Source organism: Suncus etruscus, chromosome 6 (genome assembly GCF_024139225.1).
Source record: "Suncus etruscus isolate mSunEtr1 chromosome 6, mSunEtr1.pri.cur, whole genome shotgun sequence".
Classification (NCBI taxonomy): Eukaryota; Metazoa; Chordata; class Mammalia; order Eulipotyphla; family Soricidae; genus Suncus; species Suncus etruscus.
Window position 1 is genome coordinate 63773978 of NC_064853.1, and position 72089 is coordinate 63846066.

Genomic DNA, 72089 nt, shown 5'->3' on the forward strand with positions numbered 1-72089 from the left:
CACACATTTTTGTGCCTCCATTTTTATGTAATTCTTTATAATAGCACGGATTGTCACATGCTAAGATTTTTTGTTTATTTTAAATCAAACTTAGTTGATATTTAGAAAAAAAGAAGAAAATGTGACAGTATTATTAATGTTATAATCTTACGAGTTTAGAAGTAGGCACAGGGTGGAAAGAGGTAAAAAATGGGGGTGACAATGGTGGCTAGAAAGTTGCACTGATGAAGAGGTGTGCATTTTATGGCTGAAATCCAATTAGAACATGCTTGTAACCATTGTGCTTAGATAAAAATTTTTTTTTAAAAAAAGTGGATTAATCAGAGTTAGATAGTAAGCTGGTTAGAAACAAAAACACTTGGCATGTGAGGCTGGTGTTGTAGACTGCCACTTTAGAGCTGCCATACTAACTTCATGCCAGGTCACTAATGATCTGAGTGTCCACAGCTGCAGTTGCTGCTACACAGTTTCTCTCTCCCACTTCTGATATTAGTGAGTCTGAGACCAGAAAAGAAAAGATCTTAGTAACTATGAAGTTTCCTATTATTAGCCTTTGGACCAGAGAAACCGAGAACTTCATTTTTGTAACAAATGCAGTCCCGGATATTTTCTTACTTTTCTCTAGCTTGACTGAAATGAAATTTTCAGCTAGTAACTCTTCATTCATATATATCTGCTTGACAGGATATTGCAGCCTCATAAAATCCTCATAAAAACGCATGCTTATCTCTTAGAAGTCACTGCTATACAACTAATTATTGGAAATTGTATTAAAGAAAAATGTAATCTTTATTCACTTGTCATGAAATAAACTTCTGTGCTGTTTCTGGCTGGCAGGAATCAAAGGATATACATAATCTGTGGATTTTCTTTAAGGAGTTTACAATATAACTAGAAAGATGAGGCATCATATTAAAAGGCTTTAGTGACACTGACTCTGGAAAAGAATGATACCACCCACCTGAGGAAAAAGAAAACTTTTCTCAAAGAGAACAGAATAATATATCATCTAGTAGTAGGAAATTTCATTATTTTGTATATTCTGTTTGTATATATATTTAGCCTCTTATGCTTTTATGTTTAATTTTATATATATATTTTAGTGTATATATATATATATTTCAAAACCCTTTCTTCCAGTTCAGTACACATTCCTGTATCAATGTAGCCAGTTTTGCTCCAACCCTTTTCCCCAATCTCACAATGTGGCAGACAACTACTTTCCTTCTCTCTCTCTCTCTCTCTCTCTCTCTCTCTCTCTCTCTCTCTCTCTCTCTCTCTCTCTTTCTCTCTCTCTCTCTCTCTCTCTCTCTCTCTCTCCCCCCCCCCCCTTTAGGCACTATTCATATTCAGTACTTTTAGTGAAAAGGTATGATGCATGACACTCTAGATTTTAGATCTCTTTTCAGGACCCAGTTTTTGTTAAAATGACCATTTCAAACTGTTATTGTCATAATTGTCCCTTCTCTGTGCTACTTGTGCTCCTTTGGTGGCAAGCTTCCTAATATGAACTATTATATATTTAATGGTAGCCTTCAAAGGAAACTTCAAAAATCTGCACTATGTGCCCCAATATTGTATTTTATCCTTTAAGATTGTTAAAAAAAAACACATTCTTATGAAACTAACTTTTAGAAATATGCATTAGAGAATCTTGATAAAATCGATATATGAAAAATAATTTATTCAGTTGTTTAAAGAAACATGGGAACTGGGGAAATAAGACATAAGCTAAATTGCTTGTCTTGTGTGTATCTGAACCAGTTTTAAAGCCCTGCCCCATATGTTCACCCAAGCCCCCGCCAAGAGTAATCTTTGAATGCAAAAGCAGGGATAAGCCCTGAACATAAGCAGTTATAGGCCAAAACTTGGAAGGAAAGAAGAAAGGAAATACGAAAGGGAGGAAGAAAGGAGAAAGAAAGAAAATAAGGAAGAAGAAGAAGGAATGGAGGGAGGGAGAAAGGAAGGAAGGAAGGGAAGGACGGAGGAAGAGAGAAAGGGAGGGAGAGAAGAGGGAGGGAAAGAGAAAGGGAGGGAGGGAAGGAGGAGGGAAAAGGGAAGGAAGGAAGGAAAGAAGGAAAGGAGGGAGGGAGGAAGGGAGAAAGGGAGGAAAGAAGAAAAAAGGGGCAGATGGAAGGAAAGGAGGGAAAGAAGTGAGGAGGGGAGGAGGAATTAAGGAAAGATAGAAGGAAGGACTGAGGAGGTAAGAAGGTAATGATGGAAGAAGGAATCCTCTCTCTATTTCTCTCTCCACAATACAAAGTTGCTTCAAGTTTTCCTCTAAAAGTAAAACTATGAGCTTCACCCTGCTCTGTTTCTGAAATTAAATATTTTGCTACATTTGAACAAACTATATTTTCCCTAACTCAGTAGTGTCTGGCCAAGCCATGCTCCATGATTTAGAATCAGCAGACAGTCGAGGGTCACTATATCTTACGACTTCCTCTCACACCAGCTGAAAGTAATTAAGAGCAGATTCAGTGTGAGGAATAGAACTAGTGCAGAAATGTGCCAGACTAACACTGGTGAGAGCAATGATCTCACTCTGTGCATATTAGTTAAAGTGAATAAAGCCTATATCAATGTAAGTAACATATATAAACCTATGAGCATATATCTTCAAACTGTGATATGTCACTCTGCATGTTTAGATGAATTAAAATAAACATGAATTAAAAATACATGCTTGAATTCACCATCATCATCATCATCATCATCAGTATCATCATAATCTCAGCAGTATAAAGGGCTTCAAGAGAAGCAAAAAGAGAACACCAGGGTGGGTTCATTTTAATGTTGTTGTCTTGATTACATTACTTGTTGAACCTTTCTATATAGAAGACAATATATGCACTTTAAATGCCTGTTGTTTTTGCATTTAGAATCATGCTTTCAAAGAATATTTTATCTCACTAGTTTCCTCACATATCCATCTTCCACTTCATAAAAGGTATAGAATCTTTGCACAGGAACAGAAAAAAAAACACCATTTCATATATAAGGTTGTACTGTAAGCAAGCAGTTACAGTGTCCCCTAAAATTATGAAAGCAAATACTTATTTTTCTCGTGAGCACTTTATTTCTAGAGAATCAAAGAAGCTCTACAAAGATTAACCTAAGCTGAAGACATCAGATATTTGGATTTTTCATGTAAGAAGTATTTATTGTAATATACAATGTTATTTTCAAACACTTAGCCCTTTTCTTTAAATTCATTTTTAACATGAATTATATACATTTATTTTATCTGTACTTTAAGAATATAAAGATGAGTTGGTAAATTCTGCATAAACATTTGGTTTAAAATTATCCTAGTAGCCCTTTTAGAAATATGAAGGTATGTCTACTTATCTAATAAGAAAAAATAAGATTGAATTTCTATAGTGATTAGTTTAGTAACTTGCTTCATATTACCTGATCTATAAAAAAAAAATAGCTAGCAGTAACAATAGCTCCAAACAATTGTAAAATTGAAGATTTTAATCATCAATAAGTAATAGGGACATGATCTTCAAAATATATAAGCCATTTTACTATACATTTATAGAACAGTAAATATCTTCCAATAATTTATAGTTGCTGTGATATAAAAAAGTTAAAAAAGTATAAAAGATCTCAAAACTCACAGTAAGTACACAGGTACATTGTCAACAAAGATTTTATAAAAGTTTATACTTCTTACTGTTATGTATAGGATTCAGAATACCTATTCTTAATAACAGAACTGGGTATTAAATATAAATTTTCAGGCTATCTCTAAAATTGCCTCAGTTTATTACATTTTACTTACATCTGAAATGAGTGAGGAGACAGTATCTGAACATTATATTCACCTACCAAAATATTTTTCTACCCATATTTAAACAGAATACTTTCCAATGTGAAGTTCTTAACAATAACACACTATCAAATTTCTGTTTTCACTTAAGTGATGCATACCTTGTATAAATTCATTTCTAGTAGCATTTATTTGTAACTTGTTATTTGTCGGTGTGGACATAAATACACCTGAGTTTATTATTATTAATTTCATTAACTCAATAATACTCTCAATCTAGTCATTTAAACTAGCAACTCTTTGAGGACAGGGAATATTTCTAACTGTTCTTTGTACCTAAGATTTATTTAGCACACTACATGTTCTCACACTATTTTCATTCATGTTTTTTTTTTATATATATTGGGTAACTTATATTTGTAAGTGTACATTACCTAAACATAACATTGAAAATGCTTCTCACATATATGTTACAAAGGAATGCAAACAATTTACTAGGTACTCTAACATTGTTTTAGGTTAGTGATACTAAATGAAACCCTAGATTTTGTTATTTTTAATATATTTAATAACTGAATCTTTCAACTTTCTATCGACAGACTCTCACTTCAATCTCTCATGCTCTGAAAGAGCTTGTGATTTGTCATTTTAATAACTTCATGTCCAGGGAAACTATATTTATAATGAATGCATCCATTTACATATAGAGTATTTTATAATCAAAATATAAAAAACAACATTTCCTTCAAGTTCAAAAAAACATAAAGAAAATGACAAAATTAAACTTGGAAGATTTAAAATATAACAATGAAACAAAGTTCATCATTCCAAAAAAGTCACACTTTGTTTTTGGCAAAAGTATACTGTTTTCTACATAGAAACTCAGGATGGAAAGTGAAGTTATTCCTTCTTTCCCACCATATGCATTTTCAATAGTACATGTTTCAACATTTTTCAACAGCTTGTATCTAGATCATTTATGCACATTATTTTCTATGCATGCAAAACAAACATTTATATAGTATATCATTTCATTTAAAATTGACATGCATAATATATGTGTGTATATGTAATTTTCATCATAGATGTTTTATAACAAGATATGCTTTATGGCATAAAGATGTGAAAAGTATTTCTTTATTCCAGAAGGCTTTATTTCTATACCAATAGATGAAATCTATGAAATAGAGCACATTAGTTAAATATATGATTTTTTTCACTAGTTTTTGCTGCGGTTGTCGTTTTAATTTTTTACTTTTGCTTGTTAAAAGTCAGCTATCTTAAAAACTATGAGGAAATATGGTTTAGGTAAGCTTTTCTTTTTGTTTTTCCTCTAGTCATGAAATATGTAATTAAGTGGATGCCCTTATGAGCTTCTCTTATTTAAAAAAAAAAAAAAAAAACCTACTCAGTTCGTATTTCTAATAATAAGCAATGTTCGGTAGAGATTTACCATATCAGCTTGAGCAAATGCAAGATCGTGACCCCAGAAGTCCAGATGATGCTGGTGGAAATGAGATGAGTGTCTACACATAAGCACAATTCCGACACAGAACGTTTGGTACACAAAGAATGATCAGAGGGCTCCTACCCTGCACAATTCCTTTCAATAGTTGCTGTTGCACGTACCAGCTCAGCTGTCCAGGATCCACAATGATTTTCATATACTACAAAGCAATTTAAACTCCGACGCCGCCCGCTTCCTTTCGTCCTTGGGCTCTCCAAGATGTGAATTCTTGTACCAGTAAGCGATGCCCCGTTGCAAGAGTCCTTCTGCAACCCGCCACTGAACGTCGACGCGAGGTGAAGCCCTGCAGCTTGCAAGCTTTCTCCTCGGGCAGCTGGGCAACTAGTTGGAAGCTCCACTGAGCCAATGGGTGTCAGTGCGCCCTCTGGAGGCTTCTCTGGCTACTCGCACTGAGAAGGAGGTGGGAGAAGAATGTCAGCAAATTCTTTGTTCAATATGAATCCCGTTTTCATGACACTTGGCTGTGCGTCGAGGGGGAGAAAATAATGAAAAAAAAATAAGAAAAGTTTAAAATAGAAAAATCTAATTATTTTGCCTAAGAATTATCTATTTATTTCATAGTTGCAATTGAAAGTGGCACTCTTTCTTACAGATACACATTCTAAGAGACATGGTTTCTTTGCTTAAAGACAAATTTTTATCAGGGGAAACTATAAAAAGAAATCAGAATGTTTGTTTATAACTCAAAGTCATATTTCAAAAAACAACTGTCTTTGAACCGACACTATGCAAGCATATTAAATGTGCTATTATGAAAATCTATGCATATATAAATATGTATTTTAGATATGTAACTTAGCTGTGGGACTATATCGACTGCTCTTTGTTAATGCATTTTACTAATAAGAAGAAAAAGTTTACTTATAATATTGACTCTAATATTTAAAAGTATTTAAAAGAATATCTTTAATTAATTTTTCTCAGTCTCCCCAAGTTTTTTTCTCATGAAGATCATTTGTATAAATATAAATAAGTAATCTTGATTAAATAGATACTTAACAGCTACCCTATTATATGCATTTAGAAGTGTTTGGATTATGGACATTTTTTTTGTTTGTTTGTTTTTGGGCCACACCCGGTGACATTCAGGGGTTACTCCTGGCTATGCGCTCAGAAGTCGCTCCTGGCTAGGGGGACCATATGGGATGCCGGGGGATCGAACTGCGGTCCATCCAAGGCTAGTGCAGGCAAGGCAGGCACCTTACCTCTAGCGCCACCGCCCGGCCCCTTGGACATTTTCTTAATCTTACATGTCAATATTGTTATCCATTCTCCACAATTCATTCTACCCACTTAACTGTGCATCAAGATCAAGATTTTGATTTTTCTTAAATTAAAATTGGAGTGACCAGTGAGATATCACAACAGGTAGGACTCTTATCTGACATGTGGCAGAACTGAGTTTAATCCTGTACACCCCCATGTAGTTCTCTGAATTCTACTAGAAGTAATTCCTGAACTTAAAGAGAGACAGAATAAGTCCTGAGCATTGCTGGGTGTGAACTTAGAACTAGCAAGAATTAACAAACAAAATTAATATTCCAATGACAGAGAGATAGTTTAGGAGTTAAGGTGATTGTCTTATATGGAGACCACTGGTTTGAGTTCCAGGCCCACGTAGTCCCATCAAAACAGTGCCAAATGATTCCCAAGCACAGAGCTAGGAGTAGCCCTCCTAAACCAAAACATCTGGTGTGGTGCAAAACACAGAAAGAAAAGAAAGAGAAAATAAGTAAAATTAAAATTTAATATATTTAAAGAATTCAATACAGACAAAGCTATAGTAATTATGCACCTTTTCAGGTAAATGTGGAGTAGAGCTTGATTACAGACATTCGTGGGACCGTTTGGGAAGTAGACATCTTAATTATTTCAATTTCACAGCAATGCTTTAGAAATTATGAGCATATAAACATGGAAGAATAGTTTCACTCATCTATAGGTTTTAAGAAAAATAAAAGACAGTTTTGCAATAATTCTCAGAGACAAAAAAGAGGAGGACTGGAAGGTTCAAGCTCATGACATGAAGTTCACCAGAGTGATGAGTGCAGTTAGAGAAATAACTACAACATTGAGAACTATCATAGCAAAGTGAATAAATGAGGCAAGTAGAAAGCCTGTCTAGAGTACAGGCGGGGGTGGGGTGGGGAAGAGGGAGATTCGAGACATTGGTGATGGGAATGTTGCACTGGTGAAGGGGGGTGTTCTTTACATGACTGAAATCCAACTGCAATCGTATTTGTTTTTTGTTTGTTTGTTTTTGTTTTGTTTTGTTTTGGGGCCACACCAGTTTGATGCTCAGGGGTTACTCTTGGCTAAGCACTCAGAAATTGCCCCTGGCTTGGAGGGAACATATGGGACACCGGGGAATGAAACCGCGGTCCTTCCTTGGCTAGCGCTTGCAAGGCAGACACCTTACTTCTAGTGCCACCTCGCCAGCCCCACAATCATATTTGTAATCAAGGTGTTTAAATAAAGATATTTTTTAAAAAAGAAAGACAAGACATTCAAATATCCAGTTTAATGGACTCTTAAAAAACATTGGTAGGGGCCGAAGAGATGACATGGAGGTAAGGCGTTTGCCTTTCATGCGGAAGGACGGTGGTTTGAATTCCGACATCCCATATGGTCCCCTGAGCCTGCCAGGGGTGATTTCTGAGCGTGGATCCAGGAGTGGCCCCTGAGCACTGCCGGGTGTGACCCAAAAACAAACAAAAAAATTTGTAAACCTATAAATAAGATAATGTATACTAACAAAATATAAATAGATAATAAATACTTACAACGTTTGTACAAATATTTCCAAGATAAATGTTTCTATGGGGGAACAACTCACATCATAGATATGTTTGCCTTAACCTGAGGTTTTCATTGAGAAAGGTTCTATTGCTATAAAAATTATAACTAAAAACTAAAAATGATCGTAGTTGGTGAAAAATACATAATTATGTGTATTGGTTAGGAGGCAACGTGTTTTGGTTGTGTATCATCCCTAAAAGTATATTCCAAAGTTACATGAAATACTGGCAAGATGTAAAATATGAAGTGATTCCTTTCCAAGGAGTAGTATACTTAAAAAATGGAGTATATTGTTTCTATTGCCACAGATTTACATGTGAACTCAAAGACATATTTAAGATCCAACATATCTAAATATGTCTTGGAAAATGAACTAAATTAAAGGTTCTGCATTTGTAATCTACTGCTACATAACAAATTACCATAACTTTAATGTCAAATTAAGCATATTACTCATTCTAGTTTCAGCAGTTCAGGTCTGGATCACAGAAGCCTTTTCATTGACTGTTCACAAAGTTGCAATCTAGGTATTAATTGACCTGTGTTCTTATAAGGAACTTGATGAGAACAGAACTTGATTCTAAATTCAATCTGGATGCTGGCAGAATTGATTTTTTGATTGCATCATGCCCCTTTATTTTAGGGTGCTCACTAGTATCTCTGTTGAGCACATTGATCTGATTAAAATAGACTGTCACAAAATAATCTTTTACATTTTACTCAAAATCAACTGATTTTTGATTATTTAAGTTTTAATGTTTTATACTTTATAAAAAGAAAATGCATAGGCTCTACCCTACTAAATTCAACAAGGGGATAATGTGCATGATATAACACTGTTTCTGCAACCATTTTTATTTCAAGACATATGGGCTTTCTTGTTTATTATTTTAAGTCTGGGGCTGTGGAGTAGAAATAAATGTACATTTTGTTGGATTTAGAATTAAAGCAAATACATATATATGTATATAGGACATTTTGTAGATGCATAGTTATATGTAAGGTAAAAATAATATGTAACAAAAGACAAAGGTAATTTGATCATGTAGAGACATACAGACAGAAGGCAAATGCAATGAATTGAAGAGTGATGTCAGACTCCTGAGCAGGGCGTAGGGCAAAAAAGAGCACAAAGGTTAATGGGGCCTGCAATGACTTTATGGATTAGTCATACTTATTTTACCTGACTGCCTCTACAATGTTTCTCTCACCTAATAATTCACATCCTGAAGTGGCTCAGGCTTAGTAGACCAGGAGTATATATCTGACCAAAAAGAATATACCCATAACATATAGGTGTGTATCTTTATCTTTAAAAAATTGTCAGATTATATTTCCTGAAATTTGACCTAAAGTAAAAGAGAAGTAGTCAGTTGGTGGAGAGAATACTGCCTCTGAAATCACCATGTAATGATTATAACCTGTCTGCTAGCTGATATCTGAAAGCACCTTAGCCAAAATTTGAAAAGAAGATACAGACTCAAAAAGAGATCAGAGAGAACATTCAATCACTTAATTCTTCCAATGAATTCTTATGAAGTGCTTTTGATGCACTGGACACTGTTCTATGTGATAGGACTATGCAATAAATAAAACAAAATCTATTCTTACAAGGCTTTTATTATTTTTTGATACTTGGAGATAAATACAAAATAAGCACAAGCTAACCACTATATTTTATTATTGAAACAATTTTCTATAGGAAGTAATATTAAGTAGCTTATGAAGTGTGAAATTGCTCACTGAAGTAGCACGATTTGTAGTATCTATATGATCATTTTCCTTTGAACAGATAATTACCATGAAGGTGTCAGGCATGTGATGTGTGTGAAAAAGTGTTCTGGACTGAAAGTTAAGTAGTTGAAAAGATTCTGAAATTGCATGTTCTTGGGAGCTGAATTTGAGTTGTTGAATGACTTGAGGATCGAGTTGAGAAATATGTCTGGTAAGCAATAATTAGAGAGCAAATAATAAAGTGAGAACAAGAGATCTAAGTCTTGTGGGCCTGTGTTACACAGGCTTTAATATCCAGTCAGTAGACGATTACTAGCAGATAACATCAGACTTACATTTTAAAGAACAGTTTTTGCTGCTCTAGAGAACACACGGGAAGTGAGAGACCGTGTGGATACTGAGAGAGACAAAGTGTGGCCTAATTTCAGATTATGTTTCCCTTGAGGTCTGGCTGTTCTTGTTTTAGTCCTTGAATTTCTGTGAAATAATATTCTAAATCTCTTTGTTAAAATGCTCTCTTCTTAAACTATAGTGTCAAGGCCTATAAGAAATGTAAAAATTATCTAAAATTTGTGTATTTTCAGTTCTTAAATATTTTGGCATAAGACTTAACAGATAGTAAAATGTAAGAAATATGTTAACCTCAATAAAGTGTTGTAAAATGCTTATGTAAGTTCAGTTGCTTCTGGCTTATTCAACATTTGAACAGAACTATTTTTCTTGGGTCCTGGTATGGGTTCATAGAAAAATGTCACTTCCTGGGCCGAAGAGATAGCATGGAGGTAAGGCATTTGCCTTGCATGCAGAAGAATGGTGATTCGAATCTCGGTAGCCCATAAGGTCTCCCAGCCTGCCACGAGCGATTTCTGAGCGTAGAGCCAGGAGTAGCCTCTGAGCACTACTGGGTGTGACCCAAAAACCAAAAAAAAAAAAAAAAAATGTCACTTTCTAAAGACCATTTTTCTGATGCTTTGGGGACATAAATGTTTTAAAAAATTAAAATAAATGGGTAACATCATGCAAAAATAATAAAATAGTATCAAGGTTATTATATATTTCAAACTGAATATCTTATAGATAGTTATGTTATTTGCTATACAGTCTTTTGAAATGGTCATGACTATTCCCTTAGGAACAACATTTTCAGAAAACACACAAAATATTTTATAAAAATTCATTAATTTGGGCCCGGAGAGATAGCACAGCGGCGTTTGCCTTGCAAGCAGCCGATCCAGGACCAAAGGTGGTTGGTTCGAATCCGGTGTCCCATATGGTCCCCCGTGCCTGCCAGGAGCTATTTCTGAGCAGACAGCCAGGAGTAACCCCTGAGCACTGCCGGGTGTGACCCAAAAACCAAAAAAAAAAAAAAATTCATTAATTTAGAGTTCAACCAGCACACAGTGATAAACAGAAATCAATTATAAATATATAAACATGATTTAGTTACTTTTCATGGATTTTTAATAAAGTATCAAGAAATAAGCAAAAAAGAACCTCAAAATTAGGGAAGGATAGCAGTCGTTGTATTTATCACAGAAACATTTCATTATTACATTTTATTTATTTATTTATTTATTTATTTAATGGAATCACCATAAAACAAGCAGTTACAAAATTATTGATGGCAGTGTTCCAGTCCTACAATGTACCAATACGAATCCTATCATTTAACTACTAGATTTTTTTCGATTATAAACTACAATACATGTTTATTTTTTATAATTTTTATTATAATTATCTTTATTTAAACACCGTGATTACAAATATTATTATAGTTGTATGATTACAGTCATGTAAAAACACCCCCCTTCACCAGTGCAACATTCCCACCATCAATTTTCCAGAGCTCCCTCCTCCCCACCCCCCCACACCTGTACTGGAGACAGACTTTCTACTTCCCTCATTCATTCACATTGTTATGATAGTTTTCAGTGTAGTCATCTCTCCAAATGCACTCATCACTTTATGTGATGAGCTTCATGTCATGAGCTGCACCTACCAGCCCTCATCTCTCTTGTCTCTGAGATACTGTTAAAATATCTTTCATTTTTCTTAAAACCCAAAGATGAGTGAAACCATTCTGCGTCTTTCTCTCTCCCTCTGACTTACTTCACTCAGCATAATAGATTCCATGTACATCCATGTATAGGAAAATTTCATGACTCCATCTCTCTTGATGGCTGCATTGTATTCCATTGTGTATATGTACCACAGTTTCTTTAGCCACTCATCTGTTGAAGGGCATCTTGGTTGTTTCCAGAGTCTGGCTATTGTAATTAGCACTGCAATGAATATAGGTGTAAGGAAGGGATTTTTGTATTGTATTTTTATGTTCATCGGGTATATTCCTAGGAGTGGTATAGCTGGATCGTATGGACGCTCAATTTCCAGTGTGTGAAGGAATCTCCATATTGCTTTTCATAAAGATTGTACTAGACGGCATTCCCACCAGCAGTGAAAAAAAGTTCCTTTCTCTCCACATCCCCGCCAGCACTTCTTGTTTTCCTTTTTTGTGATGTGTGCCAATCTCAGTGGCATGAGGTGGTACCTCATAGTAGTTTTGATTTGCATCTCCCTGACGATTACTGATGTTGAGCATCTTTTCATGTGCCTTTTGGCCATTTGCCTTTCTTCTTTTTCAAAGTGTCTGTTCATTTCTTCTCCCCATTTTTTGTTGGGGTTAGTTGTTTTTTTCTTGTATAGTTCTGTCAGTACCTTATAAATTTTGGATATTAGTCCTTTATCTGATGAGTATTGGGTGAATAATTTCTCCCACTCAGTGGGTGGCCTTTGCATTCTGGGCACTATTTCCTTTGAGACGCAGAAGCTTCTCAGCTTAATATAGTCCCATCTGTTTATCTCTGCTTCCACTTGTTTGGAAAGTGCTGTCTCCTCCTTAAAGATGCCTTTAGTCTCAATGTCTTGGAGTGTTTCACCTACATGTTGTTCTATATACCTTATAGTTTCAAATCTGATATCAAGGTCTTTAATCCATTTGGATTTTACCTTTGTACATGGTGTTAGCTGGGGGTCTGAGTTCGCTTTTTTGCAAGTGGCTAACCAGTTGTGCCAACACCACTTGTTGAATAGGCTTTCCTTGCTCCATTTAGGATTTCTTGCTCCTTTATCAAAAACTAGGTGGTTATATGTCTGAGGAACCTTCTCTGAGTACTCAAGCCTATTCCACTGATCTGAGGGTCTGTCTTTATTCCAATACCATGCTGTTTTTATAACTATTGCTTTGTAATACAGCTTAAAATTGGGAAAAGTAATGACTCCCATATTCCTTTTCCCAAGGAGTGCTTTAGCTATTCTAGGTTGTTTATTGTTACAAATGAATTGAGAGGACACTTGTAAATGGAAACACATACCCTGCTCATGGATTGGCAGTATCAACATCATTAAAATGGCAATACTTCCAAAAGCATTGTACAGATTTAACGCAATTCCTCTAAAGATACCCATGACATTCTTCAAAGAAGTGGATCAAACACTTCTGAAATTCATTTGGAACTAGTACATTTTTAATGAAAATCTCCAACGTAAGTAAAATAATTATTTCAGGTTTATTTATCTTTTAAAAATATTAAGTATCCAACTTTTTAAAACATTTAAATGTGAAGTTTTTTAAAATCTTTTATTAATATTTTTGGTGAAAGTTTTCTTTAGAAGCTAGTTGTAATTTTTATTTGAGGCAGGTAAATTTATAGCATCATAGAGCCTATATTATTTTATTTATCATATTGCTATCATCTTGATGAGTAATAGCTAGTCATATGTTTGCTGTGTTTTTATCTTATTATTATTTAAAATATTTGCCAAAATGGTAACACCTTAAGTAAGCACTTCCAAATCATCAATTTATTAAAATCACTACAATTAGAGAAAATGAAATTCAAGCTATTCATCAATCAGGAAAGCATTTTGTTGACAATAATAAGGGAAACTTACATTCATTGAATCATATAGTTATCTTTAAATGGCTAAGGGTAAAACACAAACACATCAATTTCAATAGACATGTTACAGATTTGGGGAATCACTAAACATGAGTTGTTTACTAACATGAAATTGTGAAGGGAGATATAAGTAGAATTTAAAAATTAAAAGACTACTCAGAAGAGATATAGAGGACATAAGTAAGTTCAACAAAACTTTTTTTAATATAAAACAAATACTAAGATTAGGGTATATATGTGATATTTCATAGTATACTTCCTTTGTCCCAGAGCAATAGTATAGTGGGCTGGTTTCTTGAATTGAGCTTTGCTGACATTTGTTCAATCAATCCCCAGCATCTGATATTTTCCTTTAACCCCAGGGAGGAATGATCCCTGAAAGCAGAGCCATAGTAAGCCCTATGAACCATTAAGTGTGATAACACCCCACCACCAAAAAAGCAAAATACAAAAATTAAAAAATAAGACACAAAAATCTCTTAATTTATCCTTAAAATTTGTGTATATATAATAATTGGGTGTTCAAGGGATATAAAATTATATGCATAATATGCCTTAAGTGACAATATTAAAAAAAACACAGTGCCTAAAGGGGAGAGAGACAGAGAGAGGAAGAGAGAGAGAGAGACAGAGACGAAGACAGAGAGAGAAAGAGAGAAATTTCCCATAGAGGCATGTAGGACAGTGGGAGGACAGACTGAAAAGTGGGAACATTAGTGGCAAGAAATATGCACTGGTGAAGGGTGTTGACATTTTCTATGATTGAAATTTTATCAGGAACAAATTTGTAACCATGTATGTTATGGTGAGTCAATTAAAAATTATTAAGTAAAATGTGTGTATATTTATCATTTCATGATCTGTGAAACCCGGGATATGATTATAATCAATTCTGATTACCCTGTCCAAGAATTGGTACTGTTAGGTTTATAATCAGTCACATTTAAAAATATTCATGCTGCATTCATACTCTCAACCAGATGTGAAAAAAAATCCAAAATCTAGAAAAAATAGCCTGATTTGTAAGCATCTACATAAAGTGTTTAGGCCTTTTTTACTTGTTACCAATACCATGCTTTGAAAGTAAGTAAATGAATTTAAAGTATAGACTAAAGGGGGATATATAAAGTGCCAATTATGGTCCTAAAGGAAGTTCTATGAAAATTATTTATTTTGCATATTTAAAAAATAAATTTCAAGTACTGTAACCTTCCTTTAACAATTTGTTTTGTTCGTACTCATTATACAAAGTCTATAGTTTTGCAACCTTAGGTATCTCACCAATTTAAATCACTTCTTCCCTGGCTCTAACTCCATGCTAATTTGTTTGCATTAATCTAAATAGAAACAACAAAAAAATTAATGCTATATTTTGTGGGGCAGGGGGACTTAAGGTCATGCCATCTGTGTTCAGGGATATATTTTTGCAATATTCAGAACAGCTGCCTGCTAAGCAAGCACCTATTCCATCTCTTCATCTCAGAAGTTCATTATTTATATTTTAAACAAACATTCCAAAGATATAACTAAGACACTTTAATGGAAATAAAAAGAAAACATTTTATATTTTCAAATGCTTAAATTTTTCTTTACTAGATTTAACCAAATATAAAATGAACTTTTCCAAAATGTAATCCTTAAATTATAAATCATATCAAAGTACATTAGTATAACAGTTGGTAAGAAATTGTGAAATGTCTATTTACATATTACATAATTAGTGAAATTAAAAAAACTTTCAACTAAAGATTAACTTCGATATTTTTGATATTATGAAAATATTTATATTACTGTAACAAAAGGTACTACAAAGTGCAGAATGCTTGCCTTGCATGCAAGCAACTTGGTTAGAATTCACTACCCCTAAGCAGGTACGGTCTCCTGAACCCTGAACCCCAGTTAGTTTTGATCCCTAAGTGCAGTCACAGGTAAGCCCTAATTAAATTAAAACAGAACAAAAAAATTCTATGATTCTATACTTCTTAGATCTTTCTTCACTATCTAACTCTTGCCACTACATATAACACCTTTATTTTATTTACTGATGCATTATTCATAATGCATTCACTTCAGCATTCATAATTGTATTCAATTCAGTATATATACAATATATATAAATATAGTAGTTTCCCCTTATCTTGGTGTCTTCAGACTTTTCTTCCTCTTAGTAGTTTTAGTCAGTCTATTAATTCCAAATCAATTATAAAATTTCATAAACTTTTATGCTTATTATGGCTACTAAAATGGAAACTTTTATTCCATATTAATTTAGGAATCCTATAAGTGCCTACTTAAACTTTCTGATGAATTTACACATGATCCAATTTAGTGAATGCTTCTATTTCTACAAAATGTTTCTATTAGTGAAATAGAATAGAAAATATCAATGTATATTTGAGTATCATGAGTTCTTCACCACACTTATAGCTTATTTTTATAATGATATTGTAGCCATCACCAACAAATTTATATTATCAATACACTTTGATGCCCTTTAAAATTATCAATAGCTTTATAACATTATCTGATATGTAATATTTCAAAGATATTTCTTCTACAGATGAAGGAGAAAAACATGGTTCTGTAGCTTCAGTCTGAATTGTTCCTTAGAACACAGTATCTATTTTACCACATTTATTTGCTTAACTATATATTTGTTTTAATTTAAAGTACTGTGATTTACATCCATACATTGTTGAGTTTTAGACATACAATGTCTTTTTATTTTCTTTTTTTGGGGGGTGTGGTGGCATATTTGCATCACACCTGGCAGCACTCAGGAATTACTCCTAGCTCTACACTCAGAAATCTCTTGGCAGGCTCTGGGGGCCATATGGGATGGCAGGATTCAAACCACCGTCCTTCTGCATGCCAGGCAAACATCCATGCTATCTCTCTAGCCCTATTTTTTTTTTTTTTGGGCTTTAGACATAAAATATCTTTTTTTTTTTTTTTTTTTTTTGGTTTTTGGGTCACACCCGGCACTGCTCAGGGGTTACTCCTGGCTCTACGCTCAGAAATCGCTCCTGGCAGGCTCGGGGGACCATATGGGACGCCGGGATTCGAACCGATGACCTTCTGCATGAAAGGCAAACTCCTTACCCTCCATGCTATCTCTCCGGCCCCGACATAAAATATCTTAACTCTAGTCCTACAGTCAGTGTAAACCTCCCTACACCAAAGTTCAGAGTTCAGGTGTCCCAAACACCCTCCACCACCATAACAGACACCTTTCTAAGTTTGGTTGCTAAAGTTTGTGTTTAATGATTTCATTGCTGTTGACTTCATAGCTGGAATATTTAGTTCTGCCCTTCCTTAACATCACTGATGTACCTGAGTCTCCTTGACCCCTGTTCCCTTTTATTTTCACATTCGTTATTTCTCCTCTGCAGAAATTCTCATTTATAAAATGTCATGTGTAACTAAGCATTCATTTGTTTTAACAGTGGTATCAAACAATAATTAAATAGTTAAATTATCTTTTAGAGTCTAAAATTTAGACAATTGTCATACATACAATTTGTTTGAGATGAAAAACTATTTGCAATAAGCAAGTAAATACTAGAGATAGGAAGCATGCTATCTGGGGGCTTGAAGAATAGAACAGGGAGAGCTTTGCAGCTGTGATGGGGGAAGTTTAGAGTCAGGAAAAGGAGGGCAAGATGGAAGGTAGAAACATACTATACATAAAACCCTGCTTCAATACTGAAAATAACAGTGCCATGATTACTTTTTAATAATATATTTATTTTACAATAAATAGAGGCATTCTGTGGGATGGAAGAGAAAGGGGGGAGAAAGGGAAAATGGGTGAATGGAAATAGACACCAATAAATGAATTGGTGCTGAAACACTGTATGTCTGAAACCCAATCATGAAGAACTTTGTAATTCACCATGACTAAATAAAAAGACATATAGGTTAAGTGTGTAAAGTGTGTAATTGTTTTAAAAAAAATAATATATAGATATCACTAACATGTAATATATGATCATATACTGTTGAAGTTTATGAAATTTGCTTGAGTAATTACAGAGTGCTACTTTAACATTTTATTTCTCAAATAATGTATACAATTATGTTTTTTACAATAGTGAGTAGGGCTGGAATGATAACACCATGGTAGTGCTTTTGCCTTGCATGTGACTGACCCAAGACAAACCTTGGTTTGATTCTCGGCATCCCATATGGTCCCCTGAGCCTGCCAGAGCCAGGAGTAAACATTGAGCATCATCAGGTGTGGCCCAAACAACCCCCCTAAATAATAATAATAGTGTGTAAAATGTATGCTATACGAGAAAAATATTCTTATTAGTTTGTGATGCAAAAAGCAAAACTTAGGTAGTTCAAAGGTTACAGCTGTTAATATTCAGTTCTGTATGTGTCTCAATGTTAGGTTCCAAGGATGGGGAACCTACTTGGGCCCTGTGATTCTGGGGACCAGGACCGGTTGTCACATGTGTGGGAGAACTCACAGAATCCCATGTCTACATTAAGCAGTGGTTGAATGCCCAGAGGTACTGGAAATAAAACTATGTGTGTGTATAAACTAACATGTTGCAACTATAATATGCAATTATTTAATTTTTGTCAACTTAAAAACTGCATTTATTCTGCTTTCATTTTATTCATTATATTATCCCTAATGAACAGGTTATTGATGAGGTATTTTTATTTGTAATGTAATCATGTTTGATTAAATAAAACTAGGATTTTAAATACCTTTTAAGCATGCATTGAAATCACAACATGTAATCAAAAATCTACCAAAATTAATCACATCACAATATTTCAATCTGACCTAAAATATCTCTAAGTATTGACTATTAAGATTAGCAATTTATTCTTAATTCTAGCTCTCCATTCAAAATTCTGCAGCTTCCTAATACCATCAGGTCATAGTAGCATCTGCTCAGAGTAAATATGTTAATATATTTAGAGTTCTCTCACCTACAAATAACCTACACATCAGATACAATGAAATTAGTTTGTATAAGTTAAAATCATGCAGCTGTTTCAAGAAATACTGCCTGATTATTTTAAAGGTTCTCTAATATTCTATAGTTCTGAGAATCAGGGGCATATGTGCTATTCATGATAGTGTTTGTTTGATTGTCTTATTTTTGATTATATAGATACCACATTTAGTAGTGCTCAGAAACTGCTTCTGACTCTGCTTGGTTTTGCTCCCAGAAGTTCTCTGGGGACCATGTGATACAGGGAACAAATTTCTCTGGGGGAAAGTGTGCACTGACGCCCCTGAAGAATCTCTCTGGCCCCAATGTGTGTGATTTCATACTCAGTAGTGTTTCCCTCAAATTGAGCAGTCACCTGAAAAGGATGGCATGTTTTTATGGCTCCTCTTTCTATTAATATCTGTTATTTGCTTTCTTGTAAATTATAGTTGGTGAGGAAATAAATGATCTCTTTCCTAACCCTTCCTGAATATATCTATTTAACACTCCATTTGCAGGCTTCATATAAAAAAAAGGGGGGGTTGTTTTCGAATTGTGTCCTTCACATGTATAACACTCCTATCTAAGAAGGCTGCTTGAATGGAATTCATGCCAGTAGATCTCAAAGATAGACAGACAGTAGGTAGATAGATCACTATGTGTGTATATATACATAAACCTATGGGTATATGGGAATGAATAAGTAGATACCCTATATAGATAACAATGCTTCTTCTTTTCTAAGTATCTGTTGCTAGCAATCTAAAAAATTACCAAAAAAGCATTACATTGAAAAAACTACGAAAACATAATTATTTTTACAAGTTTAAATCACTATGTATAATCAACATAGTAACTGTACTGATTTTGGCAGATATATGAATAGAAAAAAATGAGTAAGACAGATGGATAAGCCCTCCCTCCAAAATTCTACAGGCTGCTGAATTTTATTATGGCCTATTCGATTGTCTTTTCTAATTTGAAATATGAATACTAGAATTTTGAAAGTAGTATGTAGAGCACTAATAACGGTATAAATGATGCAGTATATAGAAAATCCATAAAAGTCTATAGTTATATCTTCAGGCCTATTTCTCAGATATTTTAATATACAGATTAAAATGGTACTACCTCTTTGCATAGGTTCAGTTAGAATGGCTTTAAAGGTTTTGTTTTGTATGTTCAGAAAGAGGGGAGAGTCCAATTTACTTCTACAAGTATAAGTGGAGTCACACAACTTCACTTGTCTTGGTCAAATTATTGCCTCCCCTTCAGAAAAGAACAGCAAAAGATATAGACATTATTCCTCAGACTAACTTCTATTAATTTTGGTTGTTGTTGGAGGATTGTCCTCTTTCCAATGGTTTCTGATTAAAGGGATCTATTCAACAGAAAGCACTGTGTTGGTTTATACTGCAGATTGAATGGAGCATTAAATGACTGCATTAGTGTGACTGCAGTAGGGGTAATGGTCGCCTCGAGTGGGTATATAATACAGCGTTAATACTTCCACATGGGGTAATAATTGGTCGACTCTTCTGGTTTAATTTTGCCAAGAAAGAGTATCTAGCATCTCTCTCGCAAATGCTCCCCCCAAACCCCTACCGTATTGGTTTTTCCCCCTCTTAAGCAAGCAAGTATAAACAGATGTAGACATATGTGCGCTCTCAATTTGTGATCTACGGGTCATAAAGGTGGGGAACTCCTTCAAATCACTTGGAAATAGTTTCTAGGAGGTGTTTCTAGATACCACCCACCCATACAGCTCAGATGCTTTTAATGTCATCACGCCCCCACCAAAAAAAAAAAAGCCCTCCCCCCCCACACACACCGCCTCTTCATCCTCCCACCCCTCCAGGCTGGGGACGGTAATTTTCCAGTCATTTCTAGTGTGCAAATAAAGTTAAAATCTATCCAGGGCCTGCTGGCTTCCTGTCACTTGATTGAACAGGGATTTTCTTTGTAAAACTGCCAGATTGCGACCGATAAAGAAGAAAAGGGGAGAAAGGGGGGAAGGGGAGAGAAAGAGAGGGGGGGGGGGAAGAAGAGATAGAGGGGAGGAGGGAGGGAGAGAGGAGAGAGGAAGGAGAGAGAAGAGAGAGAGAGAGAGAGAGAGAGAGAGAGAGAGAGAGAGAGAGAGAGAGAGAGAGAGAGAGAGAGAGAGAGAGAGAGAGAGAGAGAGAGAGAGAGAGAGAGAGAGAGAGAGCAATTGCTTCCTAAACCAGCTCTGCCTGATGCGCGGCGGGCGGACTGCGGCGGCGGATTCCCACCGTGGGCGCGGAGGGGGGCCGGCCGGGCGCAGAGCGGGGGGCCCCCGCTGGCCAAGGCTCGGCTTGGGGCTTGGGGCCCATCTGTTGGCTCCGGAGCGCCGCTCCCTCGCGGAGGCTTTTGGGGGCAGCTGACAGGTTCGGGTTCCAGCCCGACGTTTCTTCTCGCGGGGGACGCTCACTGCCTGGTCTGGCTCTCCTGCAAGCTTGGGGTGCAGGCAGCGGTAAGTAACCCGCCCTCCGATTCGAGTTCTTTCCGAGCCAGCCGAGCGGGGCTTTCTGGCAGGGCCAGTCCGGCCAGGATGATGATGATGGTGATGATGATGATGATGATGATACGCGGTTCGCAGCGTCTTGGCGGCCTGGAGAGGGTTCCGGGGCCCCTGCCCCGCCCTCACCCTCTCCGGGTAAACTGGGGGCGCCTGGACACTCGCTGCCACGCTCTGCCAACCTGGTCCCTTCACCTCCGTGCTTTGCCCGAAATCCCCTTAAATCCAAGTGGGATTCGGTGGATGCAATCATACTGTTGTGTTCTCTCTCTCTCTCTCTCTCTCTCTCTCTCTCTCTCTCTCTCTCTCTCTCTCTCTCTCTCTCTCTCTCTCTCTCTCTCTCTCTCTCTCTCTCTCTCTCTCTCCCTCTCTCTCTCTCCCTCCCTCTCTCTCTCTCTCTCTCTCTCTCTCTCTCTCTCTCTCTCTCTCTCTCTTTCTCTCTCTCTCTCTCTCTCCTCCCCACCCTCCCCCGCTCTCCTTCCTCTACCCCCCCCCGCCCATTGCCATCTGCCCAATGCTGGAATCTGGGATCTGGTCTCCCCCTTGCTCCCCCTCTCCACCCCCTTCTTCTCGCCGTGCACCCCCACCCCGTATCTCCCGGAAGGGTCAGGAGGAGCAGAGACACCGGGAGAAGCCGAGGGCTAATCCCCTCTCCTAGGTCCGGAGGAGGCCTGGAGCTGGGGGTGCGCGGAGAGGAAGCCGGCCAGAAAAAAAGCAAAGCGCTGGAGAGCCCCAGACGCCAAGCCGAACCGAACCGAACCCGAGCCGCGCTGGGCTCCCGGGGCACCTCTGAGCTGGCCGCCGAATGGAAAGCAAGCCCGGGGATCTGAAGTCCACAACCCGAGTGGTGGGGTACCCCTGCCGGGCTGGGGGGGCCGTGTCCGTGGGCTCCGCGCGTAGGTGCGCGCCGAGCTCTCCCATCATCGCTATGCAGCGACCATTTCCCTGCGAGTCTCCAAGGTGGAGACGCTGCCCACGAGCCCGGGCGTGATTCGGTGGCTTTTCGGAAAGTTGGCGACCGGAGGAGGAGAAACCGCAGGGTACCCCGCGATGGATGTCGTTGGGCCTCGCAGAGAGTTTGCATGGCCAGCTGGGAAGCCCTCGGAGCCGAAGCCGGAGCTCCCTGCGCTCTGGGCACCTCTAGGTACTGGCCGCCATCCTTGCTTACTGTGCCCGTTGGAAACCAGGTTGCGCTGCTTGCTTGCTTGCTTGGAAGGGTTGGCTTGGTAGAGCGTGGCCGGCTGCGGTGGCTTCCGTGCAGTGCCAGGTGCTAGGGGCTTTGGGCATTGACTTAACCGAATGAGTTAACTGGAAGGACAATAGGAGGGAGGGTTGGTGCTGGACCCGCGGGCCCCCTTTTTTGGGGGGGAGAGGAAATCGTGACCCCCAACAAATAGGCCAGGGAACCCACAAAAGAGCCCCTCCCCCTTCCCATAGCGGATCTTTCTGGCTGAGCAAATGATGGAAGGAAAATGACCCGAAATTTAAACCCCAAAGAATTTTTTCCCCCAGTTTCTGCACAGAACCATTGTGTGTTTCGTGGGGGACAGCAGCGGATGAGAAAATAATCTGGAGATGGCTCAGAGCTTTTCAGAAAATGAATGATGCAGCATTTCAATTATTTGTTCTGGAAGAGATCCTTTGCTACCATATTGGAATATTTAATCTCATATCTGAATAGATGAGCCAACTTAGAGATGAGGCGTAGGAAAAAGAGGAGATGGGGAGGGGGCACAGTGGGGAGAAAGAGCTTCTTGTGCTCTGTAGAAAAATAAATGGTGCCCGGAGCTCCCAGTTAGACTAAAAGGGCCCTACAGCCTCAACTTTTGAAGCTTGTACACAAGATATCTCTACTGAGATAAAGAAAGGGAGAGGGAAGCATAACCTTTAGAACTTGGTCAGAGTCAAGAACTGGGAGATTTGTAGTCAGAGAGAAAAGACAATACGAATTGCCCAGAGGGTTATTTACAGTAATTGGGAGGCTCAGATAAACCTTTAGTTTCCCAAGATTCTACCCAATGCAAATGAAAGGTTTGCAAAAGAGGCACTGAACAGTCCCTGCTTCCATAGGTTGGTTGCAGAAGGTGATGTGGGGAATGAGGGGGGCAGAGGCAGTTGGTGAAGGAGATAAGGCTGCTTCCCTTGTTCCTCTGCTTCACTGATGCGCCCTGTCTGCACAAGAGGGTGGGTCTGGACTATTGAGGTTGCAGAATGTTTGAGAATACTGCCCTGCCCTTCAGTTTAGTTAGTCTTGGATCTCTAGCTCCAGTGTTAGATATGGGGAAACAGTGACACATATGTGGTCACACAAATTGCTTAAGGGAGGTTTTAAAAAAATGCTTTGAGTTGGATGACTTATTTATAGTTTTGATGGATATATATATGTGTATATATATATATTACACAAACTGCTTTTCTTCTAAAAATGTATTATCTCTATCTCTGTCCCGCTGTCTCTGTCTCATTTTTGTCTCTGTCTCATCTCTTCCTCTCTTTCTTCCTCTTTCCCTCTCTCTTCCTTCTCCCTTCCTCTCTCTTTCTTCCTTTCTTCTTCTCTTCCTATCTCTCTGTCTCTATCTCTGTGTCTGTCTCTCTCACTCTCACTGTCTCTCTCACTCTCTCTTTCGGTATAAAAGCGCTTTCAGGGAAAGCCCCCTCTACTGGCAGCTTTAAACCTTTGGGTAACTAAGACTCAGGCCAATTCTTTAAGGGAACAGTAAAGTCCCTTCTGATCTCATTAGTTGGTAGGAGGATTCCTGGGTACAAGGCTTTGTGGGGGGTGCCTTTGTGTTTGGGAGAGAGTATGCCTCCATGATGCTCAGTTCTTGCTGACTACACTCATTTATTCCTGCCTTTCTCCAGACTCCCCACCAAGCTGTGCTTTCCCCACCAAGTAGGACATTAGAGCTTTTAGGTGAGCCTTGATTGATTGTCTTCTATTGAGGGTCCCTGTGAAACAGGATCTGGTGGTTCCTTTTCACTGAACTATCCTCACCCTCACCACTCCCTATCATTATTCCCCCCACAAACAAATCTTGGAGAAATATTTGTGGGGTAATTAAAGAAAGCAAAAGCAAAGATAGGAAGAGAGAATAAGAAAGAAATAGAAGGTCCCTAAAATCTCACTCCCCTATCTTTCTCAATAGAAAAAAATTGAATTTGCTATTGTTACTCAAGTAGTCTTTGAATCCATACAGAGCACTGGTTTGTCTCCGATTTTTAAAGTGTGGAAGCAAACCCATAGCTGTTGAATCCAAGAATATTGAAAGCTTTGAGCTGCAGCACGAAAAAGGATTCCTGGTGCAAAGAGATCGAAACAAAATGCAGGAGAAACTGGGTCCAAGTGGCTCAGACTGTCTCAGCTCTTCCTTATTCAGGATACTCAAGCAGTATCATCTATATTGTACTCTTTTGCCTTAAGCACTTAAATTTCCTTTCATCTCAGTCTAGGAGAAGAGTTATCTGCTGCGGCTGCAAAAAAAATCATTCTGAAAGAAAGTGTTAGTTTTCAAACCATTTGCACTAGCAAGAGAAATAGAGAACTAGAGCAAAGTATTTAGTCCCCCAGTTTCCTTGAGAGTTTATAAAAATTATTAAACGATTACACTCCTCCCCTCACTTTTCCACCTTTCCCACCAAAGGAATGTTTCTTATAGCTTAGTCTCTTGGCCTCTTAGTATTCTTATTTTGACAATTGGTCATCAGGATCCTTCACTTTTTTGTCTGCTTTAAAATGCACACACACACACACAACAGACACACACACACACACATACACACACACCATGCACACTGAATAGTCAGGACTTCCTAGTGATCATGCTTGACCCTAGGCTGAGTATTCTTCCTTCACTTCCCTTCCTAAAACACACACACACACAAACACACACAGACACACACATACACACAGACACACACTGAAGTGTCAGGATTCCCCTGAGATCCTTCCTGATAAGCAGTCATTCTTCCTGGAGCTTATTTTCATGAAGAAGAAAAGCTCGATCATAAAGTAAATATTAAAAAGAGGCAAGAAAAATCAGGACAAAAGAAGCCTGTGCTTAGGTCCTATAGCTGAGCCTCCTCTCCTCCCTGCATCCTCCCTGCATCCTCCCTGCATCTTCCCATGCCGGTACCCCAAAAAGCCACAGCAGCGGCTCTGTGATTGTGGTTGCGAGGCTACAAACCTGCTGCAGCCCAGTCTCCCCTTCTTCACTGAGTGTGCCAAGCAGTTGTTCTGCATCCTGAAGAAGCCCATTGAAAGGCCCATTGCATTCCCTGCACGTCTCAAGCTTGCTGCTTTTTTCCCCCCTCTTAGACTCTCCCTCCACCACTCCCCCCCTTTTTTTAATTATCCCTTTTGCTTTAGCTTCAGCAAAAAGGAAGGGAGGGAAAGCAAGAGAAATCCTTATATTTAAATCATTTTTTGTAATCTCAGTGCTTTAAAAAAAATCTGCAAAATAGGTAAGTCCAAGACCTTTTGAGCCTTTCTTGCTTAAAACACAGAAAACTAAAAATAAAGAAAAAATTGTGACTGCTGAGGGTGAAAGAACCTAAAATTTTAATATTTTAAATGGAAACTGACTGATAGTGCAATGGAGCCTCCTCTGCTTTCTCTTCTCCCCCCACTTAATTTAATTGTTTCTAAAAATTGAGTCTTGCCTGCATGAGGCGGATTTCTCTTCGCTTTCTCATGGATTCTTTCCTTACAGCTGTCTGCACTATATGCAAGCTGAATGTGAAGATGTATTCTTTTCATTCGCCCTCTAAATTAGCTCATTGTGCTAAAGTTAGAAGGTTAATGAAATATTTCCTTAATGTATGTGTCCACGTATGAAAAGAAAATAAGCTAAGGATAAGATTTGCTTTTATTGTTATAAAAATTTTTGATTGATATTTCACAGACTTAATAAGGACACTAATAAAAGCGCTTTATTAAAATTTGGTTACATGTGCATTTTCATATACTGAAATAATATTAGACAAGAAAAGAGAGCCACAGAAGAAGGCTTTTTTATATTAGGTCAGTACTCTTAATTTTCTGATTTTTTAATTTTTTTCCTTATCATAGATCATTTTTCCATAAGTAATGATTAATATTTTTCACTTTCCTGATTTTAACTTTCCATTTGTCCTCTGAGATTTTGCCTTTCAGCTTCTTTATAGGGTTCCTCAGTTGATCTGGAATGCAGAGATATACCTTCCATACAAAGCTCTGCCAATCGTTTTAATACAGGCACTACCAGGTTCAGCATCTTTAAGTTACCTCTGTATTTGCCTCTGCTTCATACACTGGTTTCTTTAGAAAAACTATTCACCCCTAAAGTACTTAATTAGAAAAATGTCTCAAAATTGTAGATCTTATTTAAATGGGATATTAATAATCTGTTTTTAGGTAAAAGTGAGTAATAGAAGAGGTAATGAACACACACTGTAATTAAGTAGGCTGTAATGATTTCTTAAAAGAAATCTTGTTTTCCTGAAATATAAATCATCTTCTACTTCTCACCAAGGAATATTTGTCAATGGGTTTATAAATTTCATGACTTTGACAAATGTCATATCTTTTACATTTTTTTACTATAAAATAACAATTTTTTCTTAAATCAACATGAATTGCAACATTTTAATGAACATTTATTTCCATTAGTCTTCCATTCAAATCTGTAATGGGCATTTCTAATATCGTTGTGGAGTTTAAGAGGTAAACAGGTGTACTAGTCAAATCACTACCATTTGTTCTCACTCTGCATAAATATAAGAAATATTCTTGTACCAGTATAAATAAAGGAATATTAGTTTCTTTATTTGCTAGAAAAAACTACATGATGCCTGCCCTCGTTTGTATGGTATAGACTTTACCAAGTATGACTTGGTTCAGGAAAATGTAATCACGTGGTAAAATATTTGAGTCCTTTGCATTAAAAATAGCATATTAAGCATGCTGAAAGGTCATTCTTAGTGTCAATTCAACAACTGCTAGAGTTTTTAATCATGCTTTAAAAGCTCCATATGTAGGAGCTAAGTAGAGCAGTACCTATGACTAAAAGCTAAAAATCTGCATCTTTATTTCTGTTGCAGTTTTGTAATCAGCCACAAAAGATGAAATCTTCCATAGCTGAGATGCTTCACAGAGGGAGGATGTTGTGGATAATTCTTCTAAGCACAATTGCTCTAGGATGGACTACCCCAATTCCCTTGATAGAGGACTCGGAGGAAATAGATGAGCCCTGTTTCGATCCATGCTACTGTGAAGTTAAAGAAAGCCTCTTTCACATACATTGTGACAGTAAAGGATTTACAAATGTGAGTCAGATCACAGAATTCTGGTCAAGACCTTTTAAACTGTATCTACAGAGAAATTCCATGAGAAAATTGTATACCAACAGTTTTCTTCATTTGAATAATGCCGTGTCCATTAACCTTGGAAACAATGCATTACAGGACATTCAAACCGGAGCTTTCAATGGCCTTAAGATTTTAAAGAGGCTCTACCTACACGAAAACAAACTAGATGTTTTCAGAAATGACACTTTCCTTGGCTTAGAAAGTCTGGAATACCTACAGGCAGACTATAATGTCATTAAACGTATTGATAGTGGTGCATTTCGGAACCTAAGCAAATTGAGGGTTCTGATTTTAAATGATAATCTTATTCCCATGCTTCCAACCAACTTATTTAAGGCCGTATCCTTAACCCATTTGGACCTTCGTGGAAATAGGTTAAAGGTTCTTTTTTATAGAGGAATGTTAGACCACATTGGCAGAAGCCTCATGGAGCTCCAGCTGGAAGAAAATCCCTGGAACTGTACCTGTGAGATTGTACAATTGAAGAGTTGGCTGGAGCGAATTCCTTATACAGCCCTGGTGGGAGATATCACATGTGAAACACCTTTCCATTTCCATGGAAAGGATCTACGAGAAATCAGGAAGACAGAACTATGCCCATTGTTGTCTGATTCTGAGGTGGAGGCTAGTTTGGGGATCCCCCACCTATCATCAGGCAAGGAGAATGCATGGCCCACGAAGCCTTCTTCAATGTTGTCTTCTGTTCATTTTACTGCTTCATCTGTTGAATATAAATCCTCAAATAAACAACCCAAACCCACTAAACAGCCCAGAACACCCAGGCCACCCTCCACATCCCAAGCTTTATATCCTGGTCCAAACCAACCTCCCATTGCCCCTTATCAAACTAGACCACCTATCCCCATTATATGCCCTACTGGGTGCACCTGCAATTTGCATATCAATGACCTCGGCTTGACTGTCAACTGCAAGGAACGAGGATTTAATAACATTTCTGAACTTCTTCCAAGGCCACTGAATGCCAAGAAACTGTACCTTAGTAGCAATCTGATTCAAAAAATATACCGCTCTGACTTTTGGAATTTCTCTTCCTTGGATCTCTTACATTTGGGAAACAATCGTATTTCCTATGTCCAGGATGGCGCTTTCATCAACCTGCCTAACCTAAAGAGCCTCTTTCTCAATGGCAATGATATTGAGAGGTTGACCCCAGGCATGTTTCGAGGCCTCCAGAGTTTGCACTACTTATACTTTGAGTTCAACGTCATCCGGGAAATCCAGCCCGCAGCCTTCAGCCTCATGCCCAATTTGAAGCTCCTCTTCCTCAACAATAACTTGTTGAGGACCCTGCCAACAGACGCCTTTGCAGGCACCTCTCTGGCCCGGCTCAACTTAAGGAAGAACTACTTCCTCTACCTTCCTGTGGCTGGTGTCCTCGAACACTTGAATGCCATCGTCCAGATAGACCTCAACGAGAATCCGTGGGACTGTACCTGTGACTTAGTCCCCTTCAAACAATGGATCGAGACCATCAGTTCGGTCAGCGTGGTGGGCGATGTGCTTTGCCGAAGCCCCGAGAACCTCACCCACCGGGATGTCCGCAATGTCGAACTGGAGGTTCTCTGCCCAGAGATGCTGCATGCTGTACCTGTTGGAGTATCCCCAGCTCAGCCGGGAGATTCTCACCTGGCTGGGGGACCAACAAGTGCACCTCCTTATGAATTCTCTCCTCCGGGGGGGCCGGTGCCACTGTCTGTGCTTATCCTCAGCCTACTAGTTCTGTTTTTCTCAGCCGTCTTTGTGGCTGCTGGCCTCTTTGCATATGTTCTTCGAAGGCGCCGAAAGAAGCTCCCCTTCAGGAGCAAGAGGCAGGAAGGTGTGGACCTTACTGGCATCCAGATGCAATGCCATCGGCTGTTTGAGGATGGCGGAGGAGGTGGAGGTGGAAGTGGGGGTGGAGGCCGACCAACTCTCTCTTCCCCTGACAAGGCCCCTCCTGTGGGTCATGTATACGAGTACATCCCCCATCCTGTTACCCAGATGTGTAACAATCCCATATACAAGCCTCGCGAGGAGGAAGAAGCAGCTGTCACCGCACTCCAGGAGGCCAGCACGGCGGAGCGGGGTGGTCCTGGGGCACAGCCACCAGGAATGGGCGAGGTTCTCCTAGGCAGTGAGCAGTTCACAGAGACACCCAAGGAGAACCACAGCAACTACCGGACCTTGCTGGAGAAAGAAAAAGAGTGGGCCCTGGCAGTGTCCAGCTCCCAGCTCAACACTATAGTAACAGTCAATCACCATCACCCTCACCACCCAGTAGGGGGTGGGCTTGCAGGGGTCGTGGCAGGACCTGGAGGAGACTTGACTGGGTTCCGTCACCATGAGAAGAATGGCGGGGTGGTGCTGTTCCCTCCTGGGGGAGGTTGTGGTGGTGGCAGTATGCTACGAGACCGAGAGAGACCACAGCCGGCCACCTGCACAGTGGGTTTTGTGGACTGTCTTTATGGCACAGTGCCCAAGTTAAAGGAACTGCATGTCCATCCTCCTGGCATGCAATACCCAGACTTGCAGCAGGATGCCAGGATCAAAGAAACCCTTCTCTTTTCGGCTGGAAAGGGCTTCACAGACCACCCAACCCAAAAAAGTGATTACCTCGAGTTAAGGGCCAAACTTCAAACCAAGCCGGATTACCTCGAAGTCTTGGAGAAAACAACATATAGGTTCTAACAGAAAAAAAGAAAAAAAAATCTGTGTATTCCCCCACAATGAAAAAGTAAAAAGAAATATACCCCTCTCTCCCTTTATATTTGTCCCAATAACTCCATTCTCACAAACTTCTCTGCCCTGAAAGGAACTCAAAATCGCATGATAACTAGAAAATACAGATGTATGCTCTTCCCTCTCTTATGTGATTTGGAGGAAGGGCCATACTCAGATCATTAATCAATGAAGTGCCTTCGCAGACTTTTGCCAGCAAATGTTATCATTATTTTTTATACTGAAACTTGAGACTTTGACTGTGCCATGTATAAGGTATAATGGGGATCATTGTATTGATCCTAATTAAGTAAAATTCTGCGTGTCTTTATTTTCGGTAAATTAATTGTTTTTAGTTGTAGTTTTGTTTGATGGTGGGGGTGGGGGGAGAAAATTGACATTTGTGGCTTTCTTTCCTCTTCTCATCATGGCACAGATTCTGTACATGTATTAACACTGCAGTTTGCTGCATGCCTGGAAACTGCAAGAAGGGGAGGGAGGGGGCGGGTCTTGCTCGAATGTTCTCTCACCCACTCTTGTCTTTCAAACACATATCCATGCGAATCCCAAATCCATGCACAGTTCAGACCCTCCACCTGCAGCCTCTTCCTCCAGGTGCAGGCACACACAGGAACCCATACACACACACACACACACACACACACACACACACACACGCCTTTTTCATTTACCCCAATCTAATTTGTTTGGGTTTGATCCATTCATTTCCACTCTATATTACCACCTTCTCTTTATTCTTAATGTACAGCTCACATATTTTTTTCCTACTATTCTAAGAGAAGTCACATACTAGTCTGGATCCTTCTGAACTGGAGGCCTGGTGGTTTAACAATTGGAAGCATACATCTTCGGATGTGTACCCTCTTTGTGACACTTCATTTTGTGATGCCAAGATTTTTTGGAGAACATCTGCACTTTCTTATATATATATATAATATTAAAAACACATAAAAACAACTGGGTATATATCACTAACAGCTTTGTAGGAAGCACTTTTAATGTCTTCTCACACTCAAAGATTCAAAAGAAATGTGCATATATTTATTCTGTAATTTCAGTGATTATAAATTGTAAAGGTAATGTTTAATCATTGTATAGTGATTATGCGTCTGGTATAGCTTTCCTAATAAAAAGTTTTTGAAAAACATAATATATTATATATAGAGGATACAAAGCTTGAACCTTAACTTCAGCTATGCCATGCCTTTTCTCCTCTCATTAAAAATATTTCTTTCACTTATTATATAGAAAGCTAGCTTAAAAACAATTTTGATGCACTGTGAGATTGATACATCAGATAACCCACCACCTCCATCCCATACCAGGATATCCTGGGGAATTAAAAAAAAAAACCTGATTTTTATTTGCGTGTTAATTATAAATTCCAAACTTAGTATCTTAGTGATGCACCATATTTCCTATATAACATTTAATTGGGAGAAGACACAGTAAAGAGGTTGCTAAGAATAATGGGCTTTGATTAGGAGGAGGTGGATAATGTTGCACTCAGCTTAATATAGTAAATGACATGCAGTATAAGAAAATTGAAATTGTTATTCTTAATGTGAACTAAATTTGCAATCACACATGGCCCTATGAAAATCCAAGGCATTGGTGCCAGTTTGACTGGGAGAATGTGCTAATGAAAGTTGTGAAGTTTGACTAGTCTCACAACTACTGACCAGTCACGCTTGAATTGATAAGGTATGAGGTACCAACACAGTTTTTCTTTCTGTATAAAATTAAGGTAATATTGGAAAATTATTTAGATAATAAGACAAGATATGAGTCATTTATAAGTGAGAAAAACCAAAGAAAATTGGATTTTAAGGTGCCAATATCTTGTTTGTAGAGAAAACTAAATACACAGTTGTAGGCAGGAATTTATCTAATACTGCCAATAGGGGGCAGCAGAGTTCGGGTGATCCACAGTCTCTGTAAAAACAAATTTAAAAAGTGAGTTTCTTTGCTTGTGTTTCTTCAAACCGCTCTTAATAGAAATGATTATGTGTTGAATGTAATTCTCCACAAGTTACTAATGCCTTACATCAAATTTTTCATAAAAATATTCAGCTTCTAATGTTGTGCAACTGGTATAAAAAACCTAAAGATTTATATTGAAAAAATAATGTCTAGAAGAGAATACGTATATTTATTCTAATTATATAGAGAGATATGTCTTTTAGACATACATACATATGTATGCATTTTTATTAATCATACATACATATCCATACAAGGTGCATGAAATAGAAAACACAAGTATGGTAATAGAAAAATGCACCCTTTTCAGAGCTGCAGTTGCATTTGCTACATTGTACGTTAAACTTAATTGAAGAATTATTTTGGAATTACTTTACACGAAAAAGATTTCATGTAAATGATTCAATATTACTATCAAGATATTAATGAATGCACCACTTTTTATGCAAGAGGATTAGGCCCACTTTTAAATATGGTGTCATTCTGTTAATTAATTTTTATTTTGCTTTAACATGAATCAAATTTTAGTTATTTTATTCTTTTGATCATCACTGTCATCATTTTGTTTGCTATCTTTCTCTTCTTGGAAGTTATTATTTACTTTTAATATGACTTTAATCAGGATCCTAAAGTCCCTTTAAAATAAGGACTTATTATGCTCATATTCATCCTATTAAAATAAATTGGTGCACAGTAGAAAGCATACGAATAGTCAAAACTACAACCGAAAAGCTACATACTTCTGATGAACTGTCATTTCTTTAATAAGTAGGCACACATTCATTTAACACATACAAATCAGGTTAAAGTACAATCTCAATTACTCTGGTGCTTTTGATATTTGAAATTGAGTGTCATAACCACAGCAGATTACTTGACTTGATAAATATGTTTATATTTTATTTATGAATTGAGGAATGTAAGACAGTTGAATATAGAGAGAAATTTACTTCTGAATAAATAATAAATTTATTTAGGGAAATAAATTATATGAGAATGGAATTTTGTATCAAATGAAACTGTTTTTTTTTTGCTTCCATAGTGTTTTGTTTTACCCCTGGACTAGGCCACTTCTTTGGACATGTATTAGTATTGCCTAAAATAATTTCATATTTAATACCAGATGTGTCTTCTCAAAGTACTGTAGGTATTAATGGTATTTAAGTTTTCATTTCAGAAAAAAAATTACAATTTTTTCAGAAAAACCACTAATGTAGTTATAGTAAATTCAATCGAAGCTGATCCATGTAAGACAAATCTAAGTTATAATTTAATGAAATTTAAAAATATTAAATGACCATACTTTAAAATGGTAAAATGGATTGTTACATAATTTAAATGCAAGATGGTGAGTGGAAAATAATTGAAAATGAAATCTCAAGTTGATTCAGTAATATATTTAACATTATATATCTACAAATATATAATATTATTCCTAGAGAAGTTAGGTTTTATTTAAAAGTTTACATATTTTTATCCAATTGCAAAATGTCAAAAACATATGTTTATATGTAATAATGATGACCACAATGCTTTAAATTAAAATATAGGAAAAGATAATGGAAAATTTGATGACTAGGTTAAGAAATGTGCTTTCTTAATTAAGCATGTTACTTAAATGTTTGGTATCTTAAAGTATGATATTTATGTTTGAAACTAAGAAACAGTGATATTGCAATTGAAGAACAAAAGAATTTTTAAGCAACTGCAGCATATTATTTTCATTTATTTAGTATATTTTTTGTTTAAACAGATATATTTATTTGCATTTATGCTATGCCAGTGAAATTTTATAAATGACTATGACAATGGAAACATTACTAAAACTTGAGACATATGACTTGATGATTCGAGATTAGATGAGAGGCAATGATGAAAAAATTCTGTACTTGAGCTCTGTTGTTTTAAATATAAACATTTATAAAGTAGCTCAAACTGAGTATCAATGAAAATTCAGATGAGCAGACTAAAATATCACCAATTTTATAATGCTTTCAGATTAAGTGACATTTAAAAATAATAGAAGCAATAATATGTGTAAAAGGTAATTTGCTGTGGATATGTACATATTCATGCATTTATATATAAATTACTCTTATATGTATATGTGGGGTATATACATAGTTTATATATACTAAATTATTCACTTTTGTAAATTAAGAATTTTTCTTAACAAATATAACACTTGCAGGTCTATGTACTGATTTTCTTTGCTTCTGTCTAGCTACAATGTGGGTGACCATGGATGAAATAACAAATCTTTACTTTGAGAATATTCACATGTAAACCATATGAGTGTAATTGTTATTTCTGAATTCACAAATTATTTTATCATTCTATTTGTTTGATTTTGTTATTTGAGTAATAAGGACATAGTTCATTTAAATTCTCACAGTGAAGAAATTAATCTTATAAATATACAACATGAGTAAAATGAAAAATAAGTGATTCGTTCTCATTTTGCTTTTTATAGAATATATTATCAGGACAAAATCATTTTAATAACTTAATTTCATAAGCCCTTGTAATTTACTTGTTATGTAAAAATGAGATATTTGAGGTAAATTAAAGATATAAATATCTGAAATGTATCATTCAATTTGTCCCTTCTAGAATCATTATTAAGTGATAATAAGTATATAATAAAGAAAGATGAGTACTTAAATATGCTTTACAGAATTAAAATGAAGGGGAAGATTTTCATTTCAAGAAAGCAGGTTACATAGGGGCCGGGCGGTGGTGCTGGAGGTAAGGTGCCTGCCTTGCCTGCGCTAGCCTAGGACGGACCGAGGTTCGATCCCCCGGCGTCCCATATGGTCCCCCAAGAAGCCAGGAGCAACTTCTGAGCGCATAGCTAGGAGTAACCCCTGAGCGTCACAGGGTGTGGCCCAAAAACCAAAAAAAAAAAAAAAAAAAAAAAAAAAAAAAGAAAGCAGGTTACATCTCTGTTTACAAGTTGTGAAGATGTGATGCTTTCGCTAGCTTCTTTAACTATGATAACATTTGCTTCTAAAAATAATATATTTTGGTAATCAGTTTTGTTTCCTCTCTGTCTCATTGACATGATAGTTTTTATAAGAATTTTTAATCTTAATATAAAATAATGATTGTGAAAAATCATTACTATGTTTCCAGGGAGATATTACAATACAACTAAGATTGATCTAATATTAAAATGTTAAAGTAGATGAACTTAGTAAAAATAATGAATTTTATGTCTAATTTATATTTAAGCATCATTATTTCAATACTGTTAATAGAATTTTAGGCATAAAGTGTTTTGACACCACACCCACCATCAGAGATTCACACACCTATTTAAATATTTCTTTAATTTATTCAAAATACCCACTTGTTTATGAGTAGATAGTGACTATAATTTGCACCATATTCATTAGTTTATGATAAGTTGGCAGAGAGCTTGCATTAAGTGCCCCTCAATGGAAAAAAAAAACCAAATTGTGATAACATATAGAAGTAAGCCTGGATAAATTAATTAAATTTAATAACAAATACTTTTTTTTTCTTTTTTCCTTTTTTTTTTTTTTTGATGTTTAGGCCACACCTGGTGATGCCCAGGGGTTATTCCTAGCTATGTGCTGGCTATGAGCTCAGAAATCGCTCCTGGCTTGGGGGACCATATGGATGCTGGGGGAATCAAACTGTGGTCCATCCTAGGCTAGCGTGGGCAAGGTAGACACCTTACTGCTTACGCCACCACTCCAACCCCACAAATAGTCTTTTCTATTAATGATTAGAGTCACTGTATTACAAAAACTATTTTATATACCATTTATAATGTAATATTTTGTGTACTTTTGCCTTTTGTGTAAATTAATATGAATGTTTAGTTTAGAGTTTTTCATTTTTGTAGGATTTAGTAAAGACCATAATTTTCTTTTGGAGTGGTGAGGCATTTTGGAAACAGGTGCTAAAACAGATAATATTGATTATGGGAAAGTATTAAAAATGTTTTATTTTTCTTGACCCTATTTTTCTATTCTTTCTGCTAGCTTCCATTCATTTATTTCTTTTTTGATGCAAAACCAAGAAACATTTGTTACTAAAGAAATTTTATTGGCTCAAATTAAGTGTCATTGTAAAATAGGGGATTAATGAATGTGCACAAGAATACTAAGTTATCTGATTTATTTATCTTTGTACTTGTAATGAGAAAATAAATACATTTTCTTTATTGAGAATACTTTTATAAGTCCAATAAAAAACATGAATACATATATTAATAAAATATTTAGAAATCAAGAATCATCAGATTCTTTAAAACTATGAAAACTTTCTCTAAAACTTCAAACCCTTCTTTAGCACTTCTTACATGCCCTTATATCTTTTCTGTCATTCAAAATAATGTTTTTATTTAACTTAAATACAAACGAAAGGTATTTGTTTCAAAATTACCTCTTGTTTCTAGAATTCACTCATTTTCAAGAACTTTCTTTCATTTACAATGAAAATTTTTCTGAAAGTGCAGCTGTTATATTTTACTGGAATTCTACTTTTTTTTTACACAATTTTGGTAAAACAACTCTCCTTTATTTATTATTTGTGTTAACTTAATAATAAGAATTTCTATGACATATCTAAACTATAAATAATATTCCTCAACTGTATACGATAAACCTTGAAGATTTTTGTTTTGTTTTGTTTTGTTTTGTTTTGTTTTGGGGTCATATCTGGTGCTATTCATTGCTTAATCCTGGCTGTCCTTGAGGGTCTAGTAGATCATTTGTGTGTGTGCCAGACATCGATTCAAGGTGAGCCAACTGCAAAACAAATGTCTGACCTGATAAATTTTTTGTCTGTTTTCTTGTGCCACACCCAGTGATGCTCAGGGGTTACTCCTATGTGCGCTCAGAAAACGCTCCTAGCTTGGGGGACCATATGGGACATCGGGGATTCAACCAAGGTCTGTCCTCTTGACCTGGTACTATTACTCCATCACCTGCATATTTTTTTTTTAAAAAAAGCTTTAGTGATTTCTCAATTGGACATTTCTTTAATTTTGGACTTTTTATTTAATCTGTGCTTTTCCCTAGATTTAACCTCAATTTGAAAATCTGCTACTCCCTTTCTAACAGCTCATTACATGTGTTAGGAAAATAAAAGGGGAATGAATCTAGGAAACATTATTATTGGATAGCTTGTGCAACATTACTTGAACCTCTCACTATTCCTTCAGGAAAACTTAATAAGAAGAGAAATGGAATTAGAGGAAATAAATGAAAATGTTCTCTCTCTGTTATGATAAGCAGTTAATACTTTAAAAAATTTTTTCATATTAGTTGTTACTGATCTTTAAATCCCAGAGATTTACTAACTTTCAACATGATTCTAAGTCACTATAATAACTTTTGATTTACAATCATTGCACCAAAAACTAAACATTTGCAAGAAGAGCAATAACAACTTTTTTAATTCAAGTGCAAAATAAAACACAAGGATAAGCAAATGCCAATGCATTTTTAAAGATTTAGCTAATTCAATATTACAGATTGTAAAATTATGTATTAAAATTTTTTAATTTAGGGATATTTTCTTATACAAATAAAACTTTCTAGCTAATTTTTAAGTATGTTAACATAATTTCTTCAGATTATTTTATCAAGAATTATTTTTTATTTTCAAGGATTGAACCCAGAACCTCACACATGTCAGGGATGTTGACACACTTCCCTGGTCCCTATGGTTAATGAAAGGAACACAACTAATATATTTTTAGACATTTAAATTCATTGTACTTTATAATATAATATGAAAAGATAAATTATGAAGCTAAATATTGGTAACTATGATGAGTCATTTATGCACTGAAAAATTGTTTCCTTCTATTTCTGATTATTATTTTATTTCATTTTGATGGATTTTAATTGCATGAAGAATAAACGTGAGATAAGGTATATATGATTCATTAAAACTTGCTTCATTTTAATGAATTATATGTATACCAGTTTATGTTTATAATAATTATTCAAAATTTGTATGCATTATGAAATACTCTGTAAATATCTGGCAATGCATAATGTTTTTATATGACATACTTATCAAGAACTTTCAAATAATCTGTCAGTATAACTATAGTCACTGTGCGGTACATTATATCCTTTTGACTTTATTTTTGAGGGGTCACATCTAGTGATGTTCAGAATTTACTCTTGATTCTATGGTTAGGAATAATTTATGGCTGTCTTGGAAGTGACATGGTGCTGTATTGAACCCTGAGCCAGCATCTTTCCAGGCTCATGACTTACTTATTTTATTATGCAAGTTTTAGGGTGATTCAGGGATAGGGGAGCACCTTAGAAGTCCTTGAGACTATTCCTGATTCAGGGGTGACTATTGATGGTACTTGTGGTAACTCCTGAGCACAGAAACATATGCTATAATAGAGATAAAAATGGTTCTTTAAATTATTTAAAAATGCAAATGGTTTATTTCTTTTACCGTAACTAAAAGTTTGTACCATTTTAATCTTCTTCATAAACCATGACCACCACACCCAACTTTCCCCCTCTCCAATAGAAATAATCAATATCTTCTTTAGGAGTTTGTCTTTGCTTATGACCATTTTTATTTACATTTCCACAAATAAGAGAAATTATCTTTTTGACTTCATTTCATTAAGTACCATATCCTTGTTTTATCCATATACTTGAGCAATCTTTTCTGTGACTTCAGCATACACATCTTAAAGGTATAAATTCTCCTTAAAATGGTTATCAAAATAACTCTAATAATAACTTCTTTCTTATAGATGAGTATCATTGATAGTTAAACCTTGTTCAAGTAAATTCTATAGATACATACATTTCATTAACTAGTCAAATAAGAACATTTTAATAATGTATTACTGCATAAAGGAAATTAAAAGACTTAGAAGTTCAAAATATGATGAGATGTAGAGTGGGAAGCAAAGCAATATGTTAAACATATCTTTTAATATTTTATGTATTCATTTATTTCTTTGGGGGATTAGAACCATACTTGGTGGTTCTCAGGGTTTATTCCTGGTGTTACACTCAGAAACCATTTATGGTGGGCTCAGGAACCATGCAGTGTACCAGAGATCAAACCCCAGACAGCCATATGCAAGGCAATCACTCTATCACTGCACTATCATTATAGTCTCATATTTCATTTTATAAATGAACTAAATAAATTCATGTTGTGTATAAATGTTATTACCTAATTTAAAATCATCCCATTACTACTCCATTCCCATCAAGATTTGTTATAAATTTGATCATTGTCTTGTAATTCAAAGAAGAGTGGCAGTTATTGACTCTAAGGAATTTATTAACTATATTTGAGCTATGCTAACTGCAACACTCATATACCATTCTTAACTCCATTCCATATGGCAACATAGAATAGTGGGCATTTAGCAACAGAGTGTAAGAGAAAAAATACTATATATATAATTAGTTCAATAATGTTTCAGAGATCATTCTAACCTGTCTACTTATTAACTTTCTTGCTTTGAGAATGAATGCTTTCATAAATAACCTTAATTACAGCTAAGCACCTATGCATTCTTTCAGCATATGCAGTTTACTATGTCAGTATATGTAAATTGTTAACAAATCGCTGTTGTTATTCTTACTGTCTTAAGATATAAGTATGAATCAAAACTTAATTTCACATGCCCTCATCTATTAAGTTCTTACTGATGCGGTAAACAGAATTTTAATACCATCCTTTTAAATTATTTGTCACATGCTGTTTTGAGTATGTGGAAGTGTTGTATTTGTTTGTTTGCTTTATAAGTATTTTTTTGTTTTTGTTTTTGTTTCTGCTCTACACTCAACTGTGCTCAGCACTTACTCCTAATTCTGTGCTCAGGGATCATCACCTCTGGAAACCATATGAAGTGCTAGAGATGGAATCAGCTTGGCTGTATGCAAAGAAAGCATCCTGCTGGTTTTTTAACCTAAGTGTTCTTTAGTCACTGCTCTATTTCAGCCAATAATTCTGACTTTTCAATATTATTGAATATGCTTGAGAAGACTGTACATTTCCTTTGTAGCCCTGTGTCCAGTAACATATTTTGTACATCAAAGGGCGATGCAGTCTCATTAAACTTCTTGGCTTCATGCAGCCTATTTCTAGATTAGCCACTATAATTCTATTATTTTCGATACACTGCATTCATAACAATAGAAGTTCATAAATATATATTGACTAAACAAACACATTTAAAATACATATGGCTATGAGTTCTTGTAAAAATTAACAATATTTTGATTCCTCAGAGAAAGGATGAAACCAATGGACTAGTTTAATGTGCAAAAGAGATACCAAGGAAATAGTATGTGTTGCCTTGAATTTCTTTATTGACCTCAAAAAAATAAGATTGAAAAAATTTAATACAATGATTATGTCTCTAGCAATAAAGTAATGTAATAAAATAAAATAACTTTTAAAAGGGGGGAACTATGTATTTAGTTTTATCTTCATAAATTGTTGAAGAAGAAAATGAAGCTTCTCAATATAATCCAAATGTGATATTCATGAACTTTGTGCCTAGTTGCTTAAATGTTATAAATAAGAAAAATAATTTATAGAATTAGTTGGTTTTATTTATTGCTTTACTGGAGATATTTTACCTCTCTAATTAAAGTTGTTATTTAATTTAATTTCAGAATTAAAAACTAAAACAGCACTCAAAACTATTGTACACAGTACCCACATTTAGAGAAACTATATATGTTTATATATATCATGATATTTTCAGTGAAACTTACATGAGAAATTCTTATTAACTGATTGTTGTAACATATTGTGACAAGACCAGACTCTTAAAGTTTTCACCAATATTCCTCCATTTCAGTTCTTTGAAGACTCTCCCCAAACCTATTCTTGTCTTTTCTGCCTATTTTAGTAATCACAGCATTGAAGTTCAGGTTTGATTTTGTCTGAGATGAGTGTTTTTTGTTGCTGTTTTGTCACTCACCTCCTCAGGGGCTTGACTCTGTTGGGCTATACCCACCATACTCTTGGCTCTGTACTCAGGAATCACTCCTAGTGGTGCTTTGGGTATCACATATAATTCAGAGATAAAACTGGTATCAGCCACATGCATGACAAGTGCCTATATTACACATACTATATCTCTAGCCAACTAATTTTTCTTTTTTTAAACTAGAAAAATGTACCATATGGCACAATTGAGATATGGCAAGCTTTATTCCTGAATAGTGTGGCTAACGATATAAATAAATACAAAATATATGTTTATCTTGCAATATCTTTAGATAAGTACCTACATTTTCATTGGTTAATATAAAAAAAGGAAAAATGATCTGTATTCTGAAGCTGGAGTGAGAGAACAGTTTGGCTTGCACACAATTGATAGTCGACCCAGGTTCTATCTTTTAACATCCCATAGGTTTCCCAGAGCCTTCCAAGAGTCATTCCTGAGTGCTGAGCTAGGAGTAACCCCTGAGCACCACCAGGTGTGGCCCTCAAATTAAAATAAATAAATAAATAATAGAATGATAAATAGATAAAATCTGTATTCTTATTGAGTAATGAATCTTAATGTTTCTATGTAACCAAATGTATAGTAAATTAATGTTTATTTATCCCATTAAGAAAAAATTTAAGATAAATACAAATCTTGAAAACTATACCACTGGTATTTAATTTATTTTTATTAAACAATGAATATATATATATATATATATATATATATATATAAATTCAGTAAACTATGCTGCAATGGCCTTACACCTTAATGTCTTGTATATTTCTGTTAAAATTATATATCTTGGCATTTTCTGTTAATTAAAATATAATTGTTACTGAATCCTAACTTCCATAAAATCAAAATTATCCTAACTGCACATTTATATAGTTTAGTGCATTTAGAGTATTATATAAATACTTTAGAATCCATTCTGTAAAAATTACACAATTTGCAAAATGGCTAACATAATTTCAGTGTGATCAAAGCAAAGAAAGTCACAAGTATTAAGCATGTTTAGAATATGTAACACAAGAGTATTTTGCTAACTCTTGGAATGAGGGATGAGCATAGAAGAAATTAGGACTAAAAATTTAGGAAAGTGGGAAAATCACTTGCCTTGCATGCAGTTTGATCCACTGTGGCCTATGCTGACTTTTTTTTAATAATATCTTTATTTAAACATCTTGATTACAAATATGATTGTGATTAGGTTTCAGTCATGTAAAGAACACCCCCCTTCACCAGTGCAACATTCCCACCACCAATGTCCCAAATCTCCCTCCATTCCACCCCACCCCCACCTGTACTCTAGACAGGCTTTCCAGTTCCCTCATTCATTGGTTATGGTAGTTCTCAGTGTAGTTATTTCTATAACTGTACTCACCACTCTTGGTGGTGAGCTTCATGAAGTGAGCTGGAAGTTCCAGCCCTCCTCTCATTGTCTCTGAGGATTGTTGCAAAGATGACTTTTATTTTTCTTAAAACCCATAGATGAGTGAGACTATTCTCTGTGTGTGTCTCTCTCTCCCTCTGATTTATTTCACTCGGCATGATAGATTCCATGTACATCCATGTATAGGAAAATTTCATGACTTCATCTCTACTGATGGCTGCATAATATTCCATTGTATATATGTACCACAGTTTCTTTAGCCATTCGTCTGTTGAAGGGCATCTTGGTTGTTTCCAGAGCCTGGCTATTGTGAATAGTGCTGCAATAAATATAGGTGTGAGGAAGGGGTTTTTCTATTGTATTCTTGTGTTCCTAGGGTATATCCCTAGGAGTGGAATAGCTGGGTCGAATGGGAGCTCAATTTCCAGATTTTGGAGGAATCTCCATAACGCTTGCCATAGAGGTTGGACTAGACGGCATCCCCAACAGCAGTGGATAAGAGTTCCTTTCTCTCCACATCCCTGCCAACACTGATTGTTCTCATTCTTTGTGATATATGCCAATCTCTGTGGTGTGAGATGGTGTCTCTTAAGCATATAGTCAGCAGGAAGCCTTGATGAGCTAAAAGCCAAATAAAAATAAAGTATAATTGTTTAAAGTAGTTTTTTATAAAATTTAAACAAATTATTTTATAAAAGTATTTAATGTGTTTGAATTTAAAGTAAGGTATGTATGCAACTACTTTTATATCTATATGATTTTCTATATATGCTAATATTCTGAATACTTTCTTGTTTTGTTTTGAGGCCACATCCCGCAGTGCTCAGGAGTTACTCCTGGCTCCGGCTCAGAAATCATTCCTGTCAGACTTGGGGAACCATATGAGATGCCAGGAATCAAACCCGGATTCCTCCTAGGTCGGCTGCGTGCAAGGCAAATGCCCTTTTTACCACTGTGCTATCACTCTGGCTCCAATCTTGAATACTTTTTATGCTGTTTGGGCTAACATGTGACTGCGTTCAGAGTTCACTTCTGACTATGTACTTGGGAATCACTTTTGGTTATTAGACTTATGGCATATACAGTGCAAAGAATTTATCTGGAGTCAGCAACATTCAAAATATGTGCTTTAGCCCTTAGAACTATTTTCCTAGACACTATATGTATAGGTTTTTTAATGTTTCATTTATTAAAGAAATATAGTGAATGATTAGAAATTAACATTTATCTTCCAAAAGCTATAAACATGAAGACATGAGTGGAATTTTATACCTTGAGCAACTTGAAAGACTAATAATTTTCTACGTGGTTACCTTACAAAGACTATGCAGTGAGTATGGAAAGGTAATACAAGAGTGAAGTTTCTGTCAATGGCATGGTCAAGAACGGTTCAGTCTCTGGCACTGCATCTGGTCTCCAGACTACCTCCAGGAAGTATCACTGCAACACTTACAAGTAAGACCTGAGCACCTCTGGATGTTTCTTACTTCCAGCTTTTAAAAAAAGAAATCATTGTATGTTTTTGTATATAATAAAATATATGGTTATATGGGGACTGGAACAATATTAAAGAAGGTAATGAATGTTACTTGCATGCAGTTGATGCAGTTTAATCCCAAGCACTACATCGAGTTCCAAGAACTGCCGGAAAGACCCTTCACGGCACACCAAGTAACACAACCTGGGCCCATCTAGGTATGACCTCATCACCCCATAAAAGAAAAATATGAAAATAACAAATTTCCATACATGCATTATATTCAGAGTCAAAGTAAAAGTTTTATTGAACCATTATAAAATCATAATAACTAAACATATCATATTTTATATGTTTAATCAGTTGCAACTTTGGGTTGATTTTTTATTGTTTTTATATTGTAACACAATCAGAATTATTTTATTAAAGCATTTAGTATTTTCAATAACTATGGTATTAGATACTGCTCTGAGTATTATTTATGAATTATCTTTATGTTTGAATACAAAAGTATAAAATATATAAAATAACATATACGGTTTTATGAGAAAAATTTTTATACATATTAAACACTGGTGAATAGATAAGTGTTAAAACATCGAATGCTATTAATACACTTGTAATTTCAAAGTGACTAAATGATAAAATAATGATGATAAAAAATGAAGTAAAAATAGTAAACAAAACCCAGGGATTGATCTCACCAGGAATTATTTATGACCATATGAATATGGAACTGGACATATTAGAGCACCTTTTGGTCCTACCAGGTATACCTCACATTAAGTTACAGATTATCTTAAGTAAATATTAAATAACTGACTCATATGAATTTTTTGTTTTCTTCATACATATAAAAGTTATAGCTACACTATTAAGTATTCTTAAAAGCATACAATACCATTATGTTTAAAATAGTATATGTATCTTAATTAACAATATATTTCCCCCAAAATGTTGATAACTGTCATATATCTTTTTATTGGTGGTGGGTTTTGCCTACATGTTAATGATTGCTAGCTATGAAGCAATGATTGCTGCAGAGTGTGGTGGCTATCACAATTTCTTAAAGTAAGGTACTATTCAAACTGACTATATTACATTTTTTCCTTGAGAAATATTCCTAAGTAACATAGGATGCTAGTTAACATAAATTTAACAGTAGTAGAACTTCTTTCAAAATTGAAATCAGTTTTCTTAAACTTTGATAGTATTTTTCAATTAAATTTTTGTGATTTCAGATTTGGATAAGAACCCCTTTAAAATAATATTTACACAGTATTAAACATATAGCTTTAATTTTTGTGAGCTGTTTGAGTTATCTAAATTATAAGAGATTTATATTATGAAGACAGCATTTCATAGTATTGAGGAATGAGCAAAGAAAATTAAGATGCAGGCCTTTTTAAGTTATTTATGATGATTTTACTATTTTTGTAAATTTTATTTTGTTTTGGAATGACATTCAGTGATACTGAAGGTTTTGAAAGAGAAATATTTTGTGATTTAGAAAATTGGTAATAGATGCTTAGTAATAGTGATTTAAGTCATTGTGAGAAGAGCTGAAATGTATTGGTGAGATGTTTGGAATTTCTCCAATGGGAAAATGATATACTATTGCAATATCAACATATTTACTTATGAAAACTCTTCACAAAAGTCAAAATACTTATATGAGATATAATTCCCTATATTTAACCCAGTGTATAGTAATAATAACAACTTGAGGATAATAAAAATAAACTTATAAAATTGAGCCACTTTTGATTACAATAGAAGTAACTAGAAGACTTTTTATGCAATACAAGACCAAAGAAAGCACTCATTTTTAATTATGACTTGCCTTACCTCTGTCCATTTTAATCTAGCTCTTCATATCAGATGAATGAATGAGATTAGCCATGCTCCAGGTTAAGTATTGGCCTTCATTTCCTTTGCAGGGTAGTAAAATATTTTACTTATTGTCAAGTTTTGTAGAGGATGAAATAAAATAGGTGAAATCTGACTGAACAAAAAATATATAGTAAGATTTCTGCAGCATAAAAAGATGCGATATATATTTAAGTTAACTTGAATAATTTTCAAAACACAGATGAATAATATAGAAACTGCTGATTACTAGATATTAAAATCAAGAGCATGTATCACTTGTGATTTAAGTGTTATTGGTTTTGTGTTCTTAATTTTGTTTTATTTTTTTTTTGCTTAAGAAGATAGTTTATTTCTTTTTAATCTATTTTTTCAACACCATGCTTTACAAAGATTTTTGTAATAAAGTTGTTTTTGCATTCAAAGTTTCATCACCAATCCCCCCACCAAACTAATGTTCCCTTCAACATTACCCCAGTTTCACACATACACACATCTGCCCATATGGTAATGGGGCCGGAGCAGTGGTGCAAGGGTAGGACATTTGCCTTGCAAGTGTTAATCTAGGACGGACCGTGATTCCATTCCCCAGAGTTCCCAATGGTACCCCAATCCAGAAGCGATTTCTGAGCGCATAGCCAGGAGTAATGGCTGAACATCACCGGGTGTGGTCCCAAAACAAAAACAAAAAATACAAAACCAAAACAAAACAAAACAAAATCCCATAACAGAAAATTTATGAAGTGTATATCTTAACAATGGTATCATTAAATCATTTTCTTAAATTTACTAAATTATTTCTAGTTGAGCAAACTATGTTGGTTTTGATTGTTAAACTTAGGTGGCTTCTCCCATATGTTCACATTAATTTGTTGTGTTCTTAATGCAGCATCAGTATTAAGGTATTTGTTGGGATTCCAGAATTCCAGGATCTGGGGAGCTGGACCAATGAGTTGACATGTGTATTTCAGTATAGCTGCTGGGCTTCTAGAAGTATGGAGTGGATGGATGGAGGCCACCCTATTCCATACTGAGAATATACTAGAATTTTCAGCCCTCAAACCAGCAAACCTGGAGTATTTGTCAGGTGTCTCAGCAGAAATTAGTGGTGAAACAGTGACATTTGGCCTGGCACTAGCACAGAAGTGACTATGGGTGTGGTTACAGCTGCCAGGGCTTTGACAGGGCTAGAAATTCACTACCATCCCCTCCCTAGAGCACCCAAGTTTTCATCCATGATATCCTTGAACCTATATATTATAGAGGTGTGGCTTGCTTCTCTTATGAGAATATTGTGAACCTATAGAGGTGGCGAACAAGCTGTGATTTAAAATTTTTTATATTGTATTTCAATATGCATCTGAACCCTCTGAACCCAGTGACAATCTATTCTGATCTAAAGTTGTATAACATAACTTATTTTGTGGTAGGTATTCTACATGTGCCTTGTAAGGAGAAAATGAAGAATATATTCATATGCTTATGGTTGTGAAAATAAACTATATACATACAAAATGTTTTTTTAAATTAATGCATTTTCTATTATTAATAGAAGAATATATATATATATATATATATATATATATAAAACCTGGTAATAGGAAGTTAAACAAACAAATTAACAAACTCTAAATATGTTTTCCTACCACTAACAATTTTAGTCATAATGCGTATTATCTATCTAGAGATATTTTAGTATAGTAACATCTGTCCTGGGATATAAGTTGCTCAGTGTTAAAGATATAGAAATAATTGAAACCTATGGTACTTTTCTCTATAGTTTATATTATTACTATTAGTAGTAGTCATAGTCATAGTTATCATCTTATTAGTAGTCAAAGTTGTAGTCATTGTCTTTTTAGTAGTAGTAGTAGTAGTAGTAGTAGTAGTAATAGTAGTAAAAATATTCTCGTCTATGGGGGTCTGACATATATATTGTATTTTCACAACTTTTTATATTTTAAACTATTAATATATACACATTTTAGTAAAAGAAAAGTGAGCAAATTTAAATGATTTACAAACAAGGGTATGTTAAGAAAAATTAATTCTTTCTCCACTAACAGAAACACAAGAGGACAGGAAAAAAATGACAATGAGTATAGTTTTCACATAACCATATAAATAATGAGAATATATGCTAAAATAATGTTGCTCTCACATCCAAATTTTATGATATTTGAAGTAATAACTATCCTCAACCTACATTTTTTTTCAAACACATTTAACAAAAATAGTTATTTTATTTTGGGTCACACACTTACATTAGTTGTTATTATTATGTTTTTGATGTATAAAGTAATCTAATCTCTATTCCACTAAGGTATGCATCCAAGATCTTTCACCAATATTTTTCTATTAATCTCACATCCACCTCATCTTCAATCCTACCACGCTTACTTGACATTCTTTTTTCTATAATCCATGACCAAGATATATGTTTAGGGTTAATTTTCAAGTAGAAGTATTTCTTTTTTTTTTTTTAGTAGAAGTATTTCAATGCAAGATAATGCTGCCAGATGTTTTGTTCTGGCAGAATTATCAATTTCAGTAAATAGATTTACACATATATTTATTATTTCTGTGCCAGCAAAGTTTCTTTTATTTTCATGTCATATTATTCTAGATGAGAATTTATTTCCATCAATTAATTTTTAATTCCTAAATACAAAACAGAGTGGTAGGAATTTATGAATGTAACCATATAAATTTTAATACTAAATGCATTTAAATTATAACCTTTTCTAAATTTCAGGAATAATCTAATTTAACTTATCAAGGCATTAGTGAGGAATGGCAGGAACATATTGCAATATACTCTGCATAGACTTGTTCAACTTTAAATACATAACAAATGGTTTTGAATGCAAAATATATATAGAAAACAACAGACTAGTTTTATGACATGTGGCATACACATATAAAATTATTCTTAAATTATTACTATTCATACAAGGAGGTCATGAACTAGGTATTAAGAAGAAGTTAAATTACCAGAAAAGAATGTGGTATCTAATATTATGTCTTGGACACTAATTTAGATTTGAGAGACAACATTTTGAAATGTGAAAGAAAATATCCGAAAATATCCATAGGTCCATGTTAACAGATAATTCATATTTTGTCTATATAGTCAAATGAACTATTACATGTGGAAAGGCAAAGTCTGGAAATTATTTTAAGAAAATACTAATCATGATTTCATATCTAAAAACAGTTAGAAAATCATTCAACATCAGTTTGGTTATTCAAATGACTGAAAAATTTTGAAATGTGTTCCAGATTTGGAAAAATGCAGATGTACAAAAATAGCTGTATCTGAAAACATTAGATAGATCTTTTCAAAAAGATATAAAACTGAATCACTTATCTTCATTATTTTAAAAATCCATTTAAATATATTTTATGGAAATAAACTCAGTTTCCTGAATAGGTTTTTTTTGTTTTTGTTTTTGTTTTTGTTTTTGTTTTTTTTGTGTTTTTGCCATTTTTCTTATCTCTAGTTTTGTTGGGCCACACCAGGCAGTGTTCAGGTTTTACTTCTGATTCTGAGCTCAGGGATCATTCCTGGCAGTGCTTAGATGACAGCATGCTATACTGAATATTGAATGCTGGTCCTTTCTTACTATACTATCTTGCAAGAATCTGGACTCATTAATAAACATTTTTTCCATACAGTATTTTATGACTAATAGTACAAAGGGACCCTTGGAAATAACTTTGAGAGAATTATAAAGTTAAAGTAGTTGAAAAGATTTGGATATTTTCCAGAATCTTCCACATTGCTACTTCTGCTCTCAGTATATCATACATCCTACTAATTTTTATAACTATTCATCTCAGCAACAAATACATGTGTCATCAATGGTATGCTCCTTAGTATCTCAAGATAACAGCTTTCCATAACAAAATACAGCAAATATTGTACTCAATGGTGAAAAACTGAAGATATTCAATTTTTAGAATATTTACAACACTTAAAACTAAGCCCTAAAATCAACTACAAAGTGAGGAATGCCTTGTTCTCTGCTTTATTCAGTATAGTTCTGGAAGTTCATTCAACAGCCCTCTGAAAATAAGCAGAATCAAAGAGATCCAAGTTGTAAAAGAAAAGTTAAATCACCACTATAGGCAGATAACATAATACTATCTACATAAATTTCTAAAAGATTCCATGAAATATAAAAATTCTTAGTAACAGTAAGGCAATACCATAAGGTAGGTAGCAGGGGACAGAATTTAAAAAAAAATCTATGGCATGATTGTATGCAAATAACTGAAAGAGAAATCATTAAAAAAAAAAAGACAAGCCCTTTCAAAGTAGTATCCACACTCATAAAATGATTAGGCATCAATTTAACATTGTTCAATTCTTTAGAATGTTGGAAGATTCTCTCAAAGTAAAAAAAAATTATAAAAACAAAAGATAATAAAAGGAAGCAAAAATACAAGAAAGAAATAGAAAGAAAAAGAAGGGGGGAAGGGAAGGGAAGAGAAATAAAGAAAAGAGAGAGAAAAAGAGAAAAAGAAAGTAAGAAAGGAAAGAAGAAAGAAAAAGAAAGAAGATAAAGGAAGGAAGGAAGGAAGGAAGGAAGGAAGGAAGGAAGGAAGGAAGGAAGGAAGGGAGGGAGGGAGGAAGGAAGGGAGGGAGGGAGGGTGGGAGGGAGGGAGGGAGGGAGGAGGGAGGGAGGAAGGAAGAAAGGAAGAAAGGGAGGGAGGGAGGAAGGAAGGAATAGAGAAAGGAAGAGAGGGAGGAAGAAAGGAAGGAAGAAAGGAAGGAAGGAGGGAGGGAGGGAGGAAGGAAGGAAGAGAGGAAGGAAGAAAGGAAGAAAGGAAGGAAGAAAGGGAGGGAGGGAGGAAGGAAGGAAGAGAGGAAGGAAGAGAGGAAGGAAGAGAGGAAGGAAGAAAGAAGGAAGGGAGGGAGGAAGGGAGGGAGGAAGGGAGGGAGGAAGGGAGGGAGGAAGGGAGGGAGGAAGGGAGGGAGGAAGGGAGGGAGGGAGAAAGGAAAGAAGGGAGAAAGGAAAGAAGGGAGGAAGGAAGGAAGGGAGGAAGGAAGGAAGGAAGGAAGGAAGGAAGGAAGGAAGGAAGGAAGGAAGGAAGGAAGGAAGGAAGGAAGGAAGGAAAGAAGGGAGGAAGGAAGGAAGGAAGGAAGGAAGGAAGGAAGGAAGGAAGAAGAGAGGGAGGGAGGGAGGAAGAAAAGAAAAGAAAAGAAAGAAAAAGCAAGCAAGCTGGGTAGATAGTACAGGGTTTGAGTTTCTTAAAGTGTGGTCAATTTTATTGTGACCTCAAAGACTGTATGTGATCATGGTTAGTTTAGAGCAGGGACCTAAGGATAGGCCCTGAATAAAGCCAACTATGGTCTAAAAGTAGGTTACTCTTCTCCCCACCAAAAAAAAAATTATGAAAGAAAAAGCAAATCAATTTATAGAATTTCTTTCTAAAACACATCAATAAATAGCCAGTTGACATTATACAGTTCATTTTAAAAGAAATTCTAATCAGGCTCTTCCTTGCATAGCAAATTCAGTTGAGGAAAGTGTAAATATCTTATAGTAGAGCCCAGACTGCAATAAATGATCTCCACCTCTAAATATTTACCTCTATACTTGGTCATTAATCATTTTCCTTCATTCATTTAGTTTCATATAGATTAGCTTTGTATTCAGCTTAAAATATTCTTATCATGTCTCACCTGTAGAAGTTGTTCATATCTAACATTATATAAACTCTCATCCTAGTCAGTTGTTAAATTCACATTATTAATACTTTAAATCCTACTTTAAAAATTACTTCTTCAGGGATGCATTTCCTCACTTCCCACTTAATATCAAGGCTTCTGATTCATAGTCTCATAACACCAATTCATTTGTCTTCAGAGTAATGAAGACAGTATAATTAGTTATTTGTGTGATATCACTTTAATAGCTGACTACATCAATAAACTATAATTTCAGTGGGATAAAAACCTGCTTTTCAAGTCTGCATCTTCTATTTTACTTGGTGCTCAGCATAGCATGTGTCCAATAAATATTTTTAATAAATGTATTAATGGATAAATAAAATAAAATCAAAATAGAAGAACTATTCAATCTAAGACTACCTAAATTATATCACTAAGTAACTCTGTCCCTAATTTTTCAACAGCTATCTCACTTATTTTTATTCTTGTAAGAAAGTATGCAGCTTTTTTTACCAAAAAATGCTATATATTTTGTTACATTTTCAGATGTTTTCTAGATATGAAATTGTAGACAGATAAACCACCTTTATATCTTTTATATACTTCTCACCATAAATAAATATATTATAATTCTAGTTTATATCTCAACCCCTTGTTATTTAGTTGAATTGATTTAGACTCATATAACTACCTCTTACATGTTGGGCAGAACATAAAAGTTAATAGAGTAATGGCTTGAAAACATGCACACTATTTGATGCTGAATGCACATAAAAGGAAGGATATAAGGACATATAAAGATATATCTAGGTTTAATGAGATTTTTAAAATATCAAGGGAAACTTCAAATACAAAGGCTGTTTTAAAAATCAAGGATATGTTCTTAAATAAACACCTGTTTCTTTATCAGTAAAAAGAAATCAAGGCTATGTAGTTAGAAATTTGATAGCCAAAACAAAAATGTGAAGAACTTGAGTAGAATTAGGGAATAGTCTGGAAAATATTGTCTGCTGCAAGAAATTTTGTTCATAGAAATGACACTGTGTTTTGTGTTTTCTGGGTCAGTTGCACGGGACTATAAAATAAATCAGTAATGCCTTAAACTTGTGAGTCAGGAGAATAATAATTTCTAATGACTCTTGAATCCCTACTGCTAATATGAAACAAATTTATGCATGGGTAATGGTTTTTCCAAGGGGGGACCCAAAACTAATGCATAAAATATATAAATAAGTGATTCCTGAGCACAGTAAAATATAACCTGAACACTGCTGGGTGTGGCCAGAAAGAAACAAATGATCAATTGCATAATTGAGAAGGTCATTATGTTCCATATATTAGATTATACAGTCCAAAACTGTTATAGATATTTGAGATCTAAAACTTTCTCACTCGTGAATTATGGTTTGAAAATATTTATTTGTATTCAAATAATTCAGGTTGCATTTAGCCACCAAATTTGATTTGTTGAGTTTTGTTATTGATGAAGCTTTTCTTTAAAGATTGACTTCAAATAAATAATTGATGGCAACTCTATCCTAAATCCCCAAATCACTCCTCAAGGACTTAGAATTTTACTGATAAAATTTGTATGAAAAGAACCAACACTTCAAGTAGTCAAAGCAGTTCTGAAAAACAAAAATATTGGGAGGTATTACATTTCCTTACATGAAGCCATAAATTAATAATAAGCAAAACTGTATGGTACTACATATAATCTGTATGACCAAGAATTTATAATTGAGTACCTTCTGATAAATTCACAGGTTTATGGGCAACTTATTTATAACAAAGTGGACTAAATATAGTATTTTTAACATATGATAATTGTAACCTGTATAGATTCATGCAGAAAAATAAATATGGCACCTTACACAAAGTCAATTCAAAATAGATCAGAGGCTTTGACATTAGATCAAATTCCATAAAATACACAGAGGAACACAAATTGTCAGAATTGTCTAAAATTTGGACATCAGAGTTATTTTCAACAATATTCACCTATTTGTAAAGACAACAAATATATAAATAAATGAGGCTATTACTAGATCCAATTATAATGCTTCCTCATGGCAAAATAAAGATGAGCTAAAATTAAAAGATACTTGATGTTCGGGAGATATTTTTAGCACAAATTATGTCAAATAAAAGGTTAATACATAAGATATATAAATCACTCACAAAGACTAATTTCAGAAAATACAACATCTCTAGACAAACAATTTGGAAGAGTAAATTAGCATATATTTTGAGAAGATACATGGATGATTAATAGATATATTAGAAGTGTCCAAAATCTCTTATTATCAGTAGAATACAAATGAAATGGCAATAAGGTATCACCTCACACTAATGAGAATGGAATACATCAAAAAGTATAGGCTCATCCAATGCTTTGGGAGGAAATATTGAAAATAGTACTCTCATTCCCTGCTGGAGGGAATATTTTCTGTTTTAGATCTTATGGACAATAATTTGAGATACAATAAAAAAGCCTTTTATTATGACCTATTAAACCCAATGTTTTTTTTCTATCCACAAAATTAAAAATGTCTTTTTGACAAGACACATGAACACCCATATTCATTATAGCAGTTAGTTCAATTTATGGGACATGAAAACACCCAATCAGGTGTTAAAAGACATCTGTAGTTTTCAATGTAGTTTTCAATGCTGTGGTATATACATAATGCTATAATGATATATTATGCAGCTTCAAGAAATGATGAAATAATGCAATTTGCAGCAAATTGAATAGAACTAGAGTAATAAAAATAGTAAAAAGAAAAAAAAAGACAAACAAAGAAGAGAAATGCAGAGGAGAGAAAGAAATGGTCAGAACTAACACAAGGCCAAAGGTCGGGAACCTTTGGCCTTCTGTGGTGTAGAGGTAAAATATCTATATAACCTATCCCATTAGATTCAACAGAACTGAAAGCCTGGGGCCCAAATTCAAATAATTAAATACAAAACCATATCACTCAAGGAACAGGTTGGGGGAATGGTAGGAAACTTTGGGTTTTTGTTGAAAGGATGGTATCACTGGGTAATGCATATGAAGTGGTAACCTTGTATGCTAAATAAACAGTTTTTTAAATATCACAGTTTTAAAGAAAAATCAATAAATTAAATAGGCCCAAAGAATACTTTATTTGAGACCACATTAGAATATGGGTAAATAGTAGCTGCTGATGAAAATAATAAAACTTAAGTTAAAAATATCAAGTCAATTATAAAATTTAGTAACCACTGAGCATGAATAAAGCATATTAATTATATTCTATAATTAATGGCACAGTGATTAAATTAAAAGAATTCATAAATGTACTATCTGCTATTTTACTACATTATTATTATACTATATATTAAAGTGTGAGTATTGAATATTTAAAGGATGGTATATTTTGAACATATATGTTTAAATATAAATTTGGATTTAGCAAAAATATATAAAACATCAATATTTTTGTAAAATATGTATTGGTCTGAAACAAAAAAACATGTTTTAATGGACAGAGATGACCTTTTCAGTGTTAATTAGCTAAAAATTTGATCTTACATCTTTTTCTTTATTCTTTTTCTTTTAAGTCCCAACGGTCAATCTTAGGGTAACCACTGACCTATATAGAGGGCCCTTTCTCTTTTTCATTCATTTTTTTATTGCTGCCTAGAGAAGGTTACATTAAGAAAGTGCTCACTTTCTAGAAATATAGACTTTTGTGCACTTCTAGAATAAACTCAGAAAAAATCTTAACAACATATGTCTTAAAATTTTATCAATTTTACAGAATTCATTAGATTTTCTTAATTATTATTTTTATTATTATCATTATTATTATTATTATTATTATTATTTACCACTCAGACTGAATCCTCTCCCTCTACCCCTTCCAAAGGAAAGGGAGAACGATCATCAATGGCAAGAGGCAGCTGCAGAAGCGACACCTTCTGCAACACCTAGAGCCGGCTTCACCCTCAGGAGAGCATGGTGGCTTCGGGTTCTCTACACGATCAGAGAAACTTCTCTAGTCATGTACTATAGAAATGATCCCTGAAAGTATAGTCTTAGAATTCATTAGATTTTCAAATATAAAATCATTTTTAGGTAGCAAATGTATTATTTTGCTATCTCTTATAGAAATTTCAGTACTATTAAATGGAGTTCTATTGTATTTTATTATAACTGCTGTGTATATGTTTCTGTATAATTTGTCTCCTGCTAATTAGGAAACTGAAAAGATAGGATATATTATTTAATTTATATTTACTCATTTTACTGATTCATAATTGCATAAAGGTACTTATAGAAGTTTGGGTATGTAGCTTTACATATCTTAAACTGCATAAGACAGCTCATCATAACCAATAGTTCTGTGTCATCCAATTAGCAAAACTATTCTTCTACTTTCTTGTTCCTCCAACCTTTGGTAGTTAAATATAGTTTTCACTGAATCTGAGAGCAAGTTTAAAACAAATTAAAAAATTTGATTGCATTAGCTATTTATATTCCAATTGTAAGGAAAATAAATTGTTAATTGTCCTTTACTTCCTTAATTTATTTAGCATAATCACCTCAATTCTACCCATTTTGTTTCCAATTACAGTTTTACATTTTTCCGAATTTTTATTATAATGGTGTAATTTACTAAGTTGTTCACTAGGTAAATACAGTCATTTTAGGCATTAAATGTTCAACCATCAATCCCACCGCCAACGTGAATATCTCTTCACCAGTAATCCTAATCAAACACCCACCACCATAGCCTGCCTCTATGCAAGCAAATTTACTTCACATTTGCTTCCTAGCACATCTCGTGCTCAAAAACCATCTGTAGTGTCAGGTATCAAACCCTGTTTAGTTTTGTGCAACATAAGCTTTCTATCAGCTTCATTATATCTGAAGCTCTATTTAAATATACTTTTAATGGCTATAAAACATTCTGTAGTTTGTTTAACTTGAGTGATTGATTATTTTAATTAAATTGGTAATTGTTACTATGCACATATACTTTTATCAATCTATAAGATTTCATATGTGAAACATATAATTATCCCTTTCCAGGAACTTCTGATTTCTTGCCATAATACTTTTGGTAAGATTTTGAAAGCACATTTTTATATTGACAAATGATAAAACTAGAAGTAATTGGAAGCAATTAATGTGCCTAAGGTGTAGATTAGAGATGACACTCAATCTGCCGTAGAAATCTTAACCCTGAGCTTGCATGAATCTTATAATGAAATTTGTATGAGGTTTCATTTTTGTTCATCCTAACCTTGACACTGTCATTATTAACCTTAATATTCTTGTAGCTACCTAAAGTATTAAAGAAAAAGTTGCGTATAGTATCATACTCAGATTTGGTTACTAGATTAATTTCACATTAAAAGCAATTTTGAAAATTATTATATATAAAGGATTTATTGAAATCATTATGATTTACAAAGTTCTTCATAGTTGACTTTTAGACATACAATGTATCAGAGTCAATTCCACCATCAGTGTTAACCTCCTTTCACCAATGTTTCCAAAGTGTATCCCACTACCACTTTTGACCCCTAGCCTGCCAGTATAATAGGTTTATTTTGTTTTGATGTTAAAATTGGCTATCTTGATTTCATTGTTGTTGCCTTGACTTAGATATTTAATTCTGTCCTGAAGTTTTTTTCAATGTGTATAATTTTATTTAAATTAAAAATTCTAAATTACATTAAAATAATTTCCTGTTGGGGCGATAGCGGTGGTGCATTTTGCCTTGTGTGAGCTAGCCTATGATGGACCACAGTTGTTAGGTCCCCTGATGTCCCATATGGTCCCCCAAGCCAGGAGCGATTTCTGAGCTCATAGTCAGGAGTAACCCCTGAGCGTCACCAAGTGGGGCCGAAAAATCAAAATATAAATAAATAAATAATAAATAAATAAAATAATTTCCTTTTATAAACCGTGGTTATAAAAATGTAATTGAGTTTCAGCCCACAAATGTACACCACCCTTTATGAGTATAACTTTCTCACCACTAATGTTCAATATTTTTTCTCCCCTAACTCCTACCTGTGTTTGTGACAGCCATTCTGTTTCTCTCTCTCACTATCATTGTCACAGTAGTTGTTAATAGTCCATCTACATATAGGCAATTCCATGACTTCATTTTTTCCTAACAGCTGTGTAGCATTCCATTGTGTAGATATACCACTGGTTCATTAGGCACTCATCTGTTGTCAGACACCTGGTTAATTTCTAGATTCTGTCTACTGTAAATAGTACTGTAATCAAAAGAGGCATTTTTGTATTGTGCTTCTAGTGTATATATGTAGGAGTGGTATTGCTGAATTATATGGTATCTCAGGTTCCAGTTTTTGAGGAATATCTATATTCATTTCCAGAAAGTTTGGACTAGAAGGAATTTCCACCAGTAGTGAATAATATATCTTTTCTCCCCACATCCATGTCAGCACTGGTTGTTCTTATTCTTTGTCATGTTTGCCAGTCTCTGTGGCATGAAATGATATCTCATTATTGTTTTTATTTGTATCTCCGTGATGATTAGTTCTGTCAGTACCTTTTATATATTAGATATTAACAGCTTATCTGATGTGTATTGAGTGAATAGATTTTCCAATTCTATGGGTGGTCTTTATATCCTAGTCACTATTTCCTTAGAATTGCAGGTGTTTCTCAGTTTAATATAATCCCATTTTTATTTATCTCTTCTTCCTCCTGTTTGAACATTGAGAGGATCTGAGCTCCATCAAATAGGAAGAGACAACACAGATTTGGTAAGTGCTTGTACCCCTTCAAAATAATTCAGCACCAGGAGCAGAAAAAGAAAAAAGAAAAAATACAAATCCATCAAAAAATGATGACAAAATTTCACTAAGATCCTAATCAGATCCTTTGAAATTTTTTGTTTTTGTGTTAGTTCGGGGCCACAACTGGCAGTATTAAGACCTTATTGATGGTTCTACACTCATGAGTCATTCTTGTTGGGCTCAGAAGACCATATGGAATGATAAGGTTAGAACCCAGAGTGGCCATATGCAAGCAAAGCACCCTAACTGCAGTATTACAGCTCTGGGCCCAATATATTAAATCTTCTTGTTATCTGACTTTAGAGTAACAATTCTCTTGATAATTTATAATTTGAAATAGTCAATTGAACATATAATACAATTTACAATAGTCTTGTTGGAAATGAATGTATAACATTTTCAATTATAAATTGAAGGAAATTCCAGGGTCAAAGAGATAGCACAGCTAATTAGGTGTTTGTCTTGCAAACAAAAATATGAAACAGATCCAGGTTTGATCCCTAGCATTTCATATGGTCCCCCAAGCCTGCCAGGAGCAATTTCTGAGTGCAGAGCCAGGAGTAACCTTGAGCACTGCCAGTTGTGGACCCCAAACCACTAAATAAATAAATAAATAAATAAATAAATAAATAAATAAATAAATAAATAAATAAATAAATAAATAAGGAAATTCCAGAAACAGAAACTACTGAATCTTAAAATAGATTCAGTAATCTTAAAATTAAGATATAGAACTCTATCTATAAATAAAAGGCAGCATAAAGGAGATTGAATGGTGAAATTAATGGGAGCTTATATGTTTAAGATAACACCTTAAAAAAGAAAATAGGAAAAGAAAAATGGCTGGATAAAGAGATGATTGCATGCAATATTTTTTGTAGGAGAAGAATATTGGTGTGCTAGTTCCAGATTAAAGAAACACAGTAAAATTAAAGTCAAACATTATTAAGTTTATTATAATCAAAACAAACATAGAGATATGCTCATTAAACTTTCAAGAAAGCCATAATTCATATACAAGTGAAACAAACTTATATTTCATAACAAATTTCTTTTTTTTTTTTTTGGTTTTTCAGGCCACACCCGTTTGATGCTCAGGCTATGCACTCAGAAATTGCCCCTGGCTTGGGGGGACCATATGGGATGCCAGGGGATCGAACCGTGGTCCTTTCCTTGGCTAGCGCTTGAAAGGCAGACACCTTACCTCTAGCATCACCTCGCCAGCCCCTCATAACAGATTTCTTAAAAGTTCTACAAGAAAGAAGGCAATTGAATGATATATTTAAGGCATTAAAATTTTTAAGTTTCCAAACAAGAACCTATTATCCTACAAAGTTATCATGTTTATTTTAAATAATCAGTTTTTCCTTAATAGATCAGCACATTGAATTTACATAGTAGTTTAGGTAGGATGATCATTTGAATCTACTGATGTTTCCAAATCAACCACATGAGTTGTTTTACCATTTACGAAGATCTTCTTAGATTTCTATTTGAGTATTTTGAACTTTTCATAGTATAGGTTTCTGTACTTTGCAAAGTAGATTCCTAGTTACTTGATGTTTTTTGGAAAATATTTTAAATTAGACAGACATTAACCTTTTTCTCCTCTGATTCATTATTTGTATATATGCATGAAATCATTTTTGTATTGATTCTGTATTTGGTCACTTTGCTGTATTCTTTTATTATTTATAGGAGCTTTTTCAACTTGTGAAATTGTTAAAGTTATTAATATCTCATTATCATCTTATTATCATGTTATGATCCTGTAATGGGTAAACAGAAAAAAAAAATTTGACTTCCTCTTTTCAATTTGGATCATTTGATTTTCTTTTCCTACCAAATGTTTATTACTCAGACTTCTAATACAATATTAAACAGTAGTGGAAACAGGGTATATCTTTACCTAGTGGCTGATCTAAGTAATAATGTTTTCAGTTTTCCACAATTAAGAATAATACTATACAGTAGAGATAATGGTTCAAATATACCCTTTCTATTATGATTGCATCCATGTGTTCATCTAAGTTCGTAGAAAGGATCCAACAAATCTGCTGACCCTAAAGTTGCTGTGTATATGTTGTTTTATTTATTTCTCTATTGTTCCCTTGATAATCAATAAGTAGTGTTTGTCAAGGGAACAATAATAAAATAATAATTTTTCCCTTAGTAGAATAGAACAGGCTATAGATTGGGACTTCTATTGTTCCCTTGATACATCAAGGGAAAACTAAGACAATCACTATGTGTCTAATTACTTTCTTTATGTTGAATGTAATTTTGTCTGAGATAATTATGGCTGTTCTATACTTTTGTTTTGTTTATGTTTTCTTTTCCACTTGCTTATAAATTTATTTTTAACCTTTTACTCCACATCTGTCCTGTGATTTTTTAAAAGAGATTCCTGTAGGAAGCAGAAGAGTGGATTTTTTTTCTGATTTATTCTACCACTCTTTGCCTTCTGAGTTAAGATTTTATTCCATCGACATTCAAGAATATTATTGACTTTAAAGGGCTGTGTTGCCATCTTCCTACTACCAGGTTGTTGCTTCTATACTTGACTATTTGGTTTATATTCATGTTCTTGCAGTTGCTCATTCAAATTTAGTTATCTGTCACAAATATTACCAGCTTAGTTTTCTGATAATACTGTTATATATTCCTCCCATTTCAATGACATTTTGGCAGGGGTTAAATTTTTCTTTTATTTAGTAATTTAAATATTCATGCTACTCTTTCCTAACCTATGCCATTTCATATGGGATATTTATTGTGGTTTTTATGTTATTTCCCTAATATTTAAGGTTTTGTTTCTCTTGCTGCTTTAAAAAGTTCATCTCATTTTATTTTTATGATTTTGATTATTATGTGTCTAGATTGGTATACTGTGGAGCCCAGAGCAGAGCTACTCTGTCACATACCTGCAAGCCTAGGGATCCTATCTTTTTGTCCTGTGCCTTAATATCCCAACCTTAGGATAGAGATTGACCCATATAGACTTAGAAAATTGGCAGAGTAAGTTAAGACAAATTGCTGGCATAGAGGAGAGATACAAAGGTAAGCATAATAGAATAGAATCTCCAGGTTTCCAGGCATACTACTGTGTGAGATTTCAGGAAAGAAAGGGACAGCACTGTTCATTTTAACAATTTTAAAATGGCAGTATTCCCAAAGCATTATACAGAGTCTCTGTGAGTCTCATCAAAACACAACAGGCATTCTTCATAGACTTAAATGCTGTTTCAGTTTTTGGAATTGTTAAATTCCCAACATATACAAAGAAATTCTGATAATAAGTACAGATGAAAACATCACATTCCCTATTTTTGTTGTTGTTGTTGTTGTTGTTTGGTTGGTTGCTTTAGTTTCGGGGACAAACCCAGTGGCACTCAGAGGCTACTTCTGGCTCTGCACTCAGGATTCAGGCTCAGTGGACCATCTGGGATACTGGGTATCAATTCAATTTGGCCATGTGCAAAACCAAAAACTGCCCTACCCGCTCTGCTATTGTTTAGGTCTCAAACATTTCTGATTTTAAGCCATAATAGATTTACTGGAATTAATATATACTTTCAGACAAATGGAATTGAATTGAGAGAACAGAGATCAATCTTCAAGTATATTGATAATTAATCTATAATAAAGATCTTGGGTACAAGAAATGAAGAAAAGAACTCTTCAAAAGTATTGTGAAAACTGAGTATCTTCATGCAAAAAAAAAAAAACTCAAGGGGTTCAATAAAATCTTATAGTTAGATTCATAGATTAGACCATAACAAAATATAAAACAAAAGTGGAATAAAGATATCAGATTAGATCACACTTTATAAATTCACTGAGTAAAAAAATAATAGGCTGAGCTATGTAAGATATAGATAGCTCTCAGAGCATTCTTGATTGATTTGAGTTCATTGTCAAAGACAACAAAAACAAAGATGAACAAATTGTACTAGTTCCAGTTAAAATGTTTCTGTATGGCAAAAAAAAAAAATAGTAATGGCTAAAATTAAAAGACATCTTTATGAACGGGATAAGGTAATTTGCACATGTAGATCAGAAAAGTGAACATGCCCAAGATATATAAAGCTCTCACAATATTCAGCAACAACTACAACATAAAACAACCATACTTAGCAAAATATGAATACAGATGGTAAACCCATAAGGCAGTGGAAAAAATGTTGATCACCCTTTGTTATCAGGGAAATGCAAATGCAAGTAAAAATAAAATAATAAAAAAATTAAAATAATAATAATAATAAAATAAAAATAAAAATGAGATGTTACCTTGTTACAGACTGATTGGTCTTGACATTAAAGAATCCTCTAGAGTCCTTAGAAAACTGAGTACCGGGGTCTGCAAATGGATAACGCAGGCCAAGGAGTCAAGTTGGATTAAATCTCTGTTCTTGGGCCTGAGAGATAGCATGGAGGTAGGGTATTTGCCTTGCATGCAGAAGAACGGTGGTTCAAATCTAGTCATCCCATATGGTTCCCTGAGCCTGCCAGGAGTGATTTCTGAGCATAGAGCCAGAAGTAACCCTGAGCACTGCTGCGTGTGACCCAAAGACAAAAGAAAGAAAGAAAGAAAGAAAGAAAGAAAGAAAGAAAGAAAGAAAGAAAGAAAGAAAGAAAGAAAGAAAGAAAGAAAGAAAGAAAGAAAGAAAGAAAGAAAGAAAGAAAGAAAGAAAGAAAGAAAGAAAGAAAGAAAGAAAGAAAGAAAGAAAGAAAGAAAGGAAGAAAGGAAGAAAGGAAGAAAGGAAGGAAGGAAGGAAGGAAGGAAGGAAGGAAGGAAGGAAGGAAGGAAGGAAGGAAGGAAGGAAGGAAGGAAGGAAGGAAGGAAGGAAGGAAGGAAGGAAGGAAGGAAGGAAGGAAGGAAGGAAGGAAGGAAGGAAGAAGAAAGAAAGAAAGAAAGAAAGAAAGAAAGAAAGAAAGAAAGAAAGAAAGAAAGAAAGAAAGAAAGAAAGAAAGAAAGAAAGAAAGAAAGAAAGAAAGAAAGAAAGAAAGAAAGAAAGAAAGAAAGAAAGAAAAGAAAAAAGCTCTGTTCCATTTATTCAAAGCACAAATTGGAATATTTATACTCAATTTCTTGACAAGTCATAATTTTCAAACAAAGTTATTTAGGCAAAACTAATTTAATCAAAAAAACACAGGGGCAAATTGTTCAGAGCTTATTTTGATACAGGACAGTTTCACTTTTGGAGCCACTTTTTACTATCAGAAGTTTCTCAGTAGCAAGGTCAGTTCAGAATTTTTTTTGGATGTATACATACTGAGCCAGAGATTGAAATGTTACTCTTACTATGACAGCACGTAGGTTAAGAGCAAAGTTAGATTAGAGAATGAAGAATATTTCTGTAAGATTAAATAAAAATACTTTAATCTAAGCATCAGCTCACAACAGAGAGAATATTATAATGAAAAAAACTGGATGGGGAGCAGTAATATAGAGCACATGTGTTACATTTGTTCACGGTATCCAACCACATGTTGTCCACAGCTCACTTCTTTACTTCTTTAGATGTGTTTTTTGGTTTTTTGTTTTGTTTTTTTAGCTCACAACCAGTGGCACTCAAGGATTACTCCTGACTGTGCTCAGAAATTGTTCCTGGCAGGTGTGGGGGACTATCTGGGATGCAGGGATTTGAACCACCGTCTGTCCTGGATTGGCTGCGTGTTTTACTTTTAAAAAGAAGTGTTGGCAGCAAGGTGCTTGAAAATGAACACTTATTCAGCGTTGGTGTGTCATCTGGTTCAACCACTGTGGCAAACCATATGTAGTTTAATTTAAGACTTGTGTTCTACTTCTTGGCATCCATCCCAAGAATGCAAAGGCATTAGACTGAAAATATGTATACACATTTATGCTGATTTAATTTTAAATACAGTAGCCAAAATATAAAATCAAATATAAAATTATGGATGATTAGTCTTTTTTAAAAATATACCCAGTGGTGTATTATGCAACTTTAAAAAATTGCTGCAAATTGGATAGGCATGTAGGATGTCAGTTAATTAAAATAATTTAAAAAGAGATAAAACTAGATTGTCTCACTTATATGTAGTATATAGAAAAAAGAACAAAATGATCAATAGGTAATGAGGACAAACTCTTGGCCTTTAAACACAAAACTAATGACTGTCTCTAATCAATGGAAAAATTAACCCCAATTTTTAAAACTACATATACCAACTATTCACTATTTTTCAACTTTTTTTTTTTTGAGCACAAAACAAAAAATCAAGAATTTATGGGAAAGTAGAAGGTTGGACAAGGGTCTTGGGCACTTCAATCATGGTCAGTTCATCAAACCATGAAAGTCATAATGTAGCCCTTTTATCTTAATTATTATTTGAATGAAAGAAACTATTTAATTTATTAAAATTAAATTTAATTTTATTAAGGAAAACTATTTCCTTAATTAATTAAGAAAATCATTCCCAATCTAAAAAAGAAAAGTAGTATCACTTTGTATCTCTAAGGACATATCCGCTTAAAATTTTGTTTGCTTGTTTGATTTTCTTACTTTCTTGATTTATTGTATAGGTAAAATCAAATACAAATAAAAAGGAAAATAAAATAATAACATCTTAAAATTTCATGTAGACTCAAAGACTTACTTTTAAAGTAAACATAAGAGATACTGAGGAAAACAAAATCTGGAATATACAGAAAAAAAAAGCATTAGAAAAAATTTTGCACACATTGGTTTTGCAGTTTACCATGCTTTAGAGGCTTTAAGAGAAACAAGTTGAAAAATAGTAAATAGTTGATATATGTAGTTTTAAAAATTGGGGTTAATTTTTTCCATTGATTAGTGACAGTCATTAAAATCTCTTATTTAATCACATCAACAGGTATAGTGGGTAAAAAATAAGAAATAGCTATATAATTTTAATGAAAAGTTTTAAAAGAATGAAAAATTAATCATTGGATATAAAATGGAAAATTTGAAACTGGATCCCGACTGGTTATTGATATGGTAAGGTTTTTGAAATCTCTCAAATGATGTAAAATATGTTATTTATTCTTTCTTTCAGACATAGATTTACACTTTACTTTATTGTTTTTAATATCTTTATTTAAGCACCATGATTACAAACAGCAATTTAATCTTTTTGTAGTATTGAGTTCCTGATACATGAGATATTTGTATTAAAGAAATGCAAACATGTATCCAATATGTAAATTTAATGATAATGTATAATAATAATAAAGTATGATGATGATAATGTAATTTGAAGCTGAAGTATTGAATGAGTTCAAGTAATATGAATATGTAAAAATTTAAATCAAAGTTCAATGTAAAGAAGAGTTTGTTTTATTAATTCATAACATCTGAACGTTACTGCACTAATCATGCATTGACATTTGGCTACATATAAATTAAATGACTCTTGTAAGCATCAAATTCTCATGTTGTTCATTTGACATCTTAAGGTATTCAACCAATGATAAAATAGCATTTTTGTAAAATTTAGAAGTATGTAACTTGTCAACATTAGTAAAGAAATGTGGTCATTAAAGTTGATATCGGAAAATGGGAAGAATGTAAAAATGGCAAATATATATTCTGAGTTTCATATTGAAAAGAAAATATGCCAAGAGAAAATAAGATCTGTCCATGTGAATTGTGAAATATACTGTGCCAAATTGTGAATAAAGAAAAAGTCAGGAATTCTAAAGTAAAGTACCATAAAGGGCACAAAAATAATCCCACAATTCTAAATGCGTATATATGCGATAAAGGAGATAAGCACAATACTTTAGTGATTGATTGACCCTTGATATCTTATCACAAATAACCAAATTGCTGAAAAGTTGATCTTAATTATAAAATCACAAAACTTTCCAAGTAAAATGATAGATCATACGTAATATTCCAATCTGGGCAATAGAATGTAAGTTGTTTGGTGTCACATTGCTAACGAGTGCTGAAGTTAAAGCTACATAGGCAATTTAATTCTTTGCTAAATATAATTTAAACTGATCAAATCTTACTGATACTAAAGAGTATTTCAATCACATGAAGAGTATGTCTGGAATTTGAACTTTACTACAAAGGTTAAATTTAGTTCTTCATTCTCCAGCATTTATTAGGTTGGTAATGATTTACAATATTGGTAATAAAGAATATTTGAAACAAAAAATGAAGTCAACACAGGGTATTAAGGGTTTAATTTGTTCTAATATATTGCATATACTTTTAGAAATGTTATATATGCTTTACTTAAAGTTTTATTTATTGAAATGTATCCTCAAAATTTTTCATTGAATACTATTAACTAATATCTGTGTAACATCTAACTAAATATCATTTTGCTTCAAAGAGTTAACTGTAAAATTAATATTAAGTGATTAATTAATTGATTGATTAAATAATTGTCAAATCAATATTAATATAACATTACATTATTCTTATGTATAGAATCACATCACAATATTGCAGTAAAGATATTGTGAAGTCAGGGAATATTACTAGGGCACAGCACTGAAATTAATAAATCATGTTATTTGTTTTTCAGATAAACAAAATGCAGCCTGGAAAAGTTCAAATAATTGAACCTCAATGACTTGTACTATATAATTTCTTATTATTGTTATGTTTATTAATTTATTAAACATTTTATTATCATTATTCCAGAAAACTACTTGATAACAGTTCCAGATTATGTGTGCGGAGTCTGAATATCAATATGATTCATTTTAGTGTACATGTACCCTCTTATATAAAGTAACATTTGTTTAAATAAACCTAACTTATTCATGTTCAATGTTTCCTATCTAATCCTATAAGAAAACTTCTTATACTTGGAGATAAAAGTACTTATATGTTAAGAGAAAAGCATCCTACCAAAGGGAAATCCAGTGAAAGAGAATATGATTATTATCTAACCTTACTGCTAGAGAAAAAAAAAAAAGAAAAACAATCAAACTTTAGTTCCAAACGCACACATGTGATCATCAGTTCAGTGGAAAACAAAGATTCTACATTCAACAAATCTAATGAAGTAACCCTGAGATTCCTATTGAGATGGTACCAGTAAATAGTATACAAAATCTAGACATGAAAGCTTACTGAATGATATCCAGATAATGATATCCATCATTCCTCTCTAAAATGATGTCTAAGGAGACATAATAAGGCCAGGACTTTCACTATCACTGACTGAGGTGATATTGGCCTCCCTGCTTTATTAAAAAGGATCACTCAAAAAGCCATAAATCTTTACTCAGTAAATTAGAGCTATATTTCCATGTGTCACTCAGGAAAATCGGACAAAATCTCTCTGTAATGATGTTACTTTATTTTCCCCTATGGGAATGATTAGTGTTATAAAAGGTAATTAAAACAAAAAGTTTACTTTTGTGAGCCAGGAGTAATAATAACTGTGCTACTAGTAAGCCCTAAGCACTACGTGGTGTTTCCCACACTCAAATAAACAAACAAACCCAAAAGAAACTAAACCCAGAAACTTTAATTTAAATATAAAATGACATGATAAAATTATTTAGACTTAGTCTCAATATTTTCATAAATCAAGTACCTAGAAAGGTCTACAACTAAATAGCAGTCAATTCTGGTGATTTCTAGCATCATTCATAATTCCCTTAAGCTCCACAAGTAGTGATCCCTGAGTTTAAAGCCATAATTTAGCCCTGGCATGGATGAGTATGCCATCCCCTAATCCCTCAAAAAGAGGGGGAAAAAAAAGATGAAAGAAACTTAAAGGCCAGAAAAATAGTACAGAAATTGACCTTCATGAGATAAATCAGAGAGATTTATCTCTGCCTTCCCCTCCCCTTCACTGTCTCTGGCCATATGCCATATGATCACCTGCTAGGAGTAATTTCTGAGCATTTATGAGTGTAGCCTAAAAACAAACAGCAAACAAAATGCAAACAAACAACAACAACAAAAAAACAACAGGGGACATTAGGGATGGGGGCAATAACCTGTGGAGAAAACAAGCTCAAAAAAATCTAAGAAACTTGAACATTGTCAAAGAATTTATAATAATACTTGAAAAAAGAACTTTTTCACAAGTATTTATAAATATACATATATTTTTTAAGCAGTAGGCTAACTATCTTTCTAAAGTGCCTGTCAAGGTGGAAGGAAAGAAAGGAAGGAAACACTGGCACAATGGTTGAGGAAAATTATACTGTTAGAGGAATGATACTAGATTATTATATATCTAAGGGCCAGAGCAATAGTAGAGCAGTAGGGTATTTGCCTTGCACGTGGCTGACCCAAGACGGATCTGGGTTGAATCCTTGGTATTTATATTGTCCCCCAAGCCAGGAGCTATTTCTGAGTTCATAGCCAGGAGTAAGCCCTGAGTGTCACTGGGTGTGGCCCAAACAAACAAATAATCACACAAAAAAAGAGAATATTATATATCTAAGAATTAACTATCAATAACCATGTCAATTACAGTTCTTTAAATAAAACATTTATAAAAATTAATTGAATAACAAAAAATGAGTTACAAAACTTTAGCAAATAAATAGCAAAATTTCTTTAAAAATGTAGAAAAATAGAAATTTCTCTATTAGAAAAATAAAAATAGAAACTGTACAGTCTCATAAAATAATCTAATAAGGAGATGATAGATAGGATTGGAACACATTCTTTGTGTATAGAAGGCCTTTTTTGATCCCCAGCCTCATCTGGTCCCCTGAGGACCAACAAGATAGACTGAGCCTGAGTTTCACCCACAAGTACAATGGTCGGAATAAACCTGGAGACTGGAAACGCAGTAGCTGAGAGAGGTCCAGAGACAGGTAAAGAGAATAGGTACACACATACACCCTCATCAGCACTAATATATGGCCATGAATAGGAACCAAGGAAGCTCAAATGTCAAGTAGCCACTGGATATGTGGGCCAGAAAAGGTCCAGTGACAAATTCTAGAAAGTCATCCACTACCAATCTTCTTAAACTGTTCAAGAAACTAGTTTTAATCTTCCAAGAATTGTATAAATATTCTTATAGACTTCTCAATAAACCACCAATGCAGAGAATTTCACTTTCACCCTAATGATTTCTTTAACATGTAGGAGACAAATATCTCAAAAAGTTCCAATAACAAAATTGACAGAGGCACAGCAAGACACTAGTTAAAATAATACAAAGAATAAAACCAGAGATAGAAGCCTACGATCAACAAGAGAAAAGCAAAAATTCACATATAAAGACAATGCAAGACTCATTAGAAGTCAGGCTCATCATGACAGAGGAAATGACATGTGAAATAAAACATAATGAATGGGAAAATGTCCAGATAAGAACACTCTATCCATTTAGATTATTGCTCATACTAAAGAACTAATGAAGCTATATTAGGCAAACTAACAAACTAACAAAGACTAACGTAAGTCATACTAGATGTATACTAAATCTACTCCACATATAACATGATCTTCTCCTAAAATAAAAAAGTAAATTATCAAGCAGTAAAATATTTAAACAAATACAGAAAAAAAGAACAATATTTGAATCTCTTAGAATTATCTCAAAATTTACTTGCTTCAGATTTTAAATGGGTATTATACAATCATGAAATTGTACAATGGAAATTATACAATGGATATTGTACATAATTATTGTATAATATCCATTGTGCAATTTCATAGCCAGAGATATAAAATTGATGCAGCAATTTTATAATAACTTCACAAAAATATGTTTAGAAGAAATTAGTAATAAGAACAATGATAATAAGAACAGTAATAAGAACAAATAAAAAAATCATTCCACAAAAAGCAGATAATGTAAACTTGGATTGGGAATAAGAACTGGGGAACAAATTCAAAATGCATATATACCCCCAATCTACCCTCTGTGACATGGCAATTTTCTTCTAATGGATAAATCTCAAGGGCCCCAATTTTAGCTTTGGATCATAAGAGAGGACTTTGTATCGAGATGGAGACTCGACTTCTTTCTTCAGACAATTTTTATTATTTCTATTCAAGTCAACATCATAAAGTGAATTGCTGCAATAGTCTTTAGTGTTGACACTTCACTTTGTGTCCTTCATAGCATATGATTAGTTTTCTTTCTTGATTCTTTTTTTTGTTTTCGGGACCACACCCAATTGTGTTCAAGGTTTTACTCTTGTATCTGCACTCGAGACTAGTTACATGCAATGTTAAGTGTCTTATTCATGGTACTATCTTTCTGGCACCTGAACAGTTTTCTAAAATACAAATCAGATTTGTGTTACTTCCCTATTTGAATGTAGTTAATATTCTCCCATTACTGTTACAATTATATAAAGAGATCTCTTGAGAAATAGGATAGGGAAATAATTTTGAGGACACAATTAGGTTTAGATATGAATGAATTTTACCTCATTCAACTGGGTTTTTGAATGTATACTTGAGAGTGTTGTGACACAGAGCACTGTGGAATTTCTAAATGACCTGAATCCTTGAATATATCAAAACTAATTCAAGCTAAGCAGGTGCATTTCTCCTGCAGCATTCAGCATTCCAGGTTCAACACTGAATAGAATTCACCTACTTTCTTTTTTTTTCTTTGCTCCTACTGAACGATATTGAGTCACTTGTGAATTTATTAGCATAAAGGGTAAATTTTGTGAGGATCAGGATAAAAGTGAGAACATGGAAAGTAAAAAGGACATAAATGAGAACAATTGTTCAAATAAACATGTAACTTAACTTTCTGTGGTGCTTATTCAGGTAATAATTAATCCTTTGATTAATTACATGAGAAGAGATGATTATGACTAGTAAACTATTGTCTTTAGGTGCTGAGGACAAAAATTTGATATCATGTTCTTGTCAAAACTAACTAGTTTCTAAATAGGTCATTAAATTTTTAATGTAAAATAATCATGAAAAAATGAGATGTTTATAAAGTCATTGCTATTTATTTAACTTGATTAAGAGGATAGTTTTTTGTCCCTAATGTCCTTTGACCATGATTCACATTTGTTCCTCAATTGTTCACCCTGTCAAATTGTACCTTGAAGTCTATGCTGGAATATTACTGATATATTTTAATGCTCTTTTCCTTGCTGTTTCTTATTGCTCTTGGTTACTTTGTCTTTTCTTTGTTCTCTGGCTATTTGCTGCTTTTGCTGCTGACAATAAAGAAGAGGCTATTATCTTGAAGAAAACATTTAAGAAAGAATGCAGTCCTTAAGGTGAAGACACAGAAAGAAATACCTACCATTTGTCCTATGTTTTAAGTGTTATTCCTGTTACGTGGCCATTTTCATTATTTATCTTATGTACTAGATTTCAGATAGGCAATACTGAAAATAAACAATTGTCTTTAATAGAAACTCTGGCTACCCACTCTTCCCAAACCTTCTTTACTGTAATAATGTTAATTCACTAAGACAAAAATGTTAATGCTGGAAAATATCTTAGCATTATTTATTAAAAAAAAATCACCATTTTTGCAGGTAATAATACATGGCAAAAATGTTAAGTAGTTTTTGAAATACTACAAAAATTTATCTCTAGACTATCAGAAATT

At 34.3% G+C, this 72089-nt stretch overlaps 1 protein-coding gene and 1 non-coding gene across 5 annotated transcripts; one reads left to right on the forward strand and one right to left on the reverse strand.

The window, feature by feature from the left end:
- The first annotated feature begins 20979 nt into the window (after positions 1-20979).
- On the forward strand, positions 20980-31523 carry SLITRK3 (SLIT and NTRK like family member 3). Of its 4 annotated transcripts, none has more exons than XM_049774444.1 (2): positions 20980-21244; positions 27368-31523. In XM_049774444.1, exon 2 carries the CDS (start codon positions 27389-27391, stop codon positions 30320-30322), a length of 2934 nt encoding a protein of 977 aa, XP_049630401.1. In that variant the 5' UTR covers positions 20980-21244; positions 27368-27388; the 3' UTR covers positions 30323-31523. The 4 variants fall into 4 exon arrangements, 3 of the variants coding, with proteins under 3 accessions (XP_049630401.1, XP_049630400.1, XP_049630399.1); XR_007496742.1 differs by lacking the exons at positions 20980-21244; positions 27368-31523 and adding exons at positions 21801-22433; positions 24152-24179; XM_049774443.1 differs by lacking the exon at positions 20980-21244 and adding an exon at positions 21830-22433.
- A 24091-nt stretch (positions 31524-55614) lies between these two features.
- LOC126012805 (small nucleolar RNA U3) lies at positions 55615-55825 on the reverse strand. Its single transcript, XR_007497177.1, has one exon. It is a non-coding gene; the product is annotated as a small nucleolar RNA U3 (small nucleolar RNA).
- Positions 55826-72089: the final 16264 nt, after the last annotated feature.

What these genes read in the sequence shown, in the direction of transcription:
- SLITRK3 (XM_049774444.1), top strand. Translation starts at nt 27,389, where the DNA reads ATGAAATCTTCCATAGCTGAGATGCTTCACAGAGGGAGGATGTTGTGG.